General features: G+C 41.9%; 1 pseudogene; it reads right to left on the minus strand.

Moving 5' to 3' along the window:
- Positions 1-34,777: 34,777 nt before the first annotated feature.
- On the minus strand, positions 34,778-36,319 carry LOC142045783 (uncharacterized; annotated as a pseudogene).
- Positions 36,320-72,089: the final 35,770 nt, after the last annotated feature.

Below are 72,089 nucleotides of genomic sequence, written 5' to 3' on the forward strand. Positions count from 1 at the left end.
GACCACCTGACCAGGACAGTAATAGTGATGATGAAATGCTAAGGGAAATTAAGAGGCTATCAAAATTAAGAACCCAATAATAGTGGGGATTTGAATTATCCCCATATTGACTGGGAACATTTCACTTCAGGATGAAATGCAGAGATAAACTTCTCGAATACATTTAAATGACTGCTTTGTGGAGCAGGCTGGTATGGAAACTCACAAGGGAGAGGCAACTCTAGATCATCCTGAGTTGAAGCGCAGAGCTGGTCCAAAGAAGTAACTATAGCAGGACCGCTTGGAAACTAGTTACCATAATACAAACAGCATTCAACATCCTCTGGGAAGGAGCATCTCAACAGTCCAACACTGTGGCATTACATTTCAAAGCGGAAGCTATGCAAAAATAGAGGGGGTTAGTTAAACAGAAGTTAAAAGGTACAGGACTAAAGTGAAATCCCTGCAAGCTGCATGGGCGCTTTTAAAGACACCATAAAGGCCTAACTTCAATGTTTACCCCAAATTAAGAACACAGCTAAAGAACTAAAAAGAGAGCCACCGATGGCTTAGCAACCATGTAAAGAAGCAGTGAGAGATAAAAAGACTTCCTTTAAAAAGTGGAATGTCAAATCTAGTGAGGCAAATAAAAGGAGCATACACACTGCCAAATTAAGTGCAAGAGTATAATAAGAAAGCCAAAGAGGAGTTTGAAGAACGGCTAGCCAAAAACTCCAAGATAATAAAATGTTTTTAAGTACATCAGAAGCAGGAACCTGCTAACAACCAGTGGGCCCTGGAAGACTGAGATACAAAAGGACGCTTAAGATGATAAAGTCCTTGCGGAGAAACTAAATGGATTCTTTGCTTCAGTCTTCACGGCTGAGGATGTTAGGGAGATTCCCAAACCTGAGCTGCTTTTGTAGGTGACAAATCTGAGGAACTGTCACAGATTAAAGTGTCACTAGAGGAGGTTTTAGAATTAATTGATGAACTCAACATTAACAAGTCACCGGGACCGATGGCATTCCACCCAAGAGTTCTGAAAGAACTCAAAAGTGAGTTGCGGAACTATTAACTAAGATTTATAACCTGTCCTTTAAATCGGCTTTGGTACCCAATGACTGGAAATTAGCTAATGTAACGCCAATATTTAAAAAGCTCTAGAGGTGATCCCGGCAATTACAGACCGGTAAGTCTAATGTCGGTACCGGGCAATTAGTCGAAATAATAGTTAAGAATAAAATTGTCAGATACACATAAAAACATAAACGTTGAGCAATAGTCAACATGGTTTCCAAAAAGGGAAATCGTGTCTTACTAATCTATTAGAGTCTTTTGAAGGAGTCAACAAACATGTGGATAAGGGGATCCAGTGGACCTAGTATACTAGATTTCCGAAAGCCTTTGACAAGTCCCTCACCAAAGGCTGTTATGTAAATTAAGCTGTCATGGGATAAGAAGGGGCCTTTCATGGACTGAGAACTGTTAAAAGACAGGGAACAAAGGGTCGGAATTAATGGCAAATTCTCAGAATGGAGAGGGGTAACTAGTGGTGTTCCCCAAGGGTCAGTCCTAGGACCAATCCTATCCATTTATTCATAAATGATCTGGAGAAAGGGGTAAACAGTGAGGTGGCAAAGTTTGCAGATGATTCTAAACTGCTTAAGATAGTTAAGACCCAAGCAACTGTGAAGAACTTCAAAAAAGTACTCACAAAATTAAGTGATGTTGCAACAAAATGGCAATGAAATTTAATGTGGATAAATGTAAAGTAATGCACACTGGAAAAAATAACCCCACATATACTACAATATGAGGGGGCTAGTTTAGCTACGAGTCAGGAAAGATCTTGGATGTCATTGTGGATAGTTCTCTGAAGATGTCCCGCAGTGTGCAGAGGCAGTCAAAAAAGCGAACAGGATGTTAGGAATCATTGAAAAGGGGATAGAGAATAAGACTGAGATATATTATTGCCCTTATATAAATCCATGGTATGCCCACATCTTGAATCTGTGTACAGATGTGGTCTCCTCACCTCAAAAAAGATATTCTAGCACTAGAAAAGGTCAGAAAAGGAAAAACTAAAATGATTAGGGTTTGGAGAGGGTCCCATATGAGGAAAGATTTAAGAGGTGCTGCCTCTTCAGCTTGGAAAAGAGGAGACTAAGGGGGGATATGATAGAGTATATAACATATGAGTAGTGGGGAGAAAGTGGATAAGGAAAAGTTATTTACTTCTTCCCATAATATAAGCAACTAGGGTCATCAAATGAAATTAATAGGCAGCAGTTTAAAACAACCAAAAGGAGCGTTCTTCACGCAGCGCAGTCAACTTGTGAACCCTTACCTGTGGAGGTTGTGAAGGTTAGGACTATAACAACATTAAAAGAGACTGGATAAATTCATTGTGTTATGTCTATAAATGGCTATTAGCCAGGATGGGTAAGAATGATGTCCCTTGACCTGTTTGTCAGAGGAGAGATGGATGGCCAGAAGACGTGTCACTTGATCATTGCCTATTAGGTTCACTCCCTCTGGGGCACCTGGCATTGGCCACTGTCGGTAGACAGATACTGGGCTAGATGGACCTTTGGTCTGACCTGGTACGGCCGTTCTTATGTTCTTATTCTATGGGGAGAGGAGAAGGAGAAGAAGAAACTACACATTGACAAGAGAACATTCTTTTGAACAGCTGTCCACCCAAAGGTGCCATTTCTTTTCACTTTCTACAACGTACAAGCTAGTCTGCAGTACTCAATTAAAAAGTTATGGGTCAGATCTCAGCTGGTGCAAGATGTATAGTGCTACTGATTAATTGTAGGTTGAAAAAATCCATTAAGAATGCAAACAAGTAAAAATTCTAAAATTTAAAATAGACTCAAGTTTTTACAGACACAGCTTTTGTGAGTTCGTTCCTCAATTAAGAGTATCTTGAAATCCAATCATATTATTGCCTATAGAAATATAGGCTCAGACAGTCCAAAGATACAGTTTAATAAACATTAACGTAAAATCATATAAAAGTTTAATAGAAGACTGCATGCATATGAAATGTTTGGGGGTTCTAACTGAATTATTATTATATATTTTAAAATATAACCTATAGGGTTTCACAGAAATAAAAGTCATCTGGTGCATTCCCCAGTGGCAAGGTTTGTAAGGAATGCAATGCTTACTTATAATATTGCTTCCGCAATTTAAATAGAGAATTTGCTATTGCTAATTTTAAAAGGTTTCAGTGTATATGCTGTAATCTTTCTGTTGAGAGGCAAGGTGGGTGAGATAATATCTTTTGCTGAATCAATTTCTGTTGGTGAATGAAACAAGCTTTTGAGCTACATGTGTACGACTACCTGTCCAAAGCAAAGCATGTCTCTTTCCCTAGCAGAAGTTGGTCCAATAACAGATATTACTTCACCCACCTTCTCTCTCTAAAAGAAAGATTACAGCATAAACACTGAAACCTTTTAAAATTAGTGATAGCAAATTCTTTATTTAAGTTGCAGAAGCAATATTATAAGTACGCTTTGTATTCTCTCTAATATCCTGGGACCAGCTTGGATATATCACTGTAATCTTTCTTTGTCAGGAACTGATAATCTGATTTAGTCTTTTGGGTCTTTCGTCTAAATGTTGATCAAAATTTGAAAGAAAAGTTCAGCTGTTTTTAGTGTTTTCTAAGTAATAAAAACCTATTTGTTTGGCTGCTTCTTTACAGTCCTAACACTTTAAAGAGGTTCTGCTGTTTAAACTGTAATTTCACAGTCAATTAAGCTACAATATATTGAAGTCTAGTGTCTTTAGGTTCTAAAAAAAAATACAAGTCACTCTACAACCTGTTTTATGTATTACAATGAAATGTGTGTTGGAAGACAGTGTATAATGGATTTTAGAGGGGTTATTTACAGAACACAAGTCTAGCAGGCACAACTTTACACTAGTCTAATCAATCTTTGTCCCAGGCCCTAGACAGCTATGCACCCCATACCTGGGGGCTGGGAGGGCAGCTATGAGAACATTGTTTTTTGCACATAGTTGGACTATTCAAGTTTGGCTTTGATTTGGGGGTTTGAATGAACCAAGGCTCAGCCATAAGTGACCAGTTTCTTCTATCACCCTTCCTCTCACACAGCCAGAACTATCTACAACCTTCCCCATCCTCTCTCCTACATAAGTGGGTTGTGAGCTTGCTTTTCTTGCTCCATGGCTGAGCGGTCAGTAATTTTTGGTGTCCAACTTGTAACAGCTTAGACGGTCTAGATTTTCAGAAACTGCCCTAAACCCCTCACGCTTTAAAAGGTGTCTGAAGGTGGACACCCAACACTAGTTGCTTAAGAAAAATCTTGGATGTAGAGGAAGAGACCCTTTATGGAGCAGTCATTGTAAAATGCCATCCACTCATCTAGTCTGATTGGATAAGTGGAGGAGGAGTCTGTCTGGGAGGGAATATCTACACAGCAACTAGACACCTGCTGCTGGCCCATGCCAGCCAACTTGGATTAGTGGAGCTCAGGCTGCGGGGCTGTTCCATTGCTATGTAGACTTTGAGGGTTAGGCTTGAGCCCAAGCTTCAGTACCCTCCAACACACAGGGTCCTAGAGCTCGGGCTCTAGCCTGAGCCTGGAAGTCTACCCAACAATGGAACAGCCTCACAAACCCAAGTTGGCTGGCACAGGTCAGCCGCAAGTGTCTAGTTGCTGTGTTGACATACTCTTACAATTTACTTTCAAGGATTACTCCTGGGGACTACCTTTATATCCCACCTTTTGGGTGAAAGTCTTATCAGGTTGCCTGTCCACAGCAAAGCAATTTGCTGGCTACCTCTGGTGCGTATCGCTGAGCAACCAACCCCAGCATGCTGTAGGCCTAGATCTACAAGTAATTAGATGGAGTTACCATGGTATCCATGGCTAGCAGCTGCTACACCACACAAAAGAGCAGAGAAGATCTTGCGACTTTGCCAAGAACAGGCATTAAGACAACTAGTTTTCAACAAGTTATATAAATAATTTTACCTCAACTTGCTTCTGGAAAGAAGGCCAAGTGCTAAAGGAAGGGGGGATTGGAATTGACAGAGTGTGGACGGGTGCATTGATCTTATGAGTTTGTCCTCTTCTTAAAGTATAATGTCCCTTGCCCCCATAAAACTACTTTAACTATTAATTCTGACACCAAATTACCGAGAGTCTTCAGAATACAAGGATAATCCAAAACAAGAATATGTGCATAAGTGGAGAAGTTAGATATTTTGGGAAATTATTTTAAAAAGGAATTGCCAGTTCTTGTATTTAGTTATGGCAGGTTATGTTTAAGTAGTATCCTTAATGACGTTCTTTAAACTGACAGAGGCCCGGAAATTTAAATTGGGTTTATAATGGAAATGCTGACAGCCTCTTAATTATAATCACAACTGGCTCAGTTATAATATTTTAATGTAAACATAAGATGTTTGCTATGTTTATAGTGTAAATGGAATGATTGGAAATTTTGAAACATACTCAGGAACCATTAACTCTAACATCTCTACCAACCAGTAAAAGCAAAGAAAAAAAAGTATTTTAAAGGTTTGCTGACAATGTTAGAATTTTCTCCCTAAGGCCTGCTCTACACTACGCGTTTAAACCGAAATTAGCAACGTTAAACCGATTTAACCCCGTACCCGTCCACACAACGAGGCCCTTTATATCGTTATAGAGGGCTCTTTAAACCGGTTTCTGTACACCTCCCCGAAGAGAAGAGTAGCGCTGAAATCGGTATTGCCATGTCAGATTAGGGTTAGTGTGACCACAAATCAACGGTATTGGTCTCCGGGCGGTATCCCACAGTGCACCATTATGACCGCTCTGGAAAGCAATCTGAACTCGGATGCACTGGCCAGGTAGACAGGAAAAGCCCCGTGAACTTTTGAATTTCATTTCCTGTTTGCCCAGCATGGAGCTCTGATCAGCATGGGTGGCAATGCAGTCCCAAATCCAAAAAGAGCTCCAGCATGGACTGTACGGGAGATACTGGATCTGATCGCTGTATGGGGAGACAAATCTGTTCTATCAGAGCTCCGTTACAGAAGATGAAATGACAAAGCATTTGAAAAAATCTCCAGGCTATGATACAGAATCCACAGCACAGTGCTGTGTGACAAGCGTAATGGAAAGCCAAAGAATCAAATGGAACGCTTCAGGGAGGGAAGGAGGGGGGGACTGAAGTACTCGAGCTGTCCCACAGTTCCTGCACTCCCATGCATTTATATTAGGTAATGTCTGACACACCGCCATTAATGCAGTATGTGAGGCCTAGCACTCCACATTTGTGTGATAAAGTAATAAAGAATGCAGGAATAGAGAAACACTTTAGTTTTAGTGAGATAAAATGAGGGGGAGGCAGCTCCAGCTGATTGATAGTCCGACAGGACATTAAAGGGTGGGGAAGGACAGGAGCGCAGCCTCTCGCCGCTATGATAATCCAGGGAGTACAGAATCTCTTTAGACATGAAAGTGTGGGGGCTGATGGAGCCAGCCTCCAGCTGTTATGATGAGGACAGTTTACCAAGCCCTTTTGTACTGTCTGCCGGGAAATGAATCGGGAGTCATTCCCATTTTTACCCCAGGGTGCCCGCACCGTCCCGACCATCACTGATGCTGAGCCAGGAGCACTCACGGGCTGATGATGAACGATGGCTACCAGTACATTTTTGCACCATCTGCCATGGGAAGGGGATGCTGGTGTTCAGTCTGCAGCACCTGTCCTACCATCCCTCAGCAGCAATACAGTAGACCATGGGGTTGAACATTTGAAAAAAGGTGAGAAATGATTTTTTCTGCTTTTCTTTCGGGGTGGGGGGGAGAAGGGTGTAAATTGAGACATACACCCTGGGAAAAATGTTTTTGACGCCATCAGGCATTGAGCTCCAGCCAAGAATGTCAAATGCTTTTCAGAGACTGCGGGGACTGTAGATAAGCTGGAGTCCTAAATACCCTCTCCTCCTCCATGAGCGTCATATGATCTTTGGCTTACTGGGTTATGTTTGTCATGCAGCACCTGTGCTGAGTCCCTGCTGTGACATCGTCTATCATAGCTGAAGATTTTCAATTCTTTGTCATTTGTCTTCCATAATGGAGCTCTGATAGCAACAGGTTTGTCTCCTCAAACAGTGATAGATCCAATCTCCTACGGTCCTATGCTGGAGCTCTTTTTGGTTTGGGACTGCATCGCCCCTGTTGCTGATCAAGCCCACGTGGGCAAACAGGAAATGAAATTCAAAAGTTCACAGGGGTTTTCCTGTCTACCTGGCCAGTGCATCCGAGTTCAGATTGCTTTCCAGAGTGGTCACAATGGTGCACTGTGGGATACCGCCCGGAGGCCAATACCGTGAAATTGCGGCCACACTAACTCTAATCCGACATGGCAATACCGATTTCAGCTACTCCTCTCATCAGGGAGGAGTACAGAAATCAGTTTAAAGAGCCCTTTATATCAATATAAAGGGCTTTGTTGTGTGGATTGGTGCAAGTTTAATTCGGTTTAATGCTGCTAAATTCAGTGTAAATGCGTAGCATAGACCAGGCCTTAGATCTGCAGAGTATGCTCTGAATCCTATACATATCACTTAGATTTACATGCTCCTTACTCCCGCTGCTGTCGATTACAGTTCGTATGCATGGAAAGGGAACAGAATACCAAAATTAAGAACTGTCATGTGGATCCAAGCAGAAATGTGTCTGAAATAAATAGCAAGGAAAGCAAGAACACTTAATATTATGGCAAGGCTGTGTCAGATCAGAGTTGCTTTTGTATCAAATTGCTATTTTTATTTATTTGTATTACAGACATACCTAGAGACCACAACCAGGACTGAGGCCCCCATTGTGCTTGACCATCCAGATAGCATAAGACAGACCCTGCCCCAAGAGATTACAATCTAAGCAGACAAGACAGAGGGCTGGGTAGGAAGGGATATAACATACATACAGACAATGTGATGGTTTGCAAAAGTAATGCTAGTTCCATGATTTCTTCGTTAGTTTCTCATTCCGTGTTTTGTCTGAGTGGGCTTTCGCTGAGAAAGATTTAGCTAAACAGAGAGAAGGGAAAAGGGAGAGGGGGAAAAAAAGGGCAGGTTGACAGAAGTGAAGAGACTGTGGGAGGGGTATGGGAGGGTATTTGAATGAACAGCAGAGAGACTGTCTTAAGGCTGTCAGATTCCGATGACCTCAGAGTCCAACAGTCTATGCAGTAGCTCACTGTGTCTGTTCCTGCTGGCTCAGCTGTAGGTGACCACTCCCAATAGTTTTTGTCCCCAAGCTCATGTGGCTTGAGGGGAACCTCATGAGCCCTGTTGTGTCCAGAGAAGGACTCTCTCATCCTCCTCCATGCAGAGGTAGAAATGTGTAACACCAGCTAGGTCTTGGTTCTCCCTTTCCCACCCCGCTCCATAACGTAGCTGTACCTGCTGCACTACTTGTCTTTGCTCCAGCCTGCTTGATCCAGTAAAATACTCACTCTGGCCACAATCCAACAAAAGCACATAATTGAATGTTACGTTTAAGCACATCAACAGAAAAATCAAAAGGGGAAAGTTAATCACACAACATTCATCACATACCGATCATATCTGCTTATTGTTTTCCCAAATGTTTTCTCTGCATTATTCTGCAGACTTTTGTCTTCAACTGCATTAAATATTTCCTTTTTATAGCCTAAACCTTGTTCTATCATGCAAACTGCTTTGCTCTTTGGACAACATTCTAGAGGAGAAACACTACGTTATATTAAAATTGGACTTGTATGTCTTTTATATGTACACACATCTTTCAGTAATGTACTTCATTACTAAATGTCATCTCTTCTTTTTGAGGAGCACTGGTAGCATACAGATGCTATCCAATTTTTGTTGGGTAGTTTGTTTTGTGTCTCCCAAGACTACAGGACATCAACCTTCTTTTTCTGGGAAGTAAGATAATTTTACTTATCCCACTAGAGGTCACTGTTGGTCTTTAAGTTATGAATCAGTGTTTGGCGAAACAGTTGTGTGTGATTGTTTTTAGCAAAGTTAAGAGGAATGTTAAAAATGGTTTCTTTAGTACAAAAGAAAATTTTCCCGGAGCAGCTACAGTTCTGTCACAGTGCACATTCCAGGCTGAAACAATCAAGAAATATTTCTATTTTACAGCAGCACCAAAAATGTAATTTATTAGCATGAAATATTGTCACTGTGCCATTTAATATAATATTATAAGTAAAATTACATTAAGCACTACTTCCTTTTGTGGCAAGAGGAGACTAATTTGTTCTATTTCTGGTCCATTTATTTATTTTATTGATCCCTCCCCCTATCATTATAGAAAGATGGCTGCTTGAAGAATCCATTAGTAAAGCAGCATTGAAATCAGTTAATAACGCCTTCAGATGTGCCATACATGTTATGAAGCAATTCTCTCTGTACCATAGTTTGTTGGTAAAGGACTATGCCCATCTATAGTTATAAAAATAAATAATTTTTGATTGGTGAGCTGCACCATAAGAGTATGAGATGATGCTGAAAATAATGAGGACTGAGTTAGTTTCCAAATTTGACAAATTATTATTAAGAATTATCACAGCAGAGAGCTTATTTGTAATAAAGAAAACATAGATAAGAAATCCTCCAAGGAACAGATATCAGATTGCCTGATTATTCTATTTTTGAACAAATCCAAATACCCCCATTATCCTTTTTCCAATACAGTCTCCACAAAAATATCCAAAGTTCTCAATTGGCTCCACAGCCTTGAAAGAGGATATTTAGTGTGACTGAGTTACACTATCCCAATTTCACACACAGTAAATATTTTCTGTTTGTGTGTGTTATAACTACCTGTAGTTTCATTAAGCCATTTGTCAAGACTACATGAGGCCATATTTTGAGCAGCTTGAAAATGTTGCATCCAAACATTTAAACCTGTTTTCCTTAAGTACATTAATCTCAGTGTTGCTTGCAGCTTCCCATATTTGGGACAGCACCCCTTTAAGAAGGGTTATTAGTGCATGTCTTATTTTACACATGTTGTATCTTTATTTTATTTTATGGCCAAAACATGCTATTCTTCTCTTTACCAGCAGACCAAGATTTGCCTAACTTTACTGTAGGTTTATAATCAAAGATAGAAAGACAGTCAGACCACTTTCCTCCTATCCAACAGAATACTATTCCCTATGGTAGAAGCCTCTCAATTTTCCCCGTACTCTTCTAGTAGGATGGAGTGTTGTCCTCCCTATAGAAGGGAAATCTCCCAACTCTTGAGTTTCGCACTGACCAAGGGATTTACAGAATGGACAGCCTCTTCAATGCAGATGCACTGTGCCTTCACTGTGGCTCTAAGAGATGCCGGCAAATAGTGTTACCCCCATTTCCAGGTGATTAAATGGTTTGTGAAGGTCACTAGGAATTTGGTGGTAGATTAGGAAACAGAACCCAGATAACTAATGTCACTGCTTGGTGTCACTAATCCAAAATAAAACAAGATGTATCCTTTGAGACACTGCTGCTGACTGATGTACCCACAGCCTGTCGTTCAGACAAAGGGCCATATCCTCAGTAGGGATAGATCAGTCTAGCTCTAAAGTGAATGGCACTATACTGACTTATATCAGTTGAGGATGCAGCCCACCAGGGTTTAAGGACAAGACTAAATGCAATTTGAAAACATACAGAAGTCTCAGTCCACGATGAAGGTTGTAACCCCTTTTTAAAAGTGCCTTTATCTCACTCACACACACCAGTAGGACTATTATGCTTAACACAACAGTATTAATCACCATTGACTATGAACAAATAAGATGGAATAATCAAAAACAAGTAAGAACAGTGAAGGAGTAAGAAAAATTAGAAGGTCACCATCCTGTGAATCAGGCTGTGTGGCTATGAACAAAATGGTACATCATTCTTGTCTAGAAATTCCCCTCAGTTAAACCATTGATTCCATAGTGAATGAGGAGGCCTGCAATAGTGCAAGCAGGATGACTACCTCAGACAAGTGCCTAATATCTAAGTTACTGACTTTGCTTTCCGTCTATTACATGTTACCCCCAAGGTCACTGGAGTATAGTCCTGACATTTTCCTTATATTAGGAATAACTACATTCTTCTGTTACAGGAAGTATTTCATTTTAGGCTATCCTTTATTTTAGACTAAGATCAAGAGTACTGCGTAAAAATGAAGGGCAAGAGATCACCTCCAATTGCACAACTGCTATTTGGCAATGCGAATTTCTTAGTTCATAAGCACTGTTCCTTTAAATTTCAAACACATAGAAAAATCCTTTATTCAGGAGCGGCACCAGGGTTTTTGGCTCCCTAGACGCAGGGCCGGCTCTAGCCATTTCACTGCCCCAAGCATGGCGGCACGCTGCAGGGGGCGCTTTGCCGCTCGCTGGTCCCGCGGCTCCAGTGGACCTGCTGCACGCGTGCCTGTGTATGCTCCACCAGGGCCACGGGATCAGCGGACCCTCCGCAGGCACGCCTAGGCAGGGGTCCTTCCCGCGCTCCCAGTCGGGGGCAATTCTGTGGCAAGGGGGTCCTTCCGCGGCTCCCGGTCTTTGGGGCACTTCAGCGGCGGGTCCCGGAGTGAGTGAAGGACCCGCCGCAGATTTGCAGTCGATGACCTAGAGCGCGAAGGACCCTCCACCGCCGAATTGCCGCCGAGGGTGGCAAAATGCCGCCCCCTCAAATCCTGGTGCCCTAGGCAACCACCTAGGTCGCCTAAATGGAAGCGTCGGCCCTGCCTTTATTATAAAAAGGTTAAACTGGAGACAGAGCAAAGGTGTTTTGGTTAAAAAACAAGCACTGCAAACATGATTGTAAACAAGAAGTCAGGACATAGGCCCTTCAGAGATAATTAGAAAAGGAATGATTTCAGCTGGAGAATGTAGCATTTGCCAGTCATGGATGTAAGAGTGGGAGGGGTTAACTTAATCAGTAATTAACCTCTAGCTAACCTTGTCCGAGTTCACACAGTTCACACATTACAGGCTGATTCCAAGGCCTTATTAAAGGACATATCTGATCGATGTGCTAACTGGCTGTTTTAGGATTAATAAGTGATCATTTTGGCCAAATTTTCTGTCTCAAATTCCTATATATTTATGTTTAAGTCTGGCATGCAAGCCACCTGTGAGTCACTAGCTGACCACCAGCTAGAGGTGTGAACTTTCTACCCTCACAAAACCCAGCACCCTTGCCCCACCCTTGTCCTGCCCCTTCTCTGAGGTTCCACCCCTTCTCCTAGGAGCTGGAGGGTGGACATGCTGCTGCTTCCAGGAGCCACCTGGAGCCACAGCAGGCAGGGAGCCTGCCTTAGCCGTGCCACACTGTTGACAGACTTTTAACAATCCAGTCATTGGTGCTGACCGGAGATGCCAGGGTTCCTTTTTGACTGAGTGTTTTTGTTGAAAACCAGACGCCTGGCAACCCTAGCACCAGCTACATTTGAAAATGATAATTTTGGGTGAACAAGCTGTTGTGTGTAAACCACTCAGGCAATTAACTTCTGTTAACCGCTCAGTTACTTAGCTTATTACAAATTGCCAGAGGTATGCAAAGCTGTTTTAATGTTAGAATTTATTCCTAAATTACAAAGCCTCAGAAAATCTGTATAATCTAAATCTACAATGAATCTACCTCCTTCAGTGCAGTGTAAAGTGCACATGACATATTGTTGAGTGTGTTTCTTTAAGCATGTGCTGGTATTGCTACAGTAACTTCATTTTTTATTGAATACCAGAGTGAATAACTGTATAAAACCTGCATGATTTGTTGGTATTAACATTAAGACTGCCTCTAGGCACTGTTAACTTATGGATGATCCTTTACTTAATTTCTATGTTTTGTTTTAATTTGTAAACTGTCTCAGTTTGAGATGGAATAGACATTTTTTATGCAAGTTGACTCCACTGGCATTAAGCAACCTCCTGAGTATATGGCATATATTATAATAAGTGCTGGGGAACAGGATTTATTAAAATCTCAGCAATATGCTCTGTTTTTTTCATAAATGCACAAGAATTCCATTTAAATGAGGTTTTTAACTTTCTGTATCTTACACCTAAGTTGAGGTATCTGCTGATTTCACATACAAAATTATGATTTTTGTGACCACCAAATTTTAATTTTCTGCTTTTATCTCAGTTCAGCTACTCAGCTTCGTGAAACATCATCTGCAAACCCAGGACCCCATCTAGATTCAGGTTTTTGTGAACAACAGCAAAAATTCAGCTAGATGTATATGTTGAAACTTCTTTTAGTGCTACAAATCTTTTGGTGAAGATATGCATGAATCTTTAGATGATAGACCAGGTTTTCTCCAGTGACGAAGCTCAGAAGAGCATAGGTTTGTGAGGGAACCACCAGGGAGTCAGTTACAGCTTTTTGATTTTAAGAGCTGATCTGGTCCAGTCCCACCCTGAACAAGATTAGAAGAGTTATGGGCTGCTCTAAAGGGATGCCTCCCCTGCACAACAACAACAAAAAAATACTCATGGCATGGTGGTAAAAATAGTGGTGTAGACATTTGGGCTTAGGTTGGAGCCTGGGCTCTGAGACCCATGTCCTAATTTACACCAATGGCATGAAGTCCTTACTGTCAGTAAAAACTGGTGTAGTGGAGTGGATCCTCGTTCCACCCATCCATGCCCAATGCACAGGAACAAATGGCAGCAGATTGGTATCATCAGGGTGTTCCCAGACATGAAGGGAATTCCCTGAGGACCATTTGCAGCCAGAATTTGACCTTTGGCATGACTTGTTGCAAAGGGGAGAGATCGCATTTCAGAATCTAGCCCATGAGTTTTCAACTTAAATTTCAGATTTTATTGAGACTCATTAAGAAGAGTCACATAGTGCAAGTCAAATGGTAGGTCTACTATGGTAAAACCAGAAGTGATAGCCCTGATTGTTAGGTATCACAGAAATAGTTTTGAGTTTAGCTGAGCTTTGCAATTCCACTATTGCAGAACATATTCTTTGCCTAAATATCATACATTTTCTGAGTCATCATACAGAATCACTACTTTTGTATGCCATTAGGGAGACATATAGGGAATGGAGGAGAAAGTGATGTTATTAGGGACTGAACCGTCCTTGTCAAAGACGGGAAACTAGTGTAATTTCAGCCTGCAGGCGAGACTGTTAAGACTCACACTCACACAAACACAGCAGAGACCTATGTAATTTTCAGTCCTTGATGACTCTGTATCAGGCTGTTCAGCCACTATATGAAGGACTAAATTTCCCAAAGGTAAGGAAAATTGACTTGGAGATTGAATTTAGACTGAAGAATATGAATGAAAATTGGGAGTTTTTAGAAGAATTTATTAGATTGCCAAAAAGGCATGATTGTATAATACAATCAAGAAAAAGAGGACAACTTTTAGCTAAAAGTAGAAACCATCAGCATTCCAACAGAAAGTGCCCTTTTCACAAAACTGAAATTTTCCATGGTAAAACTGAAATTTTCACACACACAAAAAAAAAAAGGAAAAAGAAAGATTTTCTATCAGGAAAATTGAAGTGATGGATGAATACCCCTACCAAAAGTATGCCATAGTGCACCTGGAATTTCCAGAGGAGGTTGCCGGGGTAAGAGAAGAGGTAGACACTGCTTCCTTAATATGCTCTGACCCTAAAGGAACGTCTGATGTGCCTGTCCTGATAGGGACCAACTCCAGTCTCTTCAAGGTGCTCACGGATTACTGCAGACAACGAGCTGGGGACCAATGCCTAAACACCCTGATGATCTATACACTTTGTGCTGAAGACTATAGAAAAATTGAAAAGAAGATGTCGGAGTACTGAGGTACACGGGCATGATCCCCTTAGTAGTGACTGCAAGGATGAAGCAAGAAGTGCTTGTCATGAGTACCTGACTGAAAGCCAGTAAAGGGGCATTAGCAATGGTAGAGCAATCAGCTGAAGGAGAGCTTCTTGAAGGGGTACTGGTCTCCAGTGGAGTCATAAACCTACCTGATGAACCCAGGGAAAGTTAATTATATTGATTGCTAATGAAACAAGCCATGATGTTGTTGTGAAGCAAGGTCAGAAGACAGCAGACCTCTTTGAGCCTGAAATCATTGTAAGACCCCAGTGTGAAACTGAAGTTCCTGCAATGGATCCTGCAAAGTTTGACTCTGGAGATTCGCCATTGTCCAAGGAGTGGACGGATTGCCTGAGGAAGAAACTTTGTGATAGATCCAAGGTATTCTCGCTGCATCAGTGGGATGTGGGATGTGCAAAAGAAGTAGAGCACATCAACATCAAACTACAAGGAGTACTTGTGGCACCTTAGAGACTAACAATTTTATTTGAGCATAAGCTTTCGTGGGCTACAGCTTATGCTCAAATAAATTTGTTAGTCTCCAAAGTGCCACAAGTACTCCTGTTCTTTTTGCTGATACAGACTAACACTGCAAATTAAACAACCCCTTAGCTCAAGCCCTGGAACCCTGAGTCAGCTGGCATGGGCCAGCTGTGGGTGTCTGATTTCAGTGTAGACATACCTATGTCACCCTAACTGATCATTCACTCACATGTTCTGCCATCTGAAAACAATTCACTGCTTTTTGCATGTGTTAGCTGAACCTCAGCCTTTCATGATCTTTTGACCTTTATTAACTTTTCACAAAGTTGTACAATTCGTATGCAGTACATGAACTGCAAATACACAAAACATTTTCTTATCTTTAAGTACTTTTATCATTGCTTGAGGACTAAGGAATATAGCCGTACTTTTCCCATTATCCACTTGAACATGGAAGCTTTAACCTTGGATTTTAATAATTTGCAAGCTACATGCTTTTAACTTCTGACATTGTACAATTAAGATCTAAATTTGGTATCCACTAGTTTAACACTGCAAATTTTTTTACCTCTAATTTAATCATTAAATACCTATTAGCATGCATTATGCACTTAGCAGTGAAACTCAAATGTCTAAAAATAGTTTAAAACAACACAATTAAATTGCTTGTTTTTAAGTGTATATATAATGCCTTCCACAACTTATTTTTTTTTCTAAACTTGCATTCCACTGTTTAGATCAGGGATCAGCAATCTTTGGCACGTGGCCCTCCAGGGTAAGCACCCTGGCAGGCCGGGCCAGTTTGTTTACTTGCCACGCCCACAGGTTCGGCCAATCACGGCTCCCACTGGCCACAGTTCGCTGCTTGAGGCCAATGGGGGCGGCAGGAAGCAGCGGCCAGCACATCCCTCAGACCACATCGCGTCCCGCAGCCCCCATTGTCCTGCAGCGGTGAACTGCAGCCAGTGGGAGCCGCAATCGGCCAAACTTGTGGACGCGGTGGGTAAACAAACTGGTCCAGCCCCCAGGGTGCTTACCCTGGAGGGCCGTGTGTCAAATTTGGCCGATCCCTGTGTTAGATCATAGATGGAGATCAACCACCAACATCCTTGCATTATGATCTTTAAGTTTTGGTCATCATTTTGTCACTGAAAAATATAAATTTCATGATATGTTTTCTTGTTGATGTGCCATGCATGTGATTCCTATTAAAAGAGGTCATATGAGCACATCCACAAAAGAATTGATCTCTTTTTTGTTATTCAAGTCCATCTTCAGTTATTCCTCTGTGTTTAATCCTCTGATTTTCCCTCCTTTCTCTCCTTGGTTTACAAATTAACTCTTTCCAGTACAGAACATGTATGTAATTTTGCTGAGCTAAGTATTCCTTTTTTTAAAAAATTAGCCATTATTCTGTTCAAGATGGCAGTGGAGAATTAGGTAAGCATTCTCTAAAACATCAAGGACTATCTGGCATACTTCCACCACATGGACGTAGTACACAGAGTGGTTTCCATCATGCTCTGCAATAACAGTTCAATATTTGATTTATCTCTCCATTTTGGAAAGTTCTCCCTTTCTTTTGATACTATTCCTTTTCATTCTATAAAGCCAGAAAAGCTTTGCTGGAAACTCAATCTAAGCATGAGCCTAACCTCTTTGAAATTTACAAGGTCCTGCCACTCTGGATATTTAGAGCTCTCACTAGAAAATATGTCTTTACAGAGCAGAAGGGAGAAGAGGAATACCTTAGTGTTTGCGTACATATATCTGTGCGCACAAATGTACTTCTCTGCTTCACAAGAGTGTGAGAATAAATATACAGGATAGAAAGACTGTGAAATATTTGGAGATCCACTAATTGAAAGTGTTGTAAATGAGCTAGGTGTTATTATTATTACAATTACAATTCCAGAAAGAGAGAGGGAATTATTTTATCACTTAAATTTCAGATTTACTTCCTTTGATAATTCATCCATACTACGTAAATAAAATATCATTCATGCTAATTCAGCTCACTTGCAAATCAGAGAATTAGTCACACAAAACATGGTCCTGAATAAAAACTACCAGAAGCAAACACCTCTAAGCTTTGGGGAAATGTAGATGCTTATTTGCAGTACATAGCTGCACCCATTTCCTATGGCGGACCAAAAAAATTCTCTGGGTCTGAATCCCCTAAGATTCAAGGAGTTAAGATTCTGATCTGGGATTTAGAGCTCAGCTCATTTTTAATTATCACTGCACATTTGGCAGTGAAATGGTATCCAGCCACTGGTGGCCCAAGGTCCACATAAAAAAAACCCTATCAAAATTTTTTCCCTTATGAAAACACACCCTTATATAGTGAGGGAAAAAAATCAGAAACTCATGATCCTTATGATGGAGAATCCTTTACTAAGGATTGCACAGAGTGACAGTTTGGGCATGAAAGTATCTTCATTTAAGACCTAATAGTAATTCTGCACTGTTTGCTTTAAAATCAAAAAGTGTTTAATCAATTTTGACTTTCTGATCTGTTAAAAAAATTAATTGCCTCATCATCGGCGATCCCTCGGGGTCAAGGATGATCTCTTTCACAGGTATCAGAGGGGTAGCCATGTTAGTCTGAATCTGTAAAAAGCAACAGAGAGTCCTGTGGCACCTTTAAGACTAACAGATGTATTGGAGCATAAGCTTTCGTGGGTGAATCAGACCCATGCATCTGATGAAGTGGGTATTCACCCACGAAAGCTTATGCTCCAATATATCTGTTAGTCTTAAAGGTGCCACAGGACTCTCTGTTGCTTTTCACAGGTTTTATTTTTTATGGGTCCTTTGGTGACTGAGGAGTCCAATACTTGAACCACAGGTTCATTGACAGATGTTGCAGGTGGTGTTGGAAGACAGAGTTGGTCCATGATTGCTGCGTGACAGTTGTCTTTCCTTTCTTTTCTGGTGTTTTTCTGCAACAAGGACAAGGTGATTTTCCTCAAAAGTGGATGTTTCCTCTCTGACAAGTCTTTGCCAGTTATCCCTATCCTGGGCTGCTGTCTCCCACTGTATGCTGTTGATGCCACATCTCTTGATGTTTATCTTTAGGGTATCTTTAAACTGTTTCTTTTGGCCTCGCCAATTGCATTCTCCTTTGGTGAGTTGGGCATACAGCAGTTGTTTTGGTAAGCATGTATTGGGCATGCACACACGATGCCTGCTCCACCTCAGCTGGTGCTGGATAATCAAGGACTCAACACTGAAGATGTTGGCCTCTGTGAGGATACTGACATTAGTGTGATGATACTCCCACTTTATATTGAGGATCTTCCAAAGAAAGTGCTGGTGCTGGTGTTCCAGGTTTTTCAGGTATTCTATAGGTCACCCAAGTCTCACAGCCATAGAGGAGAGTTGGGATTACCACCACTTTATAAACTAAAAGTCTAGTATGTGTTCTGATATGATTGTTGAACAACTGGTGAGACAGTCTGCCAAAGGCAAGGCTGGCACATCAGATTTTGTGCTAAATCTTGACATCAATGACATAATTGCCTGCAAGACTAGACTGTAGGGCATATAAACACCAGCTTTACAGTATCTTCAGATAACTAATATGGGAGCAAGATGAAGATGCATATTCCTGGCATATTTCTTGCTTTCCTGTTTGTTATATTATTCTATTAATCTAAATCTCTCTGGTATAATCTTTACGTAAATTTGTTACAACATAATCAGTGTTAAAATTAGTAGAGCAAGACTTTATAAATAAATATGAAAATATTACTTGTGATAATTTTAACAAAAATCACATGTAAGATGCTGATTTTGTTTTAATTTAGGGATGACAAATAGATCCACAGCAAGTCCATGCTGGTAACCCATTACTTTAATTAAAATTTCGAAAGAGGAGAGGAGACATCCGGGTTACTTGACAAACTTTGAAAATAAAGCCCTCTATTGCTTATATAAAGCAAATTAATCTCCACACATTGACATAGAAACATTTTTATATTCATTGTGAGGCAGCATTGAAAACCCAAAGCATTAGATATGGACTAGTGTATCAACAAGTTATCTAAGAAAAGTACAGTCCAGGACACCAACAAAATTCAAAAATGATACTTAATACGGTTAGAAACAAATTATACAGAATTCCTGGAACAAGATAAATTATTATTTTCACCATTCAATCAAACTGATTTTTATTATGTTCTTTCTTTCTTTCTTTCTTTCTTTCTTTCTTTTCTATTTAGGACCCAATCCTTTCCCCATTAAATTAAATGGCAAAATTCCTTCAATACGAGCAGGACCAGATATTTGCAATTCAAGTTCTTTAGGGAAATGATCTTGGGACACCATGTACCCTGCCACCCCCCACCATATGCCATGAAGGAGGTGGACCAGATCCTGAGAATAGGAGCAATGTAAAAAAGTAATCAGCTGCCCATCCTATGTTTAACTTTTCCAGGAGATAGAAAACTAATAAAACAGGGAATTTCCAGATGTGAAATTGCAGGGTGTATATTTTTGCTCTTTCAGACTTGTTTAGTTAGATCATTCTAATTGAACATACAAAGAGTAGAAAAAGGGTATACCTATAATCTACTATTTTTATTACACAAGTAAGAAATGCATGAGTGGTAATTTACTTTAGAATATAACTTCCTTAATTCAGAACTTTAGAGGTGAAACAGAGGTCATAGAATCATAGATTCATAGAATATCAGGGTTGGAAGGGACCTCAGGAGGTCATCCGTCCAACCCCCTGCTCAAAGCAGGACCTAATCCCCAACTAAATCATCCCAGCCAGGGCTTTGTCAAACTCAACCTTAAAAAAAATCTAAGGAAGGAGATTCCACCTCCTCCCTAGGTAACCCACTCCAGTGCTTCATCACTCTCCTAGTGAAATTGTTTTTCCTAATATCCAACCTAAGCTTCCCCCACTGCAACTTGAGACCATTACTTCTTGTTCTGTCATCTGGTATCACTGAGAACAGTTCCTAGATCCTCCTCTTTCAGAACCCCTTTCAGGGTAGTGAAAGCCAGCTTCAAATCCCCCTCGTCTTCTCTTCTGACAGACTAACAATCCCAGTTCCCTCAGCCTCTCCTCATCAATCATGTATCCCCAACCCCCTAATTATTTTGTCTGGACTCTTTCCAATTTTTCCACATCCTTCTTGTAGTGTGGGGCCCAAAACTGGACACAATACTCCAGATGAGGCCTCACCAATGTCGAACAGAGGGGAATGATCATGTCCCTCGGTCTGCTGGCAATGCTCCATCTTATACTGTCCAAAATGCCATTAGCCTTCTTGGCAACAAGGGCACACTGTTGACTCATATCCAGCTTCTCATCCACTGTAACCCCTAGGTCCTTTTCTGCAGAATTGCTTCCTAGCCACTCGGTCCCTGGTCTGTGGCAGTGCATGGGATTCTTCCTTCCTAAGGGCAGGACTCTGCATTTGTCCTTGTTGAACCTCATCAGATTTCTTTTGGCCCAATCCTCTAATTTGTCTAGGTTCCTCTGTATCCTATCCCTACCCTCCAGTGTATCTACTACTCCTTCCAGTTTAGTATCATCTACAAACTTGCTGAAGGTGCAATCCATGCCATCTTCCAGATCATTAATGAAGATATTGACAAAACCGACCACAGGACTGACCTTTGGGGCACTCCGCTTGATACCAGCTGCCAACTAGATATGGAGCCTCTGATCACTACTCATTGAGCCCGATGATCTAGTCAACTTTCTATTCACCTTATAGTCTATTCATCCAGCCCATACTTCTTTAACTTGCTGTCAAAAATTCTGTTGGAGACTGTATCAAAAGCTTTGCTAAAGTCAAGGGATAACATGTCCACTGCTTTCTCCTCATCCACAGAGCCAGTGGATGGCAATTGAAGGCAATTAGGTTAGTCAGGCATGGCTTGCCCTTGATGAATCCATGCTGACTTCCTGATCACTTTCCTCTCCTCAAAGTGCTTCAAAATTGATTCCTTGGGGACCTGCTTCATGATTTTTCCAGGGACTGAGTTGAGGGTGACTGGCCTGTAGTTCCCCAGATCCTCCTCCTCCTTCCTTTTTTAAACATGGGTACTATATTAGCCTTTTTCCAGTCATCAGGGACCTCACATGATTGCCATGATTTTTCAAAGATAATGGCCAATGGCTCTGCAATCACATCTGCCAACTCCTTTAGCAAGCTCAGATGCAGTGTTCATCCAGTTTTTCTAAATAGCCCATCATACACACAAAGAACATGAGAAACTGGCAGCTGACGCAGACCCAAAAAATTAACGGAGAGGGCCCAAATTAGCAGGATATTCACAAATTTGGCATTTGATACTGGGATTTGCCAGTACCAAATCCAAATCACATTCAAGTCAATGGGAAATTTGTCATTGACTTTACAGGGACCAAGACTGGCTGGAGTACCTTGATCAGATTGATCTAGTCTTTGGAGGGGATGGGGACAGGGTTTAAAATACATGTTGCAGAAGAAAGAGTGATTTTTAGGGGAAAAATATATTCCTGAGGTCCATCCTCATCCTCTTTGCTGGGGGTTCCCAAAATTTTAAGCCATCTATGGCAATACAAAAGGGGCACAAGAAAATTAATTGGGGCTGATATAGGAGTATTGACCTCCCTTGAGCCTGCTTGCCTTTTCAACTATCTTGCCTTCTTTCCTTGCTTCCAAAATTCAACGTGCTATCTACTTCAGTTGCATTGATTTCCTCTGCACAAAACTCTCTCCTTATACCTTTGCTGCCTGGTTTCTGTCCTATCCACTCCACTGAAACTAGCCTTACCATAACCTTTTCTTAGCTAAGTTTCAAGGTCCAATTTCTCATCATTCTCAATCTATTGACTGCTTTCAGCAGTCAATAACTCTCTCCTCCTTAGTCTTACATGGCACCATGATTGCCTGGTTCACATGCTTCCTTTCCAACTGCTCCATCAGTATGTTCTGCAGTAGCTCTACCTCTCTTACATTCAGCATTGGTGTCTCTCTGGGCTCCTCTTGTATTCATTTCACTTCTCTTCTTCATCTATATGTTTTCCCTGACCGTGGATGATCTCGTTCAGTCACACATCTTCCATTACTTCCATACTGATGTCTCAAAAACCCACCTCTTTATGCCAACGTTTCTTCCATTCAATCTCTCATTACTGACTACTTCTCAGATGTACTATCTCAGTTGTCCCACTGTCAGATGAAACTGACCATGGTGAAAAACGAATGTCTTTCCTGACAAATACATTCTTCCTCCATTCTTATTAGTGTATGCATATCGTGCCTCAGATGGCATGTGACCAGGATACATCACCGAATTTAGTCCATTGGTTGGATTATTAGCTTCCCTGGCGTGGGCTGGGTACTGATGGTGGGATATGACGTGAATGCTGATCCATGTCCCGTCCCCCCCATCCTTCATCACCATCGGCAAACCCACCATCCTCTGTTTGCAGACTCATGAATTCAGTATCATTTTCCACTCTTCTCTCTCCATTTCCCCTTTTCATCTCTAAGCTCAATCTTTTTCTTTATTTCCTATGCCAAGAGCCTTACACAAGTGCAGTTATCTCTCACTACAACTACTGTGAACTTCTTTCACCTTGCCCCTTCTGTCTAGCCAAAATGTTACTGCAAAAATCATTTAGTTGGCCATTCCCTCTTTCACTTCCAGCAATAGCTTCCTTTTGCTTTTGTCATCAGATCTGAACTCCTTGTTCTTAGTTTCAGTGCTCTTTAAAAACTTGCTGCTCCACATCTTTCTGCCACTATTATTTACTATTCCTGGCCATCTACAAAGCCATATTTATTTCTCCCACTCTCATCTCTGTGCCCTCTTCTATGAATGTGGAACTCCATTCCTGAGCTGATCATCTATGCCTGCACCTACGTTCCTTCAAATCACTCCTTAAGATGTACTTGTTTTATAAACCATAGCCCTTGCAACAAATATGTTGAGAGGCATAGAGTCCTGTGTAAGCCTATAAACCTTTGTTCTTCCAACAAAGAGCCTATTCTATACAACACCCCTGTGAGCTAATTAAGCAATTTGTACCCAATCTTTGTCTATATTTTCTTTGTCTATTTAGACTATAAGCTCTTTGATGGCAGTGCACTGTTCTCCTCTTAGTGCTGTACAACACTGATCACACTATCAGCATTCAGCAAATACAAAGAGTAAAATGCAATATATAGACTGTATTTGCAGCCCACTAGATTTTTCCAGTATGTTCAATGACAAAGGAAAGAGCTATTGAATTCTTTTCCCAATTCATGTGCATACTGTGCAGCCTGATTATTTCTTTTATTAACAGAAAAAGTGGCAGGATATATTTTTCTGTGTGTTTGGCAAAAGATCAGCAGCTCTCAAGAGAGGTGTGTTGAAGTGAATAGTGAGATATTCTAATAACACTGTAGAGAAAAACAGAGGGAAATAAAAATGCCTTAACACCAGTGATAGTGAATAAAATGAATATGCAAATTGGTAGAATTCCCTGTCCTACAGAAACGCAGAGGTATGAGATTCCTTCCTGTTTTTCAGATTCCTCAGCTTTATTATCAAACACAGCATGCTGGTATCCATGGGAACATAATTAAAGTTATATCTAGTTTACAAGCTAGGAAAAAGACTTTTCAATCCCATAAGATGCTGCTCAAAGTGTTTTATAGATTGTATTCAATGTTGCCAACATATGTATTATAGTATGATTCACACAGAGTTTTTTAACTAAAATTATAAAACTTTTTCACTGCACTTTTGCATAATCCTCTCAATGTACGTTTTAAATGAAAGCTAACTCACCAAGAATCCAAAATATTTTACCAGTTTTATTCTCTGGTAGTTTGTTTTATTTCATTTTTCTATTTATAGTCAATTACAAACCATCTCTTGCCAGTGTGTATCCCTACTAAGAGGGAGGAAGGCAATGGTGAAACTGAAATATAGGGTGTTATTGTAACACCAACAGACCCTGGTCGTTGGTGAGCGGGATCAAACCTGGAACTTCTGGAGCTTACCGCATGAGCTAAAAGCCAACTTCCTGCTAGCTAAGGGTACGTCTACACTGCACGATTATTTCGAATTAGCTTAAACCGATATTACAAAACAGATCTAATAAAATCGGTTTAGCGCGTCCACAGTGGGATCCCGAAATCGATTGTTTGCGTCCATGGTCCAAAGCTACCATCGATTTCAGGAGCGGTGCACTGTGGGTAGCTGTTCCTCAGCTATCCCATAGTTCCCACTTCCGTGTTGAGAGCACAGTGCCTGATGGGGCAGAAAACACTGCCCCGGGTGGTGCTGGGTACAGCCTCACCCCTCCCTTTGTGAAGGCAGCAGACAACCCTTTGGCGCCTTTTTCGCGGAGTGCATTGAGCAAACGCCATAGCACAGCAATCTTTCCCTTTTTTTTTTCACGTGGTGGTGGGGGGAAATAAACTGAGGAGCTGTTCCCTGAACCACGCCAGACACTGTGTTTGAACCTACAGACATTGGGAGCTCAGCCAAGAATGCAAATAATTTTCAGAGACTGCTGTGGACTGTGGGATAGCTGGAGTCCTCAGTACCCCCTCCCTCCCTTCATGAGCGTCCATTTGAGTCTCTGGCTTCCCGTTACGCTTGTCACGCAGCGCTGTGTATCCTGGAGTTTTTTATTCAAACGCTTTGGCATTTCGTGTTCTGTAACGGAGCTGGATACAACAGATTTGTCTCCCCATACAGCGATCAGACCTAGTATCTCCCGTACGGTCTATGCTGGAGCTCTTTTTCGATTTCAAACTGCATCGCCAGCCGTGCTGATCAGAGCTCCACGCTGGACAAGCAGGAAATGTAATTCAAAAGTTCGCGGGGCTTTTCCTGTTTACCTGCCCGCTGCATCCGAGTTCAGATTGCTGTCCAGAGCGGTCAGTGCTGCACTCTGGGATGCCGCCCGGAGGCCAATAACGTCGATTTCCGTCCACATGAACCCTAATCCGAGTTATCACTATCGAATTTAGCGCTACTCCTCTCGTTTGGGAGGAGTTCCGAAATCGATTTAAGGAGCCGTTTAACTCGATATTAATGACGACGTCGTGTGAACGGATACAGCGTTAAATCGGTATATCGGCCATTAAACCGATTTAAAGTCGCAGTGTAGACCTGGCCTAAGACTATAGAGCAGACTCATTGTATCTCACTCTTAAGTGGTCTCGGTGCCACTAGATGGGACAGAACACCCCACCCAGGTGTGTGGGTTACATAATGTTTCCTCAGTTGAAAGACTGTGGGCCAAGGCAAGGTTCTCTTCACATTTCCCTCCAAAACTGGAGCAAATTATTGCATAAATTCACAAGCTCCATATAGTGCAATTAACTTCTGCCACCAGAGGAGGAACACAGGAGATTGGAAGGGGAAAGGAAAAGGGTGTACAGGGGTCACAGGCAGATCCAGACCATACTTCCTCCTCATAAATTCCGAATGCTGAAAGCCTGTGGTGAGGGGAGACAACAGAATGTGAATTTCATTGGTTTTGGGGAAGCCAGGAGGACGGTAAAAATTCCTTTTCTGGCCAGAGCATTCTGCATAAACACCTGTTATATGCGCAGACTAAAGGCACAATTTGTCCCCACGTCTGGTCCATCTCTAAGTAAGAACAATTTGGCTTAAAATAAATAATTAGACTCTTTGTGTCTCAGTTTTAAACAACAGCTTTTTTTTGACAATTTAGCTGACTCACCTTCTTCATTCTCACTAGCTATCAAAATAAGACTAAGAGCTAGCTGGAGTTTCTCTCTTCTTTGGCAGCGATGCTGAGGGTGCATGAGTCAGGCTCCAGTATCCTCATTGATTAACCTTGTCACTCACAGGACTGTCACAGGACTTAATGTAATATACTATAATTTTCTCGTGGCCTACAGTAAATGGAAGTCACCTTTTTCAAGGGACATACTGACAGCGAGAACTGCTGCTGAACACGGCATGATTACTGCATATTGTGTTATCTCATGACACTGCTGGAAAGCTTAGGTAGTTCACTAGAGGGGTTGATATACACGTTGGGAACTAGCTTTGTGATGTTGTTTGCCATACTAGAGGGCAGGACCATTGTGTAAATACAGGGGTGGAACTCCTAAGTAATCCATAGGAGTACATAGTAGAGAAGAGGTGCATTGGGAGCTTGAAACGCTTCACCAACACTGGACCTACTCTATACTCCTCTCATCCACTGCAAGAATGCTTCTATGGCAGGCAGCTTCTTGAGAGCCATTCAGATTCCCTCTCTGCTCCTATGACAGTCAGGGCCACCCGGGGGAAGGGGGCAAGTGGAGCAATTTGCCCCTGGCCCTGGGACCCACAGGGGTCCCGCAAGCCCTGACCCAGCGGCGGTCTGGGTCTTCAGAGGCATTTCGGCGGCAGGGGAGGCCTTCAGTGCTGCTGAAGACATAGAGCGACTGAAGGGCCCCCTGTCACCGAAGACCCAGACCGCTGCCGAGTGAGTACAAGCGCCGCAGCTCCCCCACTTTGCTCCAGGCCCCCTGAATCCTCTGGGTGGCCCTGATGACAGTCCCTGGTTTGGGGAATAGCTCACACACATATGGGGTTGCAGGCTCATGTAGCCATCTTCCAAGCAAAGCCATCTTCCAAGCAAGCTTTGTGCCTCTGCTCTCACAAATCTCAGCTCCAAGAATCATTTCTTTCAGCATCATGGCGCCACCAACACGTAACTCTCAGCATGAGTGTAGCCCTGTGGTAAGTGAGGAATGGGAAACTGAAGGATCCAGGACACAGCCAGCAACATGAATAAAACAAGAAAATAAAGGACAGAAACTAATGTACACAGAAAAAAAATTGATCATAAAAGAGAGAGATAGAAGAGGAGAGATTGGATAGAAGAGTCAGAGATAAGGTGAATGTGTCAGGGCATGGCATTAAGGGACATTAGGGGGCAGATTGTTTGGAAGATAGGGAACAATCACATTTGGGGACTTCAGCAAAAAGACTGGGAATCTACTGAATAGCGAACGTGTGGCATGAACAAGCAGCTCTCAGTGCTTCACAACAAAAGGAAAGATGGAAAAACATTCATACAGAAGTCTCCCCACCCCCAAACCTAAAGCATGCCAGGGAGGTTCAGATACTTATGAACAGGTGTATTCTGACTGGGTTATGCAGCTGCACGAACACGTAACGTTTGTAAAACTGGATCATTTGCTTACCAAGCTAACCTATTTAGGTAGGAAGGCTGGCCAGGTGTGCAAGTGTGCTACATGTAGGAGCCGGGAAGAGCTCACTTTCAACTTTTCACAGCTGCTTCTGCCTCTCTCTTTCCCAGGGGATGATGAAACTTGTCTTGCTTATTTATATTTAGTTTCCTTAATATATATGAAATACATTAGATCAAATGTCTGAAAAGTGTTCTGTTCTTGGATTCTTTTTTTCCAAACTCGACCTCTGTGACTTTCCTAACTACTTACCAGCATAACTGGACATGACAAATTACATTTAAAAACAGAAGGTGGGACTATAGGTATTTTAGGAAATTGGAAATAACTCTGAAAAGCCAAATCTGCCTTCAGCTTTGTAAAACTCTCTTCAAACTCAACCTTCTAATTCCTTCTGTGGAAAACAATCAAACTCTAGAACATTTGCTCTATTGTCTTTTCAAAGAGAAGTAACTAGTTCTGAAGAATATTGATGATCCATACTTCTGCTTTCATATTTTACATTATTATTTATTCTTTATACAGCAGTAGTGTTTAGAGGTCTCAGCCCCATTTTGCTAGGCAATGTACTAACATAAAATAGACAGCCCTTTCCCTAAAGCACATATAGTCTTAGGCCTGGTTTACGCTGGGGTGGGGGGGGTTGATCTAAGTTACGCAACTTCAGCTACGTGAATAACATAGCTGAAGTCAACATACTTAGCTCAACTTACCGTGGTGTCTTCACTATGGTGAGTCTACTGCTGCTGCTTCTCCGTCGACTCTGCTTATGCCTCTCATCAAGCTGGAGTACAGGAGTCGACAAGAGAGCACTCGGGGATCGAGTTATCCCCGCTGGATTGATCACTGCCTGCCAATCCGTCAGGTAGTGAAGACATACCCTAAGACTAGAGACAACAGGCAAGTAGCACACAAGATAAATAGGAGAGGATAATGATCAATGTTGTAAACAGCAGTCGTGGCACATTAGCTCCCAGGTTGTGCTGCATTCACCAGATGGTTATGGGTTAGACTAACATTTAACTGGGACCATATGGGGCAGCATATAGCGTTATTGCCCTAGATGCAGCCCAAGAAAGGAACTGTAACTTGGAGTAGCAATCGCCCCAGCTTCTTCTTCTCCCTTTTCCAGGGCAGAGTAGGGGTAGGAAAACATGGGGGAATAATTTACTGCAGTCCTAAATTACTTTCTCCCTTGCATCAGATTGCCTCCACTAGCCATGGGAGGAAGGGGAAGGAGATAGAGCTTTGTCTCTGCACCTTTCTTTCTTAGTAGTTTGTTTCCCTTCCACACCTATCCACTAGGACAGTGGTTCTCAAACTTTTTTTCACCGACCACTTGAAAATTGCTGAGGGTCTCAGCAGACCACTTAATGATCTTTCCAAATGTTGTTTGTACCGTTAGCTAACTATTGTAAAACACTTTGGATAAAAGCGCTATCTAAAACTCTTTGGATAAAAGTGCTATATATAAAAGAATTAACTTTGTTTGTTCTACAGATAAGAGCATACAACTCATATTTTAATATCAGTAGTTTTACCTTTCTAATGTGATGGATGTGCCCTCTCTCCTGCACCATGGCAGCCCCCGAGCTGGGTCTGGGAAGGAGAGGGAATCTCTCCCTCTCCACTCCCACTTTGGCAGCCCCCAGGCTGGGAAGAAGCGGGGATCTCTTCCCCATCACAGCAGCCACATAGCTGAGGCTGGGAAGGCAGGCCGCCTTTCCCCAGCAGCTGCAGCCCTGAAGCTGGGGAAAGTCACCTCTTTCTGTGGCCATTGCAGACCTGCATATCCCAAATTTTCCCCATCCCCTCTTCTCACCCCACTACCCCTTCCCACCTACCCCATATTCCCCCCAAGGCCACCAACTCACCTTACATGTGCATCTTCTTCAGGGTCCAGGCACCTAATTAGCGGAGCCATGCCTGCGCGGCTCCACTAATTAGGTAGGTGACCCTTCATTCTCTTGTGTGCATCCTCCCAGGCGTGCACCTTAGAGGGAACTATCCGCGGACCATCTGAATGGATCTTGGAGACCACTCGTGGTACATGGACCACAGTTTTAGAACCTCTGCCATAAGGAAAAGGGAGTGTACTAGGCCTGCAGCCTTTGCTGTCCACTACTCAGAGGTCATGATGTGTGGAGGCCTAACCCTAATGCAGCGGTGGAGTGGGATCTTACTATATTTAACCTGGTTATGACCAGACACACCTTGGCTCTATCTGTATGATACTTGCCTTGTGTTAGAACTCCAGGAAAGAGCAGCACTAACTCTCTACCATATGGCAAGATGTTAAATATAGCTATTATGTACACAAACCATTACTCTCATTATACAAAGGAATCACTGTTGAAAGGTATTAACCACTGAGATTTTTCTGTAGCTCAATCACTAATTTCTCAAGTGATAATCTGGCACAATGTAATATAAATAGCTAGGATGTGATAAACAAGACCTCCTGCTTCACCTTGTACCTTCTCAATGTGATGTCTTCTGGATATTTTACAGCAGTTATGGGTTTATTTTTCAAAATAACATTAAACCAAATAATCTCTCTCTCTTTTTGCAATACAACTGACAACTCAAGAATACTCAATTATTAAACCTATGTATTAAAATGCAAGAAATCCCTACCACTTCTGTAATTATTAATAGATAATCCTCTGACATTGAAGCATACTTTTGCCAGAGAGATTGTCATTATACAGAACGATTGTAGCTTTCCCTGCATAATTAAATAGGAATAGATGCAGGCAAGTTATTGACATCAATAATCATGTGCTGTTCGTAATTAAACAACATACATTTTGACCCTACTGATAAATATGTGGTGCAATGTGTAATTTGTAAGGCTACGATTATGTCACGGAGGTCGCAGAAGTGACAGATTCCATGACTTCCAGCAACCTTTGGGACATTGGGGGCCCCCGCAGCTGACCAGCTGCTGCCGGCAGCAGGGGACCCTGCAGCAGCCTAACAGCTGTGGGTAGCGGGACACCGCACAACTGACCAGCCGCCACTGCCACCAGCAACCCCTGAGCTGCCCAGCTGCCACCGCAAGCAGCCAGGGTCCCCCACAGCTCCCAGCCAGCAGTGGCAGAAGGACCCTAGAGCTGATCAACAGCTGCAGGTTGGGTGGCCCCCTGCAGTTCCCCAGCCACTGGCAGGGGCACCCCATGCAGCTGCTAAGTGACCACAAGCATCCTGCCCTGCACTCTCGTAGCTTCCAGTCTCTGGTGGTGGTGTCAGAGGGACCCCAGAGGTGCTCAGCAGCTGCAGGTGGGAGTGGGGGTGGTGGGCACAACTCCCAGCTGATGGCAGCAAAGGGACCCTGGAGCTGCTCAGTGGGAGTGGGCCCCCTGCAGCTCCCCAGCCTCCACCACTGGCAGAGCCTCCACTCCACAGCTCCCAGCCCTGGCTCCACTCAGCTCTAGGCCCACAGGGCAGCAGGGGAAACCCTCCCAGCCACTGGGCAATGGGGTCCCTGCGGTTCCCAGCTGCTGCGGGGAGGACAGGGTGCTGGACCCTCCTCCCTTCCCATTTTGTTAGGAAGGTTTTTCGTAAAAGTCAGTGACAAGTCACGGCTTCCATGACTTTTTATTTATTACCTGTGACCTGTCCTTGACTTTTACTAAATATATCCATGACAAAATCTTTGCCTTAGTAATATGAATCATCCTTGCATTTTCTGAGCCACTGAAAACCACCAAAACACACCACTGGTGAGATAAATACATAGTTAGTATTTGAAAGTGAACCCTATGATCCTTATATTTTATATATTTCATCAACATATACCTATTAGCAATGACAGGGGTGACTTTAGCAGAGGGTTCATGGGCTTTACTGAACTCACGGAAATCATGACATGGGTCGGGGGGGAACATACTCTGGGTGATGGTCTAGTGGAGGAAGAAGCTGTGTTTGCTCCTTTGCACAAGGAATCATGTGTGGCTTCATAGCCTGGGCCCTATGTCATGGCAGAGCTGCTCCCTGCCACGTTGCTGCATGCTGATAGCAGTGTTATATATTTAACCACTATGGAAGCTAAAAGAGCAACATTTGCTAGAGGGGAAGGGCAGGGACAGGGCAATGCCTCAGTGTGTCCCATTCTCCAGGCAGTAGGGATGGAGCAGGGCTTCTTCCTGTTCTCAGCAGCTGGGCTTGGATGCTGAGCAGACCTGTTTCCCCCACTGTATCATGGGCTGGGTCTCTCTCAGTGTTGTGAGTAAACAGAACTGGTACCAGGGCAGCTGTGTGGAGCAGACCAGGCCCTATGCTGAAGCCTGGCTCAGACTCCTTTCAGTGGACCATCCCCTGCTGGGGCTCTCATTGTTTCATGCTCTCTTTGTTTTTATTTTGTGTGTTGTTTCATACCATCCTTACAGTACAGTTTAGTATAGTGTATCCACTGAGTGAGGTCACGGGGCAATGACAACACTCCAACCCTGCAATATTAATTATTGAGTTTTGGGATGAAATTCACCACGTGCTTACAAGTTGCACTGAGGTGGGTGAATTTCATGCTTAATATATTCTTTGGAACTGATCCTATATTCCGTTCCTTACACAGACAAAAAATAAATAAATCACTGTTGACTTAAAGGGGAGTTCTGCTTGTAAGACTATGGCAGCAGATCCTACATGTTGAAGTGTCACAGTCACACTAGCTTAATTATTTCCATTTAGTACAACAGTTCCATCTACTGTATTGATCTGTGTTATCTATACACCTACAGTATATTTTTGTCTCTAGAGAGAGATTGATTTGCAGTGGATGTCTCTTCTGTCACAAACATGTGTACTGCGTACTACAGATTTACTCATGATATGGTCTCTAGTCCATTTACCCTCTACAGCATAGCCTGCATTAGATGCTAATGCAACTTGATCCTCCCACTTCTGCAACAACAGTATCTAAGAATATGTCTACACTACAAAATTAGGTCGAATTTATAGAAGTCAATTTTTTAGGAAGAGATTTTATACAGTCAATTGTGTGTGTGCCCACTAAGCGCATTAAGCTGGTGGAGTGTGTCCACAGTACCGTGGCTAGCATCGACTTTCAGAGCGTTGCACTGTGGTTAGCCATTGGAATTCTGGGTTAAGCTCCCAATGCCTGATGGGGCAAAAACATTGTTGCGGTGGTTTTGGGTACATGTCATCAGTCACCCTTCCCTCCTTGAAAGCAATGGCAGACAATCGTTTTGTGCCCTTTTTCCATGCGGACCCCATACTGCTTTCAGCAGACAGTGCAGTAGGACTCCTAACCATCATCATCAAACAACCACTTCTGCTGCAACTCTGCTCTCCTGGTGCCATGAATCCACCTTGCAGGTCCTCTATATGACTGTCATCATCCACCGCTTCCGCTGCAACTCTGCTCTCCAGCTCTTGTCTCGCCATACCACGGCAAGCAAGTAGCTCACTCAGCTCAGCTAACAGACACCATCGCTGTTGTGTCCTAGTGCTGCTGGCAGCAGATGGTGCAATAGGTATGCAAAACTGGTCTTCCAACTACTATTTCTGCTGCCAGTCTGCTCTCCTGCTGTTTTCTCGATCGATAGTGAATTTCTCCATGTTGGCTGTCAACTCTACTCTCCTGCTCTCATGAATCCACCTTGCACTTCCTCTCATTGTTGTCTATAAATATCTATTCTCGTGGCATCTCTCTATAAATATCTATTCTTGCGGTATCCATCATCAGCAACCACTTCCACTGCAACTCTGCTCTCCTGCTGTCCTGCAGATGCCATACCATGGCAAGCACAGAGCCCGCTAAGCTCACCACTGCAGTTATGAGTATTGTAAACACCTCACGCTGTATCCTGCACTATGTTCAAAACCAGAACCTGCAAAAGCAGGTGAGGAGGCGACGGCAGCGCGGTGACAAGAGTGATGAGGACATGGAGAGACTTATCTCAAAGTACGGGCTCCAGCAATCTGGACATCCTGGTGGCAATGGGGCAGGCTCATCCCATGGAACGCTGATTCTGGGCCCGAGAAACAAGCACAGACTCGTGGGACCACATAGTGTTGCAGGTCTGGGATGATTTCCAGTGGCTGCAAAACTTTTGCATGTGTAAGGGCACTTTCATGGAACTTTATGACTTGCTTACTCCTGCCCTGAAGTGCAAGAATACCAAGATGAGAGCAGCCCTCACAGTTGAGAAGTGAGTGGCGATAGCCCTCTGGAAGCTTGCAACACCAGACAGCTACTGGTCAGTCGGGAATCAATTTGGAGTGGGCAAATCTACTGTGGGGGCTGCTGTGATCCAAGTAGCCAATGCAAGCACTGAGCTGCTGCTATCAAGGGTAGTGACTCTGGGAAATGTGCAAGTCATAGTGGATGGCTTTGCTGCAATGGGATTCCCTAACTGTGATGGGGCGATAGACAGAATGCGTATCTCTATCTTGGGACCGGACCACCTTGGCAGCCAGTACATAAACCACAAGGGATACTTTTCAATGGTGCTGCAAGCACTGGTAGATCATAAGGGACGTTTCACCAACATCAACATGGGATGGCCGGGAAAGGTATATAACGCTCACATCTTCAGGAACTCTGGTCTTTTTGAACAGCTGCAGCAAGGGACTTACTTTCTATACCAGAAAATAACCATTGGGAATGTTGAAATACGTATAGTTATTCTTGGGGACTCAGGCTACCCCTTAATGCCATGGTTCATGAAGCCATACACAGGCACCCTGGACAGTAGTCAGGCTGAGCAAATGCAGAATGATGGTAGAATGTGCATTTAGACATTTAAAAGCATGCTGGTGCAGTTTACTGACTCAGTTAGACCTCAGCAAAACCAATATTCCCATTGCTATTACTGCTTGCTGTGTGCTCCACGATATCTGTGAGAGTAAGGAGGAGACATTTATGGCGGGGTGGGAGGTTGAGGCAAATTGCTTGCCTGCTGATTACACGCAGCCAGACACCAGGGTGATTAAAAGAGCATAGCAGGGCGTGTTGCACATCCAAGAAGCTTTGAAAAACAGTTTCATGACTGGTCAGGCTATGGTATGAAAGTTCTGTTGGTTTCTCCTTGATGAAAGCCTGTCCCCTTGGTTCACTCTACTTCCCTGTAACCCAACCGACCTCCGCACTTTGATCACCACTTGCAGAGGCAATAAAGTTATTGTTGTTTCAAATTCATGCATTCTTTATTAATTTGTCACGCAAATAGGGGGATAACTGCCAAGGTAGCCTGGAAGGGGTGGAGGAGGAAGGAAGCAGCAGATGGGGTGGGGGAGAAGGGGAGGAAGGAAGGACAAGGCCACACTGCACTTCAAAATTTATTGAATGCCATCCTTCTGTTACTTGGGCAGTCCTCTGGGGTGGAGTGGTTGGGTGCCCGGAGGGCCCCCCACTGTGTTCTTGGACATCTGGGTGAGGAGGCTATGGAACTTGGGGAGGAGGGCAGTCATTTACACAGGGTCTGCAGCAGCGGTCTGTGCTCCTGCTGCCTTTCCTGTAGCTCAGCCATACGCTGGAGCATATCAATTTGATCCTCCAATAGCCTCAGCATTGCATCCTGCCTCCTCTCATCACGCTGCTACCACCTATCATTTTGTTCCCACCACCTATCATCTTGCTCCCACCACCTGTCCACTCGCGCACCCCTCCTGTCCTCGTGTTCATTTTGTGCTATCCTGGACTCTGATACTGTCTGCCTCCACGCATTTTGCTGAGCTCTTTCAGTGTGGGAGGACTGTATGAGCTCAGAGAACATTTCATCGCGAGTGCATTTTTTTCACCTTCTTATCTGTGCCAGCCTCTGGGACAGAGATGATAGGAGGAGTGTTGAAACATTTGCAACTGTGGGAGGAAAAAAAAAAGGTAGAGTAGTATTTAAAAAGACACATTTTAGAGAACAATGGGTAGACTCTTTCACGGTGAACCAAGCTATTAACATTACATAGCACATGTGTTTTCTGTACAAGGTCGGTTTAGTGTGAGAATTCACACAAACAGGGCCGGGCAACAGAATTCGGCTTGCAGGCAGCCATGGTAAGCCACAGTCTTTTGGCTTCTTTAACCTTCATAACATATGGGAATGAATGTCACCTTAGTAAAATCCCCCTATTTCAACCAGGTGACCATGAATGATATCACTCTCCTGAGGATAACACAGAGAGATAAAGAATGGATGTTGCTTGAATGCATTCCAGTAGCTGTACTGGTCGCGAACGCATCCCAAGTCTTCAGGACAAATTAATCATTAAACATGCTTGCTTTTAAACCATGTATTATATTTACAAAGGTACACTCACCAGAAGTGCCTTCTCCACCTTCAAAGTCAGGGAGTCTGCCTTGGGAGGGTTGAGAGGATATTGTCTCCTGGGCGATAAACAGTTCCTGGCTGTTGAGGAGAATGGTTTCTCCGCTTGCCTGCTGTGCACTATCCTTCTTCTCCTCCTCCTCCTCATCTTCCTCGTCCCCAAAATCCTCATCCTGTTGCGTGAGACTCCCTCCTTGCAGAAGTCCATGTACAGGGATGGGGTAGTGGTGAGGGCACCCCCTAGAATTGCATACAACTCATCCTAGAAGCGGCATGTCTTGGGGTCTGACCCAGAGCGGCCATTTGCCTCTTTGTTTTTTTGGTAGGCTTGCCTGAGCTCCTTAAGTTTCACACAGCACTGCTGTGGGTCCCTGTTATAGCCTCTGCCCTTGGAGATTTTTTCAAACATTTTGGCATTTCATCTTTCGGAACAGAGTTCTGATAGCATGTATTCGTCTCCCCATACAGCGATCAGATCCAGTACCTCCCTTTTGGTCCATGCTGGAGCTCTTTTGCAGTTCTTGAACTCCATGGTTACCTCAGCTGATGAGCTCTGCACAGTCACCTGTGCTGATCAGCTTGGCAAGCTGGGCAAACAGGAAATGAAATTCAAAAGTTTGCAGGGATACAGTGCATATGAGTTGAGAGTGCTGTCCAGAGCGGTCACAATGGAGCACTCTGGGATATCTCCCGGAGGCCAGTACCATCGAATTGCATCCACACTACCCCAAATTCAACCCAGCGATGTCAATTTCAGCACTAATCATCTCCTCAGGAAGAAGTACAGAAATTGATTCTAAGAGCCCTTTAAGTTGACAAAAATGGCTTTGTTGTGTGGACGGGTGCAGGGTTAAATTGATCTAACGCTGCTAAATTCAACCTAAGCTCGTAGTGTAGACCAGGCCTAAATAAAAGGTAACTTTTAGTTAAGTGCACATTTCCCACCTTTCTTTTTTAAGACTATTAGATATGCTGTCTCCAGGGTCGGCTCTGGCTTTTTTGCTGCCCCAAGCAAAAAAAAAAACAAACAGAAAAACAAACCTGCGGAGCGACCAGAGCGCCAAAGCCAAAAAAAAAGCAAACTTGTGGGGCAGCAGGAGTGACAGAGCGAAAAAAACTGTGCAGGGCGGATGGAGCGCAAGTGCAGGGGGACTCCCGGTGCTGCAGACATGCCCCAGGTAGTGGGGTTGGGGGAGAGAGAAGGGAGGTGGCCAGGGCTTCTGCCGCACCACCTGCCAGGAGGGCTCGGCTCTGCTCTGGTCGGCAGGGAGGGAAGGACGGGGGCTGCCCTGCCGGTCTTGCTACGGACCTGGCACCAGCTGGGGCAGATGGAGGGCGCAGCCCACTCCCAGCAGGGTGCTCTCCTCCTCCGCGCCACTGACCTTTACAGGGAGGCCAGAGCGGCGAACCAAAAAGAAAGCAGCCGAAGCTACAAAGCAGAAAAAAAGGGATTAGAGGGAAAGCTGCCCCTTAGAATCTTGCTCAGCTTGTTCCTGGAGCCATCCCTGGCTATCTCATTAACTCAGTCACTCAAAATGATGCATTAAACATTTTCGTTACTGTCAGACTGCTGGTGCAATGATGTACAAGTAGTTTATTGCACACCTTGTCTTTGCTGTTATTTTTGAGTTCGGCATAGGTTTGAAATCTTGTTTTCTCATTTGATCATGAATGTTCTTAGAGCCAGATCTTGGTATGTAGCAGTTGTGGATTTTTTTCCTTATGAGCACTTACTTTTTGCACCCTTTATTAGCGGTATTCAGAGGGTTTGTCAAAGGGATTTTAGATAATATCTGAGAAACTCCTTAAGTTTAACTGTCACAAGCCCATTATTTTTTTCAGCAACCAGACCTCTAACCACAGTCCTGTATTTTCAATCTTGAAACACAGCTCCTCTTTTCTTCTCAAGCCAGGTAGCTGGCTAGGACAGCTATAGCTATTTTAGATTTGGTCATTCACCTTTGTGGGGAGGTTTTTCCATTTACAGCATGTCTACATTTAGCCTTTGATAGATGTCAGCTAATTAACACATTGATGCAAAATTAAGGAAGATATTTGGGGGAAGACTGTAGGTAAATCCCTCAGTTTGCAGTGAACATTTTTTGGAAATGCTGTTTCGGGTAAACTTCTCTCTTTGGCACCAGCAGAGTTAATATTTTTGCAATAATGGAGTGAGCTGTTTGTAGGCTGAAGGGAGAATAAGGGAACTCTTTTAGCCTACACCTGCAACCATAATGCTCCATTCTTGACTATTTTCCTTTCAGTTTAATTACTGCTGAATAGCAAAGTCCACCCAAGAGCGATATAACATTTTTCAGATTTGACACTGTAACAAGAATAATATTTGTTGTCAATAAGATAGAATGTATCTAATAGTGTCTTTATCCATTACCCCTTTCTCAGGATTCCAATGTACACTGCAATACTAAAAAAATACTAAAAATAAAAACAATGGAAAAAAAGGCAACACAATAAATTTGCTCCTGGTTTTCATCAGTTTTCCTCACCATTCTAGTTAAATTATGAACTTATTAAATGCATGTCACAGGTTAATTAATGACAAAAGACAGAGCCAAATTAGCTCTCATTTTAATGGGATTTGGAAGCACTATTGTTATGAATATTAAGGTTGCAGTGAATGTACTGAAATGTAAATATTTTTTATCATTTGACATTCTTGCCTCACACCACAGTGCCACTGAATTTGAATTTACCCTTCTCATCTACATTGTCTCAGAAATGCAAAACTTAAAATGTCAGAAAGAGTTGCACAACACATGCATGACACATGGACCATAACACATGACATAAGTACAGGATGCACGCAGACATGACATGTATGCATGCTTCATACATTTCACAGTACAATCTCAGATAACCCAAATTCTATAGCATGACAGTAATTTTCAGTGTGGCACAACTTTATTTCTGCAATCATACAACTCAGATTCCATGTCGAGTGTAAAACACAAGCATTCCAGTGTATGAATGAAGAGTTTGTGGTGCACACTTGCACAGTCCACTTCCATGATGCACATAGAAATTACAGAGCTCAGGATGTTGTAGTTAGGGTGAATGCAAGACTATATTTCCTGTTTACAGACTCTTACTTCTTGCTATGATGCTCCCTAGTGGCTCTAAACATTCCCAATTAACACCAAAATGTATATGCAAAATAATTTGTCCAATCCATGTGAGTGTATAATTGGCTTAGAGTATGTGATCATGTCTCCCTAAAGTTGCTACCTGCTACTTCATCACAGATAAAGGAGCTTTCCTGTGTAGCCCACAGAGCTAACTTAGCATTCTATTTAGCAGTAACATAAGGAACCGACAGACCTACATCCTATAAGCAGTTAACATAAGGCTTTGAGGCCCATGAACTTTAGCATACATACATAACTGACCCAACAGTGCCCCTGAGTTCTGGGGAACTGAGAACAGTGTGCTTAGTCGGGTAGTCTGTACAAGGTGATACCAGGTAAGCTCCAGGAACACTGAACTGATATAAGGCTTGGATATTTTAGGATAAAGAAATGCTGGGAGATTCTTTCCTTGGCAATGAATTGACTTATGTAACAATAGGTCAAGATCATTAACATACCAATGTATAGAATAAGGACCCCCCAACATTATTAGGGTGAGGAAGTTAGATATGGATAAAGGAGGCTGGGTATTGATATGAATATTCATGACAGCCCCTAGGCCCTATCATAGGCCAGACCACCATATAAGAGAGATCTGGACTGTCCGACTTGTTTGGCATGCCTGGGATGAGTCAGACCTTTGTCTTTCACCACCTGTTCTCCAAGAAAGTGTGTGAGTATATGTGAGGAATGGTACAAGAGATTATCTTATTATATTACTGCTATATTTTTATGCAACATGGAATGTGTGTCTTTATTAGTTGTGCTAATAAAATTGCTTCAAGTTTTGTTTTTCTCTCAGTGAGAGTGTCTTCACTGAGCACATCAAGGTTCCCAACCAGATATTGAATTTGATCACCTTGATTCTGTTGTGCCTAATTCTGGGACTAAAAACCCAACATTACCCTGCTCTTTAATGAATAGTTAATTGGAAATCAATAGCTGCTAAAGAAATGGGCAAGACTTTTAGCTCCAGTGGTACAGACCTATGTTCTCGGTGCTCAGAGGTCTCTGTTCAATCTCCTGTCTATATGTGCAGCTATGGGTCATTCCATGTGTATCCAAAATTCCAGGAGACATTATTAGAAGGAAAATGTCCCAGATATCAATACATAACTCATTTTATAGTATGTGTAACTAGTGTTCAGAAGATGCATGCAGAAAATCTAAAACACACACCGAATCATTTATCAGTGATATCAACATTTGCCATGATTCAGCAATATTATTTTCCCAAATGTTATGGTTAAGATTTTCAGCTCAGCTCTGAGGGATTTAACTATACACATCTTCCATCGATTTTAATGGAAGATGATATTTGGCCAAATCCACTGTATTGTTGGAAAAATCTGAGTCTATATGACAATTGCCTGCACACAAACCTTCTATACTTTTTAGACCTTTTTTTACTGTTGCCATTAGTGCTGGTTGAATAATGGACAACAAATTATGTGAAATGTTTTCTCACAAATTCTTTTCTAGTTACCATTGAGTCTTTTGAAGTTTCCCAAGCTGCTCTAGTTACAAGCACACACTTATCAGTATGTTATTTTAACAAATTGTATCAATTAACCTGAAAATCTGAGAAGTTAATGGATGGATACAAATGTACACCCCAAACCTGCCATGAACTCCATGAAGTCAGATGTCTGTGCCCAAGCGGAGCCTGCATGGAGCTCATTGCAGGAATGAAACTCTTAACTCTCCCAAACCCGCACATAATACCCTCCAAAGTGAAATGAAAATAATTAAGAATTTATAATAATTTTAAAGAGGAGCATTTAATTCTTTTAATTTCATTAAATAATTTTAAAAAGGTTTGCCAGCATACAATCAAAAGTAATATTAAATTGTCCCATCATACTAAATGATCAGCTACAACTGTTGCAAAGCTGGAGGTCAGTGTTTTCTCACACTTGCTCTCTGGGTTAATTTAATTTAAGTGACCTGTTTCTCTCTGATTTCCCACATAATCCGGATAACAAAGAAAAAGTAGGGGAGATATTTTTGAGATATTTAATGAGGTAAGAGCTGTAATTTGTGTTTTGCAGTTTTTTAAAATGTCCTATTTCAATTCCTTGTTAATTGTTTTGGCAAAAGTAAGGCCTCCTTATTCTATAATTTGCTAGATAACTTCTAACGTGGCATGTTCTTCCTAGCAAGTAATGTATCAGATACGCTATCAGAACAAAACAGCTGAAGTAGGGTTTAAGTAACTTCTATATCTCAAGAGAGGAATGAATTTTTCTAGTGCAGCATATCAATAATTTGTACTCTCAGAATTCTGTGCTGTCGCACATAGCAGTGATGATGGCAAATCTGCCAATGGGAGCTTTGTAAAACAGCTTTCAGCTCTTCCCAAGGGAAACAGTCAAACTTGTCACCATGGAGACTGATTTGAAAAAAATCTGCCATTTGACACTAAGGAATAAATCTGCGACCCAACCTAGGGCTCCCTGTCTTGAATCAAGATCCTCAGAAACATCATCATCAGATTGCTGAGCTACTGTGCTGGCTCTGTGTGCACACTGTTGAAATCATGCCTTAGCATGACTCAACAGCACTAGCTGTCACAGTAAGCCCTAAGTGGCCTTTGTAATCAATTTGAGAATTTGTATCTTTACCAAACACAGAGCATATTTCTTTGTTTTCTTTTCAGGAATCCTAGAGGGATTAATTTCCAAAAAACAAAGAAGGGATTTACTACTTTGTTTGTAAGACTAAAGATCAGCTTCTTCTGAACGTGGTTCCCTTGGTAAATGCATTTCAAACAGACATTTTTCTTTTTCAATCTATCTTGCTTCTTCATTGGTACAAAACTTTTAATTTAGTCTCACTCAAATCCCACCAAGCTAGCTTTCAAAGGTCTTTTATGTCCTGAGGAGAGTGGCCTTTTTAAAGCACAAGTTACCAGGAACACAAAGAATTAAAATGAAGATACTGCTGGCAGCCCAAGATGTGCTCTGTGGTTGAAGAGCAGAAGAAAAATCTTACTTTCCAACTGCACTGTGCCACTCCTGACATTAGTGTGTATTGCATTCACAAAAGATCAAACAAATAAATAAAACATCCTACCTGCCAGTGCTATATTCTGTGTTGTTGTAGTGCAATCAAATATTGGGGGGAAGAGGAGTTACAGTCACTATTGGACTGACCAGCTGAGTTGATGGTGGACTGAGAGCATGTGTTGTATATAACGTTCCTGGTTTCCCTAGGCAAGATTGCATCTCAACAACTGCATTCAGTATGGATCTGGATCATATCAACTCAATTATAAAGTCACCTTAAAAACACTAACACTGTACTGTTCACCTCAGCAAGGCTGAAATATTTCAGACTGTTGACAAAAAGGTCCAATTTCATTACATTATGATTGAGGCAGTGCAGTAGCTGTCTGGGGTTTGTATTATCATTTGTATAGTTCCTAAAAATCATTACACTATGAGTATTAGTCCAGTTAACTGTCCAGGGTAAGCAGTTTTTAAATTAGTGGGATTTGCAGCGACAGCTGATATTCCCACATCCAATTATTTATTCTGAATAGTTTATTGGGATTCCATTCTGCCAAGAATCATCTCATTTTCACAACTGTATTAGAGATACAGTAGTTAACCTAATGTAGCAGAGAAGTTCAATTTGAGCCTAGCTAATGAACTTCCAGACCAATTAATAGAACAGAGAAGATATTTTGTTTTCTCACAGATCATAAACCCAAACCTCTGATTTTACTGATCTATTGTTTACTCCAGCGCACATTTAGCAATGCTGATATGTTCCTCTCAGTTTGTGTGTGCGCTTCCTAACCAGGGTTAGCAGCTTTACATACTACAAACAAAACCTGACCTACTGGGAATTGAATGCTGTCATGAAAGATCACTCTGGCATTCATATGATATCATAGCCTGCCAGGGCTGAACCCCATTTACACAGAAATGATTCCCAATACTTTTCATGAAAAACCTCTGGTTTTGGCAGTTGAGTTATTGTAGGTCCATAGAATATGGATGTTTGAGAACATAAAAATGAATCCCCTAAGGAATAAAGGAGGCTGCAGAGTTTTAAAGCCTTATAGGAGTTGGAATCCAAAATAGAACAAAAAAGGACAGATTCATGTCCTTTATTTCCTCTCCACTGAACCATCCACCCTCACTCAAACAAAAATCTGCTTCCTTTTTACCATGTGACTTTATACCTCTAAAAAAACCCAAAACAGGTACATGGTATTCTTTATTTTTCTTGTTCCACACAGATACATTTGTATTAGTTTTTGCCTTGTGTTTAGTTTTCATGTATGTAATTATCTAACATTCTTGCGTTATCAACCAACAAATGCCCTTTAATTGACGTGAGTAAAATTCTCAAAAGTGCTTTTGAAAATTTGTGACTAAAATTTTCCTTCCCAGAGCATGTTCCAGGAATTTGGATGACAGCTCAAAGGCATCCACATTAAACTGAGAAATCTGAACTGCTACATTATTTCCAGAAATAAGTCTGGAAACATTTTGAAACCAACTATTTTCTACTCACTCTCTTCATAGCTGAAGAGAAATTCTCACTTAAGATTCTTGATTTCTTTTTGTCTCTGGCTCCAAACACTTGCCCACCTTTTTCTGCCATGGCTTATTATACCTCTGTTTCTTAAATGTCATTGATACTTCATAAAACCTGTTACCAAATCTTGCCTGACAAGCAGGGTCTCCCTTGACATTTTAATATCACTACTCTATTGAGAATGGAAGTGTAATGAATTGCACTATGGGTTGAAACAGCCACTGGTGTTGTCCAGCATCGAAATGGGTTCAAATTTGCAAAAGGGTCCATTCAACTGGGTGTCTCAAATTGAGTACCCATAAACTGAGGCACCCAAAAAATTAGTGGACTTTTTCAAAATTTGGATCTTAACTTTTAAGAAGGGAACACTAGCAGGGTGATGTCAATGGCAAACTTTCAGCCTTGAAAATGTAAAACCACCTCCAAAAGATCAGTCAGATTTTAAAGGCATTTAGGTGCCTAAAGATGCAGATAAGTCCTAAATCCCTCTAAAAATCTGCCCCCTAAAAGCTTAAATCAGTGATCAAGTGGATTTTTGGTTGCCAAAGTCCAACTTCTTAGCAACCATTCAGTCAGTCCTACTTCGATCCATTTTAGTTGGGCCATAGTGTAGAATGAACTTAGGTTTCAGTTGTGGACATTTACCCTACTATTTTATGCTCTAATCTGCAGCTTTCCTTTGGATCCTGAATATGTTCTGGCCAGTAGGGCTTTGAACACTTAGTTAAGAAGAAAACTAAACAACTAATAAAAATTATCCTGCGGAGATTACTCTATCAACAACTTTAGACAAAACCAATTTTCCCATTTGCAGAGCAGAAAATGTATGTTAAATCGATGAGGAAAAAACTTTCCATGTTGGAAAGTAGAGGACAGAACAAGAATTGTTGAAACTGATTTTAAACGAAATCCAGACATCCAAAAGTATGGATTTAGTTTGTTTAATATACAAAATGACCAAACAAGGTATGTCTGAAAATTAGCAATTGATGCCTGCTCACTCTTCAAACCCATAAAAGTAAAACATGATGTTTGACATTATTCCTAAAAATTGTGTGCCGGGTATTGCTCTCATTTAAACTTGCATAAATCTGAAGTAACACTATTATAGGGGACTGATCTAATTGCCATTAACATCAGTGGGCGTCTTTTCATTGCCTTCAATGGGTGTTGATTCAGGACTTAAATGAAAAGTTACTGTTTTGGGTAGGAGAAAAAAGATCAAGACTAGATATCAGAGACTTTAAAAAAACAACATACCCTGGTCCATTGAGATTTACAGTTGCCATCTTATACATTATCTCAAATTTTTTCCCTCAAGAATGAATTCTTAGGGGCAGTCACCCAGGACAAATTTAAATGATGCCATGTTTTAATAAAATTACTGAAAGGATTAAAAATGTTCCCAAACATGGCACCTTTTATGTTTTTTCTTTGTTTTTAATAGTTTTCTGTAACCTTCTGTACTGCTCCTGATATGGAAGGTTCTACACCAACTACTGGGGCTAATAATACCATAATACCAACCATTAGTCTATAATGCTGGCACAATGCATTTGTGGAAAATACATAATTAATCAACCCTTCAAAGAAGCCACCTGGAACTCTTCCAGGAAAAGGAAAAGTTTCCTTAAAACAAATCTTTATTTCACAATTTATGTATACTCAGATTAACAGTCTCTTCAGGAAATGAAGCGCAAAAGAATATTAGCAGAATGCCCTGCTTCTTTCTATTGCCAACTGTGTGCAACATGTTTGTTTCCCCATATGCTGTGACTGCATCAGCAGAGTGGGCTTTCTAATCCTTAAGATTATTTACTTTAAAGTGTCCAAATTTTCCACTTATGTATTATTTATGAGACACTTCATACTATGCTCAGCTAGAGTGGCCAGATGTACTGACATTATCAGGACCATCCTGACATTAGGGGCTTTGTCTTATGTAGGCAACTATTATCAACTCCCCCCCCCCCCCCCCACACACCCTTCCTGGCCCAATTTTTCACACTTTCTATCTGGTCACCCCACATGCAAGGTGTCCGTGTTTTTTTACCAGAATGCCCAGTTGAAAAGGGACCCTGGCTGCTCTGCTCAGCACTGCTGACCAGGCCACTAAAAGTCTGGTCAGTGGCACAGTGGGGCTTAGCCTAGGTAGGCTCCCTGCCTGCCCTGGCTCTGCATAACTCCCAGGAAGCAGCCGGCATGTCTGGCTCCTAGGCGCAGGGGGTCAGGGGCTGCACATGCTATCCCTGCCCAGAGCATCAGCTCCCATTGGCCAGGAACCATGGTGAATGGGAGCTGTGGGGGGTGCTGCCTGTGGGTCAGGGTAGCACGCGGAGCCTCCTGGTTTTGCCTAAGTGTTGGACATGCCGGCCGCTTCCCGGGAGCCACCTGAGGTAAGTGCCACCTGGAGCCTGCATCCCAAACCCCCTCTTGCATCCCAACTCCCTGCCCAGCCCTGAGTCCCTTCTTGGAGACCAAACTCTGCACCCCATCCCACACTCCAACCCCCTGCCCCAGCCCTGAGCCCCCTCCCACACTCAAACTTGCTCCTGAAGCCCGCAACCCAGACCCCCTCTTGTACCCCAAACCCCTGCCCCAGCCCATAACCCCCTCCTGCACCCCAGTCCCCTCATCCCCAGCCCCACACCAGAGCCCCCTGGCCCCAGCCGGAACCCTCATGCTCCGCACCTTAACACTCAACCCCAGCTCAGGCCCCCTCCCACACTTCAAAACCCTCTGCCCCAACCCCTAGTCTGAAGTCTCATCATCCCTGGCCCCACCCTGGAGTCTGCCCCCTCAGCCAGAGCCCTCACCCTCTCCCGCATGCCAACACCCTTCCCCAGCCCATGACAATGAGCAACTAAGCAAGGGTAGGGGAGAGCGAGTGACAGAGGAAGGGGGAATGGAATGAGTGCAGGCTGAGCCTCAGATAAGGGGTCAGGCAGGGGTGGAGCCTCGGGAAGGGGCAGAGCCTTAGGAAAAGGAGGGGCAAAGATGTTTAGTTTTCTGCAATCAGCAAGTTGGAAACCCTAGGTCACCCTATTTTTGGGAGCTGGAGCAAGCCTCAAGTTGACTGATTTATTCAATATCTTGCTAGGTATTAGGAGGAATAGAACAGTTAAGTTGTTCTTAGTTTAAAAGGTTTCTTTCATGTAATCTGCCCTAGCATATCTTGTTAATGTACAGAACGATGTGTTTATTTGTAGGAGAAGGAGTAAAAATGTACCTCAAAAAGATTTTTTTTAAAGTACTGTCAATCAGTGAAATTGCATGTTCACACAAAAAAGGTGCAGCTAAACTGGAAAAGTAAGTCCCATTGGAGCTAGGTAATTAGCAGAAAGATTTTACTACAGTACCTCAAAGTGCAAAGCTTTTCAACTGAGTCTAAAGGAATGGGTCTCTTACCCAAAATGGAACTTGTCCTGAACATTACAAAGAACAGGCTGGGTTACAATGAAAATATGCAATACAAATATTGATCATCAGTTCATGCAACTGGCATAGCTCCATGAGGACCTGTCCCAGCCATCTGGAATGAAAATGTCACCATTTCCTATACAAGTAACATTATCACCCTTCTCGATTTCTGAGAAAGGGGAGAAAAGAAGTCATATTTATCACATTATGCAGTTTGGATTTATTAACCATTGATTTCCTTAATTGATCCTGGTTCAAGTTAAATTTAAAAAACATTTTCTTAATGATGGAACTCTTTCCTGGTAGATTAGTTGTCAAAATGTGCAATAGGAGATCTTCATGCAACAGAATTTAGTGGGTGCATCCTGAAAATATATTCATAAGAGAAACAGGCTGTTAAGTTGGGTTTGTGGAGTGTTCTTTAGTTTTTTTCCAGTGTAGACATATGCATAATACAGTAAAGATTAAATTCTTCATTTATAAATGCGTCATTGAAGCGTACTTTCATCTTTACTCTAATTCAAAGATGAAGAAAGGGAAAAATCACTTTTGGTTCACTGCAAGGTACTGCTGTCTCAGAAATAGTTAACTGCTTTTCAGGGGCCTGAGCAGAGGTGCAGCGTACTAGCAAGAGCCAGTGCGCTGTACTGGGGCGGCCCGGCTTCCCAGGCAGCAATTTTATGGGCCTGGGGCTCCCAGCAGTGGCTGGAGCCCCAGACCCTTTAAATTGCTGCCAGAGCCCTGCTGCCAGAGCCCTGGAGTAGTACTGAGGCTCTGGGGGTTATTTAAAGGGCCGGGGCTCCCACTGCCTCTACTGCCTTGGGCCCTTTAAATAGCTGCCGGAGCCCCATCGCTGCTACCCCAGGGCTCTGGCAGCAGAGCTCTGGGGGCTATTTAAAGGGCTGGGACAGTAGAGGCAGTGGAGTCCTGGGCCCTTTAAATAGCCCCCAGATCCCTGCTGCCAGAGCCCTGGGGTAGCAGCAGCAGCCGGGGGCTCCGGCAGCAGTTTAAAGACCCTGGGGCGGTAGCAGCGACCGAGCCCTGGGCCCTTTAAACTGCTGCCAGAGACCCTGGCTGCCGCTGCTACCCTGGCAGGGGAAGGGGAGGGCACTTACTGGTACAGGGCCGGGACTGGCTCTGACCCTGCCCCTCCATCCCCGCCCCTTCTGGGGGCCAGAGCTGGCCCCAATCCTGCCCCATACTGGTAAGTGCCTATTTCTACTTTCACTCCTGGGCCTGAGCCAAAGCTCAATGAAGTTAGCAGCAAAGACTCTCACAATCTTCAATAAGCTTTAGATGAAAACCTAGATGAATAGCGTGAATACAGCATAAAAACTCTTTTTAGATATTTGGTAAGCAATGGTCTGGAAAAGTCAGAAGAAGCCGTGTTATTCCGCACTCAGACCTGTCATTCACATTGAGAGTTCTGTGCATGGGTGATGGTAGGACGGAGTCCTATTAAAAACATGACCTCCTTGGTTTTATAATCAAACTTTCTAGTTCAATTTAATAATCCTGCTGCGCACCACTAACTGGCTTATACAGGAAATCTATGGCAGAGACATAAACTGAGTTTAGATCTCCAGAGGCCAGGATCAGTGCTTTACCCACAAGACCGCTCCTCCTTTAGCACACTTCTGTAGTCAGAGAACTCCATGTTGGTACAGATGATAAATATATTCAGTGCCACGAACATTGGAGTGAAAGAATTCCAAGGGAATGCATATTTCAAAGTGAGCTAATAAAATGAACAGAGAAATGATTTGTCACAGAGAAATTGATTAGAAGGTGGGTATTTTTGTAAGTGAGTAACAGCCTATATCTAAGATATCAAATTGGTCAAACAGAACTGAAAAACAAATAAGATTCACAGTTGTACAAATGCTTTTTTGCAGTTCTTTCCTCACCCTGCCCTACCACCTTCACTGTATTGTCCATCAGATTTATTGATAGGAGATCAATTCAGAAAAACAAACTTGTTTTCATACTAGTGAAAGCAGCACAGATTCCCATTCTAAAGTTGATGGCTATTGAATAATTGAAACTGTAGACTTCCAATTAGTTAAGTCTGCAACTAGAGTGATAATGTTGGTCACATACCACACTAAAAATAGTTATTTTCCAGTCTCTGCATTTGAACTAAAAATTACAGGCTTAAGGCGGGGAACACTTTTACTGCCTTATAATGATAACAGTTTCTATTAGATCCCATCTATTTTAATTAGCCTGTGTCCTGCATAAAAATTACATTATGACATTTCATAAGTTAAGTGTTCTTTGTTTTGCCTCATTTAAAATAAAGGCTCAAATGAGCATGTCAAATAGATGTTAAACAGCACAAAGAGCATTACAGTTTGCTTGGAGTGGGCTGACACTTTCTCATCAGTCCCTTTTTTTCACTTAAATTTGTGTTCTTTGACATGATATATTTAAAACACAAAGATATAGGCCTTTGGGTTTCTATTTTTTCAATATCCTTTCCGCGGGGAAGAAAAGAGGGTGAAATAAGAGTTCGGTTTTCAGTTTATCAAAAGGTAAGGTATTACATGACATACTAAAAAAGCTCTTTGAAATTTCCTGTGAAGTGTAATTGTCCAGTTCTAACCATTTCCAGTTAGACTTTGCTGAGATGGGGCAAAGGCTTCATAAGAGGTCATAAACTCTGTACGTTTTCCATTTTCAAAGCGAAAGACCACAAAATTCGTGGTACCTCATCTAAGGCCCCTGCAAAACACTTGTCTTTGCGAGAGATTGCTACTGAAAGTGGCAATAGAAAATTCAGAAGCATGACTCTCTCAATATCTTTACATCACCCCCACTTGTGCCTGGAAAAAGAGTATCTATGGTACAGAAAGTTCATTCCACTTTCGGGGCAAGATTCTTCCTGCCTCTAAGCCAGCTTGCCTCTGAATCTGGGTCGAGAGACTCAGGCTCTTAGGGCTCATGTGAAAAATAGTTGTGTAGGTGTTGTGGTACAGGCTAGGGCTCAGGTTCTGAAGCCTAGGGAGGGAGGTGCATTAACAGTGAACTGAAACATAATTTTGTGTTTTAATTTTATTTGTTTTATAGCAACATGATAAAAGAAAAGAACAAAACAACAGCTAAAGCCATTCACTTCCTTCTGGTCTGCGTGTTCACATACTAGGTTCAAGTGTCAATCATAATCACTCAGTGCAGTGGTCTATCCCTCTCTAGTTGTGGGTGGGAGTCTGCTACAACCTTGGGGAACAGTATTATAGCTCAGGCAACAAAGGCTCATGCTTTTAGAACCAGAGGTCTCACATTCAGTCCCCATGGCCAACAGAATGGGGTTACAAGTAGTGGCCCATGCAGAGACTTGAGCCAGGTGAAATGCTTCCCCCAGCCAGGAGGAGTATGTAGCCTACTCATTCTAGTGCATCTTCCCTGGGTGAATCATCAGCAGTAGAAACTGAGCCCGGGACTTCTGATTGTAAAAGCATGAGCCTCTATCCCTTGATCTAAAGGATCCAGGTCTTTTAAAACAAGGTGGTAGCAGGTTCATCTCATCAGCCCCTATCCACGACCCAGCCACCACGAGAGAGGAACAGAGTGCTATACTCTAAGTGGGAGTGGTTACAGTAGCTTCCATGTAAATTCAATGACCTAAGTATGAAAAGAAGTTTACAATTCTAAGGGGGGCATAGGTCTTCACTTTAATGGCGCTATGCTAATTTACAACAGCAGCACATCTGGCTCTATGATGGTAGAGCTGCCATTGCTTTAGCGCTCATAGCATATATATTCAAAATAAAGTTTTAAGTGTAGTAACTGTAGCCTAATCATGCTCTCCGACAATAGGACACTCTGGAAATACATTTCGGTGTGGTTTCAGTTATGGAGACTTGTAACTGATCTTTCCTCCTGCACCTCTGGCTCTCTTGCAATGCATCCCAGCAGCACTACACTATCATGACTTTCACAGCCAGCTCTTAAGAACATCCCCTCTTCAAAGGGGATCCTCTGCATAGAGATAAGGCTGGACAAATTCAGCTTAGGTTGCTGTAACTTACACTGGGAAACTGGCCATGCAAACAGCAGCCCCATTATTAAGGGAGAACAAAGGTGAACTTTGCACTGCCCTTCTATATTGTGCTGTGTGCAGTTTGGCCAGACCTCAGAATCAGCCCCATTATATTTGTGCCATCCCATCAGAAATGATATCACTGTAAGTCTAAAGTTAAGCAGTAGAACAAAGCAGACAAGGATCTTGGCAACAAATTGATTTCATGACCCTCTGGGAGAAAGAGATTGAGACGTGTCAGCAGGGTACAAAGGAACCTCCAAGGAAAAGCCATTGGAGTTTATAGGAGGTGTCTGCTTATCTCCTGGCACATCACCCTGTGCAAATGCCATGGAAGAGAATAATGAAAGTGAACTCATTTATGAAGTGACTCTCTTGATCACAGCATGGACAGAATGTAAAATTTCATGTGAGTGACAATATTTTGAACATACAAGGAAAGTCACTTGTAATTACTGCTGGAAAGGCTTGGAATATCCCACCAGGCAAGCAGGGGGAAGAAATACATTTTCAAAGCCTGAAGCTATTAATTAAACATAAAACAATACTGTAGTCAAAGGAGTTAAAGAAAGAAAGTTCTACTTTAAACTGATAATTAAAAACACTTTGCTTTCCACCTACTCACTAAATTCCATTCTGAGCTCCAACTCATAGGGCAGGCCTGCAAAACATGCGGCCCGCGGAGGCTCACTGTGCGGCCCACAGCCGGGATTCAAAAGGCTCTGAGCTGCCCGCAGCCACGGGGAGCCCAGAGCCCTTTAAATCCCAGCCACAGCCGGGATTTAAAGGACTCTGGGCTGCCAGCAGCAGCGGGGAGCCCTCAGCCTTTTAAATCTCAGCCACAGCTGGGATTCAAAAGGCTCTGGACTGCCCACAGAGGCGGGGAGCCCAGAGCCCTTTAAATCCCTTTTGAATCCCTGCCGTGGCTGGGATTTAAAGGGCTCTGGGCTCCCCGCAGCTGCAGGCAGCCCAGAGCCCTTTGAATCCCAGCCGCAGCTCCAGCGGATGGGCTGGGGCTGGGATTTAAAGGGCTCGGGCTCCCCTCAGCGGCAGGAGCTCTGGGCCCTTTAAATCCCTGCCCCAGCCCCACAAAGCTCCGGGTTCCCCCGCCAGAGCCCTGGGCCCTTTAATTTGCCCCTGACAGCTACCAGCCAGCTCTTCAGCTGGGAGCCCCTGGTTGATTTAAAATCAAGTATCACCTCCCCACCCCCAACCTTCCTTTTTGGCCCACAGCTGTTTTGGAGGGGCAGCGTTCGGGAAGAAGGGTTTGTTTCTGCAGGCCTGGGCGGTGCTGGGGCGGGGTGTTTCCGCGGAGCCAGGAGGTCCTGGAGGGGGGTGTTTCTGTGGGGCTGGGAAGTTTCGGCCCTCAGTTGTTTTCTTTGGAGTAACGTGGCCCTCGCCACTTTATGAGTTGTGCAGGCCTGTCATAGAGCCTGTCACACTGGGTGCTCTCTTATTGCACTGGCACCTCCTAGTGGCCCATCTGGGGATTAATTTACCACTTGGTCTGATGCCCCTTCCTATGGTTGCTCAGCCCGCTGTCTTGCTCACTTGATCCATGGCCTCTCTAATGCCCCTAAAGCTGCAACACTTTCCTTGTCATAGCTTAGCCGTCCCGCCACATGACTTGGAAATCCCCCCATCCCTTTCTGGGATATTATCAAAGTCTCCTTACAAACTGTTTCCAGCAGTCCCAGAATAGGCTTCTTCTAACATGCCACTCCCTCAGTAGTTTATGCCTCTGCACTGGGTTCTAATCCAAGGACCATTGACCCAGCATCTCACATCTTCATTCTTCCAGCACTTACTGTTTCTTCCCACACAGTCTATTACAAATGCCTACTCTTCTTCCCTCCACTTTTTTTGGCAGCCCTCTGGCTTTATAGAAGCCCCACCTGTTTCTGCTCAGGTGAGCTGCAGTCCCTTTAAGCCTCATCACATCCTAGCTCCCCTCCAGGTGCAGCCTATGGCCAATTGGCCTCTCTTGTGTATATTAACCCCTTCAGGGCTAGTGTAGGGTGAATACCCCATCACAGGGCCAAATATAGCCCTGGTGAAGGCAGGTACAAATCAGTTGAAGACAATGAAGAAACAGGGATGAATTTGGTCCATGTGGTATTTAGTAGTTAAAAAAGTGATCATCATTTGTGTCCCATTGCTTGCTGCCAGTACTATTTCATTCCTTATTTTAAGGCAGAACATATTTTACACAAATATTTCTCTTAGCCTTGCTCGGTGAAGAATTTCACCTTGACATCCATTGTAAGTTATGATCAAAAATCATTTTCGCCTCCTTTTCTCCTCTTTCCCACTCAAGTCACAGAAGAGTAGAAATGAAAATCCAAAATCTTCCAATCATTTTGAAAGCTTACTGCTGTTATTTCCCTGCCCTCAGTCATATCTGATTGCTCTGAAGTGATTAAGGTTTTAAGATCTGTGCTGCTCACCTCTGAGACAGTTACATAATGTAAAATGATCAAGGTGAGCCTAGTGGATGAAAAAGTCCACTCTTTCAATGTACTATAGTGTCAAAGTGTATCTCTGTAAACAGCTCTCTATGTATAATAGTTAATCATGCAGTATCCTCCCATTTTCATGCAGGGGCTTGAACTAGAACATCCAAGAGGTCTCTTCTTGCCCTATCCAGCTTTTCGATAAAGAAATCAAGTTTTCTCCTCACTTTATGGGTAAGATAAAAATTCAGTACCATGACACACAAACTTTAGTTCAGAGAGGGCAACAAAAGAAAGAATATTACCTCAGAAACAAAGGAAAGGCTCAGCAAGTAGGGGTGGGATTTTTCAAAAGTACTTAAGTGACTTAGGAGTACAAGTCCCACTGAGGTCTATGGAACTTTGTGCTCCTAAGCGACATAGGAGCTTTTGAAAACCTCACCCTAGATAAATAGGAACATTAAGAAGTGGGGAGTCATGAGACTCATGAGAGGAGACTCTCAATGCCATTAACTCTAACAACCCAGGGGTAAAATCCTCACTTCACTGAAGTCAATGCGAGTTTTGCCATTGATTTAAATTGGTCCAAGATTTTGCCCCAGGTGTCTAGATAGCAATTGTACTTAATAATAGATAATATTTTTTCTTCTTATATACACAAAATATTCCTTCAAATCCTAGCTCTGGTTTTTAAATATAATCATGCTATTTTCTCCAGTTGCTGCTGATAGAAAATTCCATGAGTTTACCCCCTTCTAGATGAAAAGAGCAGGTCTGAATTACCATTTTGAACACAATTATCTTAGTATTTGTACTTGGCACTAAGTCTTGAGATTTACAATAAGTGAAATAAGTTTATCTAGAGCCTCTGTACACATTTTCTCTTTCACTATGTTAAAAACTCTACATAACAATCATTTGAACCCATATAGTCCACCTGGAATTCCCATTGTTATTCTCCTCCTCTTGATGTTACTTATTTCTGTGAAGTCCTTTCTGTAGGCCTCTGCTCACAACTTGCTCAGTCTAGCATTCTTGGGGGAAACTGGAATACCCTAGTTCTATTAAAACACTCAATATCTCAGAGGTGAAATATTGCACTGGGTTGGGATGAAGTACAGACACAAGTGTTCTGAGTGCAGTTTTGAAGATAGATCTATGTCCAGAAACTTAGGTGTCTGTGAGAGAATGGGCAAAAAAAGGAATGGAAACCCAAATAGCACCATAGAAGTGTGCTATTAAAGGTTCTCATCACTTAAAAGGGCTTTGAGTCTTTTCTCTAAAGTAAAGTATTCCAAGTTTCACAATCTTAACTTCATTTTATTTCTCTAGCGTAAAACATTCAGAGAGACACTTCCAGATAAGGTAAACTAAGCAAAGCAGGACACGGAAATAGACTTTTCTTTTCCTCATAGATACAATAATTTAACAAAACTAAGATGTATGTATAGTTTACTGTTATCTGAAAAATATCTTAAATTTAAACACCTTTCACTGCAAAAGACCCAAATGTACTCTACAATCTACAAACTATAAACAAAATTACACCTAGGGATCACTTCAGTCAGTCACGGACATATGGCTTCCATGGGGGTGAAACATGACTTATATTTAACAACTCTACAAAACAGTTTAGAGATATAAGTGAAGATGAATACTATATCCAATTAAAACTACAGAGGGGTTTCAGGTAAGTTAAAGAGAATTCAGTTACCCAAACTGGAACATTGCCATTGCTTGGGGTTACAACTCTACATTTCAGTTTTAGTTTTACTCCTCATCCGAGATGTGGCAACTCTAGTTGCACAGTGTAGTCATTTACATCTCTGCAAAGTGAATGCAGTATTTTCCCACTAGCCCCTGAAGATCAGGGACCCACAAAGTTGCTATTAGCCACTTTCTGACCCCCATCAGCAGTGCCAAGCAAAGCTCAGTCACTTGTGAGGATTGAGCCCAATATGTTTATGTTGATTGTGTGGGCAGGCAAGATTTATGCTATCCTTTACATTTCATTTCCTTTCTTTTTAAGTGCTTGGGTTTTGTAGATTATGTGAAAAGTAAGTGCATGATTGTCACTTAACAGCCTTAACTCTTTTTGGGGAATAAATATAAGGATTGAGAGGGGAAATGGACGCAGACTGTAAAAATATGAACAAAGAAAGGATTGGAAGAATCAAAGTAAAAACATACAGGGGTTTTAAAGAAGAATGTTGTGTGAGAGCCTTAGAGAAGATGAAAAATCTACCCAGGATATTAAAAAAAGGACAGCACATGGTTGAAGCGGATTTAACAAATATAGTATATTGCTTTGAAAATCAAGTTGGGGGTCTTCAGTGTAGCAGCACTGCCAGTATGGATGTGTAGGAATTAATGACTTTATGGGAACAAGGAGCTGTATCTCTGCAGGAAGAAAATGCTGAGACTGAAATGGGAAATTGGAATAAGAGTAAAGATAACAAATGACACATTGTACCATTGAACAAGGCAGGTGTCTGTATATACACAGCTGAGGAAGAGAAGATACTATGGTATGATACTGGCTTTGGAGAAAATATAGGAAGACAGACGATGGTCAATAATAAAAGGGGCTTCTGCTTCTTCACTACCATCATTTGTTAGCAGTGTTATTTAACTCATGCTAGGCCAAGCATCATAGCTATACCATAATATCTGGTAGTAGTCCAAGATAAAAAACTTGGGACAAGATTATGCTCTGGCCTTTACATGAGAGAACAAGTAGCCTTCCTTTGGGGCCTCCTTGCTGGGCCTTACACAACTGCATTTCCTGTGCTCCCTTTAGGGTGATAGGAAATGCATCTTGTACATTCTCCTGTGCTCCCTTTAGGGTGATAGGAAATGCATCTTGTACATTCTCCTGGAGCAGGGCACCTCTGTGTTGCTTCCAGACTGGGTCTGGACCTCACAATAGCAACAAATGGCCCTTTGATAATTATAAATTAAAGTCACTACAGTAAGTACACTAACTATATTATAACAACAGTTTAAAACCTTAGCATTAGCACGTAGACCCGGATAAGTAGTGTTCCCAAAGCTTGTCCCTTGCATCAACAGAAGTTGGTCAAATAAAAGATGTGACTTCACCACTTTGTCTCTCTAATATTCCCAAGGGTAATATTTGACAAAATTCTTCTCTCAATCTGTCATGTGCGTAAACCTACTCATGTACATAAGGATTTGCAAGAGCAGGTCTTGATTCACCAATTAATTTTTTTCACTTTTCAAGCAGCTGCATAGAGGGTCAAATAGCATTTGTTAAATAGATTATTCATGATTTATTCATAATTTATTCAGGAACTTTTTTTTTTTTGTGATTTGACAAGCTCTGGCAGAAAGTATGGAAATTACCTGTTAAGGTATTTTACAGAAATATCTGTTATTGCAGCCCATATATTCACTTACCAATACCATGGACATGTAAAACTTTAGCTTACACACTTCTAAAACAGTCTTACCTCTGAGTGGCAATGGCAAGACATCATCACAAACAATTTTAGTGTACACTGAATTGCTAATAATATAGGCATAAGTAGCAACGTAACTGACAAATAAGGGCTGTTACTGAACAGCTCAACACAACCCTATGTGTAGAGACAGCAACAGGAGAGATGCACAACCTGTTCCCTCCCACCTCATTCTGTACTAGGGAAAAGGAGTTTATATGCATTTGGCCCCTTTTCCAGCATTCCTTGCCAATCTATAACTCCTGTGGAATACAAGTCTCAGAATCCCTCTGGTCTGGGGAGAAAACAGGAAGCAGGGCAGAACTGGATCTAGAATACACTCTAAAACACCACTCAGTATGCCCTGTTACAGTGGTATAATTTGTGTGAGTTCAAAGAATGCTATGACATATCCCAAATTGCTTTGTGTGCATCCACAAGATGTTAAAAACCTATTAAAAATACGAATAATCAATATGCAGGGCTGGAAGGGATGTCAAGAGGTCATTTACTTCCATCCCCCCTACACTGAGGCAGGATCAAGTAATACCTAGACCCTCCCTGACAGGTGTTCCACTACTTCCCTAGGTAACCTGCTCCAGTATTTAACTATCTGTATAGTTAGAATTTTTTTTCCTAATATCTAACCTGAGTCGCCCTAGTTACAGCTTAGGCTAATTACTTGTACTCCTGCCTTCCTGGAGAACAATTGATCACTGTCCTCTTTGTAGCAGTCCTTAACATATTTGAAGACTTACCTGGTTTCCCCTCATTCTTCTTAAGACTAAACACACCCAGTTATTTTAATCTTTCTTCATAGGTGAGGTTTTCTAAATCTTTTATCGTTTTTGTTGCTCTCTTCCAGACTCTCTCCAATTTGTCAACATCTTTCCATATATATAGCCTTGCTAGAATGTTCCCTATCTTCACTTTTTTGAGCAAGCCTTGCAAATCCTTTCAGTGATATGCACTTCACATTAGATTTTTGGGACAGATGGTCACTTTCTTCCATTGCTAACCAAATTTAAAAAATCTTCAAAATTCTACAGATTCACAAGTGATAAGGACTGAATGTACTAGACACAAAGAAAAATCAATAGATTTATAGCTGATATAAAGCAAAATGGAAAGATGTTGATTTAACAAGGGAGTATGAAGGTAAAACAAGGCACAACAAAGATGGTAATTATGAGCAGGCTATGGATTGTGAGAGCATTGTGGGAGAGAATTTTGTAAATAGCTTGGAACATCTGTGGATATTTAGCCAGCCTCTTTCTCTGTGTTTCCTTCTTTCCTTTCAATGGCAGTTAAATTTCAGATGTTCGATATGTCAATGCCTCAAACATTTTAGAATAATTTAGCAATTGCAAAGGCAAAATGGGCCTCTCTCATTGGCAGTGAGCAAAACCTTTACGTTTATGTCTTACACTGTCATCTCTTGTGACTTCATTAATTCTGCTCTTCACAGGAAGGACTATAATTAATAGCTTATCTCCCTAATAATGCATGTGTTTGCAAGAGAAAAATGAAACTGATAAAATTTGAAAGTTGCACAGTACTCACATAGCAATTACATAGCAATTGTGTTTCAAACTGGTAATTAAAAACCATATAAGAGAACACATATTAAAATAGAATGATAAATAGAATGATTACACTGGGAAAAAAAATTGATTCCAGAACATAAATTATTAGTACCACTAGCAAGAATAATAAGCATATATTGATTATTGTTTTAGTCAATAGCAAGATTTGTGGACTGTACAAGTAAACTTTGACCAGAAAGAAGGCAAAAAAAATCAATATTTTCTGCACCTCTATAAGTAATAAATCTTGATATTAATGGGAAAAATAAATCAATATGTTTATTATACCATGTAACATCCTTTTTAAAGGGGGAATGATATTTAAGTTAACCAGATATGTTTTACAAAGAAATAAGCTTTTTTTCACACCATACAATGGTGGTTCTACTTCCAAAAGTCTTCATTCCATGATGCTGCTTTCTTAGGATCAATAATTTCTACAGTATGGATAAGAATGGCCAGGGGAGGCTTTATTAAATCAAATACAGCTAAAAAGCCTTAAAACTGTCTAATAAAAGACCAAATACTATATACACATTACATTAAAAAAAACCCAAAACCCTAAGTTTCAAGAATGTTAAGGGTACAAAGTCAGAGTCCTGTGGAAAAAATGTAATCATGTAATTAAAGACTATATCACAATACATATGTAACCTTTCTGCCAGGCCGAATTGATAGCGGCAAGGGCCAGGTTCAATACATAGGAGTCCCTTCCCTACAACGTAATGCAAACCAGCTCAAGGCCTCACCCAGTGACCTGGGAAAATCTTATACACACCCCTGGGCGCCTCAAAGAAGCAATATTTCCCCTCTCGCAAGCACAGAGTCTCGGTGCAGCAGAAAATGTTTAATAACATGAGATAAACAACATAGCATTAAATTGGGAAGATACCTCAACTGGGCTGTGTCCTTTTCCCTGGGCTCTTGACCCCAGCAACCCCCAAATCACCCACAGTCCCAAAAGTCCCGCAACCCAAAAGTCTCTGTACTGGGTCAGTGCAGCCCCAGAGTTCAAGAGTCTATCTGCAGGGGATTTCCCCCCTCCAGCCTGGGTAGAAAGGGGCACCTTACATGGTCCAGGGCCGACTGCCCTGCCTCTCCGTGGGATTCTGCTCCCGCCTTCCCAGCAAACTGCTCAGCTCCACTCCGCTCCGCCAGCTGCTCTGCTTCACCAGCCGTCCTGTGATCCGCTCCAGCCATCCCCGCAAACTGCTCGGCTCTGCTCACTCCATGGGCACTCCAACTGTCCCACAAACTGCTGCACTCTGCCAGCTGCTCTGCTCCACAATATAGCTTCAGGCTCCCCCACTGGTTGGCACAGCAATCAGTGATCTCAGCTCAGTAATTTTAGCTCTTTAGTGATTTCAGCTCATAGTAGGGGAAGCCCCAGTGCTGGTGCACCATTAGCCCAAAGTGAATTCAGCTCAGTAACCTGTAACTTAGATTCTTAAGGGAATCAAAAATTAGCTCTGATATTCAACAGTGGAGAGAGGAGGAGGTGCAATTAGTGCTTTTGGCTCACACAAGGCACCCACACTACAAAGTACAGACACCTATCCCCAGCCTCTCTCTCTCAATTCACTGGGTTTTGGCACCCATGTCTCTTGTCTAGCGAGTGCTGCTTAATTGATGGTGAGACTCTCTGTCATAAAGCAGTTTCATAGTTCCTTATTCACATAATCAGGGTGACAACACTTTATTCCTCCTGCCCCAATAACAAAGAAATTGGGGATCCCAGAGCTGTCAAAGTAACCATCCCAGGCTGCCGTGGGTTATGCAAGGTGGGGTGGGTGCGCAAATGCAAACACCTGAAATTCATTTCCACACTCCCCATAATTCACCACCAGATGTCAGGGTAGAGCTCATCTTGACTCTGCTGACACATACATAGAAGGGTGAATGAAGGTTGCACAGGCAGCCTTAGTTAGGGTGATCAGACTGCACATGTGAAAAATCGGGACAGACAGTGAGAGGTAATAGCAACCTATATAAGAAAAATACTCAAAAATCAGGACTGTTCCTATAAAATTGGGACATATGGTCACCCTAGCCTTAGTACTGGAATTTCCTAACTTTGGAGTGCTTAACTTTGTAACCTCAACATTCTTTCAGTGTAGTTTTTTGGGATGTAATTTCCCAATTTTAGAAGAAAAACTGACCCCCCCCAAGAAATTACATCATGTGGCCCCCCCAACCATACTGACCCCCCAACTTGAGTCATCAGCAAGGTCGGGAGGGACTTTTAGATGTGCAGTATCTTGCCAACTCTCATGAGTTGTTTCAAATGACACGATTTAGGCTGTGGCTGGAGCCAGTCTTACAGTAACGCAAGAAGCTCCAGAACTATCACAAATTTTAGCCCTCTGACTAGCCTGCCTCAATTGCCTGCCTCCTGGGGCAGCATGACCAACTGGAGTGGCTGCATGCAGAGATTTATCTACCTCACCTGCCAGATGCCATTCTCATAGGATAGAGCTAATGAGCCCAGAGACTAGGACAACTCCACTCCCTCCTCCCCTACTATGAACACTGGGGACAGGGAACTGCCTCTGCTCCTCCTCTGCCCCTCAGCACCCAGCCTGGGAAGGGGCACAGACGTGTAAAGAAACTCTAGGTGGGGTAGCGCTCCAGGAAGGAGAGAGGGGACCTTTCTGCAGCCCTCACATGCCTTACAGAAGGGGGTGAACAACCCCAGGAGGAATAGAGGTGAGACTGGGGGGCTGAACTGTTGGAGTAGGATTTGAACAGATGGGGACAGAACTAATGGGGTGAGAGAGTGAGCTGAACAGATGAGATTAAGGTCTGGATGGACTAAACTGATGTGAAACTGAACTGGGGGGTTGGAAATTGAGCTCATGGGGTAAATGCTGGATGGGGGCAGAATGAATTGCTGAGCAAAGGATGGGCAGATGTGGAGGTGAGACCTCCTTTGGCAGGACTCATAGTCACCTTACCCAATAAATTTTGGGGAGAGGACAACATTGTCTCTTGGCCCAAGGGGAGGAGCAGAGGGAGCTAAAAAAAATTATCAAGACAGACCAAAAACCCCATACAATTTAGTCTTGTTTAAAAAAAAGCTCATGACTTTTTGTCTCTTGAGAAGGTCCAATGTATGCCTTTTGATCTCTTGAGGTTGGCAATGCTGAGTTGATTGACTGGTAGCAGCAGTAGGTTGCTATACTTTGTGAACCCAATACCCACTAGCAAAGAAAGTTTCTTTGTAACCATGATTCCTACTCTTTCAGTAATCTTACCTTGTAGAATTTTATTGCTGAAATCTTTTTTCTCTCTGAACCACTGGGATAATCATTATGTCTTATATAGGTTTGTACAACACAAGTCTCATCTCTTATTTTTCATTTATATATAGAAGTTCTTTTATTCTCACTTCTAATTATCCTTTCTGTTTATCGATGAGAACAGAAGATTTCATTAGCCTTTAGTGTTTTATACCAAATAATTGGATTTAATACCCCCATCACATCCTCCTGCATATAAAAAAACTGTTTTAGTTCTACATCTTGTAAAAAAAAATTTCTTTAATCAAAGTATCTTAGGATCTGAGAAATCTCATGGCCACTGATTAATAGTATGTGTGTGTGTGTTTTGCAGCTTGCTTTTTCTTAATTACAGTTTTCTTCATTGTTTTCCATTGCAGTAAAGTATTTATTAATGTTTTCACAAAAGGTTTTAAGTGATGGCTATTTCAGCATTCCTCTATGTTCTGTTTTTATTTGTTATATTCTGAATCATTCATATGAAATGGCTGATCAACTGTTTTGACTACTCAGTGAACTGCAGCATAATTTGATTCTTAAATTAAACAGGAATCTGTATAAGTACCTTTTCTATGAACTATGAAAGAAAATTGACCTCAATCTTCCCTAAGAACATTTTACATCAAGAAATAGACATATACCGTTATTATCTCTTTCTTAAACAAGTCTGTTCAACTGGTATAGTTGTTATGTGTAGAAGTTCTCCAGATGTGCATTTTATCATTTTCTGTAACCAGTCAAGTGTTATCTTCATATCATTACTGATTATTTTCTATGTTGAGCTTTCTGAGAGGTTTCATTCTGAGAGGTTTCGTTGCCTGTCTATTAAAATGGAAGCTTAAAAATGGTCATTGGTAAAAGCATCATTTTCCTAGTCATTATAGAACTGCACAAAGATCTATTGGTTACCGAGGAACATAAATCTATTGACAGACCACAATATTGCAGGTATGGCCTAAAGCAAAACCCCAGGTCCAAACTCTTTTAGGAGAGGTGGATAAGAAAAGGGTTCTAAATATTAACTTGAATGGTTCCCATTTTTCAAATGGGCTGAACCAAACCTCACATTCAAATAAACTCAAACTTTTGAGTGTTTGATAAATGAGGTCAAACTACATGACTTGGTCCTATCATTAATTATAAAAGGAAGCCAACTGAGGAACTGTAGATTATGACTGTTATGATGACGTGTTTATTAAAAGCACCAGATTCCTTAATATTGTAAGATGATGGATAGTTGTGAAATCCACTGGTCACCAGATGTCAGGCTGGAGTTTCTGGAGGAGTTCCCAACCACACTAGTTCTCAGTCTTAGCCTTTTGATGTAACCACACAGTTTGATTGCTCAGATAGCCTGAACAATCCCCCATCTATAATCATTAATGTCAGTTAGCCAAATACAGTCTGCCACCTGTGACTTAATGCTTTCTTATTCCCATTGCATTCATGGCTGAATATCTAAGAAACCTGGACTTGTGTATGCAAAATTATAATAACCACATATTGTTATATAAATATGTACTTCTGGAAAACAGATTCATACTTGCAGTTCACAATAGCTATTCAGTGTTGCAGACGATACATAAGAAGGCCATTGAGAATCTCTTTAAGTGCAGAGAAAGACTGACAAATGGAAGTCCAGTGAAAACTGCACTTCCCTGCCCATTTAATGCCTGCTGCACCCAGAGAGGCACATGTCTGTAGGGAGGACAAAGTGTGTCCCCACTGCCATTCTTCCTTGGGGTTTCCACAAGAGTAGGAAAACTTTAGTTGCAGCAGGGATGTACTGAATCAGCGCATCTTCCAGTCACCCAAGCCAAATAATCTCCCCTGAGAGCAACACAAACTTTTGTGACTAAACTAGATCTTTGCAGGGCCTTGATAAGGGGAAGCTTTGGCCACTGTGTGCCTCTGCAACTTCCAATAAACAGGCATTCTGCCAGATGCCAGTGTACACAAGAGCTGAAATGGCACACAAAGACAGAACTCATTCACTCTCCCCCCTATATAGACACTGCAATCCCATACAAATACACAGGAGGAAATGATGCCAGGAGATCATTCTTTTCTTTTCCCTAAGGAAAGGAACCCACATGAGGTTATCAAACTTTTTTCACAGGCTATCATTGTGTAAAAGATATTTTCTCTTCTTCTGAGGAATGACATCAGCAATCAACAAAAACCTCTAGTAGCACTTCCTCTACTCAGCTTGAAATATATCAGATGAATGAAATTATAGCCTCCCTTTTGAGACCACTCGTCTTATGAACACAGTGACAGAGCAGACTCCCTCAACTTCTGTAATTTCAGTGTTTCACCAAAGAGGTTTAGTCCTAGCTGGCAGTCTCATCAGATTCACTGCCTTGACTTCTGGGACTTAAGATGATACACCCTGGGAAATAAAAGAACTACATAACCAGGGAGATGATATTTCTAATTATAAAGATCTGAATACATTGTTGGTGAAATTCTTTCTTGTGCATAATATCAGCACACCGCCCATGTACCAGATAAGTCCCACTAACTCCCTTTTTGGGAGTTATCTGTTGCAGCATAGAAGTGAATTTCATCTTGAATGATTTGGACTTTGGGAAGACACCCAAGACTGCCAGTGCATATCTTGATAGAGTAGATTTATTTCTTACATTGCTCTCTTTCTCTACAAGTGTTCAGCGTCAGCTACCTGAGATATGAATCTACAATCTGCTTCTTGTGGATTTCCCCCCATTAATTTTAATGATATGTGTGTGGGGCGGGGGGAGGATCAGAAAAAAGTCATGAACAAAGGACACCAAAGTTTGATGGCTATTGATGCACATCTAAAAATAAATAAGTGCCCATTTTCCCAGTCTTAAAGGTGTAGATACAAAGTTTAGCATAAAATAATATTTAAGTTGAGTTAATAAATCTACGTCCTTATCTAGATCCTTTCATCCATTGACCTCAAAGCACTTTACAAACTAAACAGATGTAACTCAGCAACAAGGGCCGGGTTCAATATGTAGGGTTTCCTTTTCGACTGTATAACACAGAACTGACTCTAGACCCACCCAGTAACCTAAGACAATTACACACCACCCTCTGGGTGCCTCTAAGAGGCAATAGTGCCCCAGGTGCAAGCACAGAATCTGAGTATAAAAAAGACACTATTAATAAAAGGGGGAAAATAACCTGGCATTAACTAGAGAAAACACCACAAGCAGGATTTGTAAACATAAAACCATGAGCAAAACACCCACCTCAGTATATGTTGGGGTTTTGTCTCAGGTTCTTAAGTCCAGCAACCAAAGTTCCTTTAATGTGCCCTCTCCCTTGTCCTTCCACTGCATCACACTCAAAGTTATTGTCATTGGTCAGCGAAGACCCAGAGTTCAGAGGTGCATCTACATGAGCTCACCTCCCATCCTGGTGGCGGAGCACTTCACTCACTCCACTGTCTGAGTGCTCACTGCCTCACCCCCCCTGCCCCCTGCCGCTCAGCCGGTTGCCCTGCCGGCCTCTCACTACCTCTCAGTTCTGCATCCTCTGGGATGTCTTGAGGTCCTATCACTTAACATAGTTCTCAGTGATTTCAGCTGTTAGTGGGGGAGTCAGTTATCAGTGATTTTAGGCTCTGACTTTGAGCTGGGATTCTGGGCTAGCACTGAAGCATTCCTCCTGTGTCCTAGTCTCATGCAGCACACCCCTAAGAGACACAGTGTCTCCTGATGACCCCCTAAGGCTTCTGGGAGCACTAAGTGTTATTGGTAGCTCAGTATGAGTGGGTTTTCCTTTAGTAGGTGGCTGTCAGGGGCCTGAAACATTTAATGAGTACAAGTATCCTATATCTTAGATGTGGATTTTTCATAAATTCTAAGCCCTGCACATGAGGAAAGTGGAGTTAGATGAGAAGGACTTGGAGGATACACATAGGCCCGTCTCCTGCCTCTGGTAGGCAAAGGAAATGGAATGAACAGCTTCTATAGCCTCAGATCACAGAGCACTTTTACTGCCACTACCTTAAAATTAGCTCATTTGATGACCTTACTCTTATGGACTGAGCAGTCAGATCTGTCACTAATACACAGAAGAATTTAGGCATACACTTAAAATTACTGTGAATAATAATTAAGCATGAAAATCTCATGTTCACCTGTGAAAGAACAGAGCCCAAATATTGATTTTACAAATATTGTTTTCAAGAAATGGTTTCAGTAGGAACTAACCTGTTCTATTAGAAAAATATATCTAGTAGCACTAAAAGAGATCCCCACCTTGTTTATATTCATTTGTATTATGGAGAAGTATCACATATCTTGGCTTTGGAACACTTAGCTATTGGCACATGAAAATAAAGAAAATGTGGTGTTACGAAAAATCCCCACAGCCAATCAAAGAATCAGAATTATAGAACAAAACCATTTAGGAAATACACTAAAACTGAAAATGTACTAACATTCTTTATCAGATTCATTTCAACTCACAGCAAGAAGCAGAAAATTCCACAGGCCAAATAAACCATTTTTCAGGTGTATGACAAGAGTTAAAGAGAATTATAGTTGTTCCCTGCAAATTGATAGACTGTCTGTTTAAATTTCAGCAAAAGCGAAAGCTACAAAGGAAGGAAATTCATACAGTATCTCAGGGTACGTCTACACTGCACGATTATTTTGAATTAGCTTAAACCGATATTACAAAACAGATCTAATAAAATCGGTTTAGCGCGTCCACAGTGGGATCACGAAATCGATTGTTTGCGTCCATGGTCCAAAGCTACCATCGATTTCAGGAGCGGTGCACTGTGGGTAGCTGTTCCTCAGCTTCCATAGTTCCCACTTCCGGGTTGAATGCACAGTGCCTGATGGGGCAGAAAACTGCCCGGTGTGCTGGGTACAGCCTCACCCTCCCTTTGTGAAGGCAGCAGACAACCTTTGGCGCCTTTTTCCGCGATGCATTGAGCAAACGCCATAGCACAGCAATCATGACCCCTGAGATCACAAACGGTATCCTGACGTTGTCAACACCTCGCGTACTCTCTGCCAGCAGCATCAGTACACAGAGGGTGACATTTACAGTACTCAAGGAATTATTTATTTTATCTTCTCTTTCACGTGCTGGGGGGAGGGAAGGACTGACAAGCTGTTCTGTAACCATGCAAGACACCGTGTATTAAGCTACAGACATTGGGCGCTCAGCCAAGAATGCAAATAGTTTTCAGAGACTGCTGTGGAGACTGGTACTGTAGTCCTCATTACCCTTCCTCCCTCCCTGCACGAGATCCATTTGAGTCTCTGGCTTCCCGTTACGGTTGTCATGCACCGCTGTGTATCCTGGAGTTTATTTTTCAAACGCTTTGGCATTTCCTGTTCTTTAACGGAGCTCTGGACAAACAGATTTGTCTCACCTACAGCGATCAGATCTAGTATCTCCCGTAAGGTTCAATGCAGGAGCTACTTTGCATTTGAACTGCATCGCCACCCGCGCTGATCAGAGCTGGACACGTGAAAGCACGAAATGTCATTCTAAAGGTCTCGGGGCTTTTCTGTTTACCGGCACTTCGCATCCGAGTTCAGATTGCGGACCAGAGCAGTCAGTGGTGCACTGTGGGATACCTCTAGGAGGCCATAATGTCGATTTCCGTCCACACGAACCCTAATTCGAGTTATACTTTCGAATTTAGCGCTATCTCTCTCGTCTGGGAGGATTCCGAAATCGATTTAAGGAGCCGTTTAATCGATATTAATGACGACGTCGTGTGAACGGGTACGCGTTAAATCGGTATATCGGCCATTAAACCAATTTAAAGTCGCAGTGCAGACCTGGCCTCAGCCTCGGCTAAAGTGCATCCTATTATATATTTATGAAACAGGAACTAATGTGCTGGTGGAGCTTAGCAATGTGCATGCAGATATTGAAGTTCTGAGACTAAAGCATAGTTTTATTGGTGTTGCAAGTTTATTTAGTTATGGTATTCTAAAACATTTTTATTAATAAGGTGCCAAACATGGAGTCTTAAAATCATCAATTGTGGTAGGCGGACAAAACTGTTTTTTTAATTCTGATCTGGGCGAAAATATGGGATAACTTTAATGAAGTCAATGGACTTACCTCACTGTAAGTGGGATCAGAATCAGACTCTCTATTACAGGAATAGGCAACTGTCAGCTCAAGTGCCACATTCAATCCACCAGATCATTTTATTAGGTCCACCACAGCCCAGCTTCGGGAAAGTGATCCAGTGGCACCAGGAAGGGGGCAGGGTATTGGGGGGGACAGTACCACCTGCGCGTGGACATGCACATCATGTGCTATTGTGGAAAGGGCCAATGGGCCAGAGAAGGGAACTGCCACTGCAGGATGAGCGTTGGGTGGGTTCACTCTCCAATACCCCTTGTTGGCCTCCCATCCCCTGCATGACACACCAGCACAGGAAAGGGTTTAATGTGGATTTTGTGTCTTTCTACTAAAGTCTGATTTGCACAGTTCCCTAAATTAGAAATAATATTTGTATTACAGTTGCACTTAGAGGCCCCCACTGGGGTCAGGGTTCAGTTACACTAAGTCCTGGACAAACACAAAACAAGAGCTGCCTCAAAGAGCTTAGAATCTAATTACACAAGACAGAAGAAGGAAGTATTAGTATTCTCATTTTGTAGATGGCAGAACTGAAGCACAGAAATTAAGTGACTTCCCTGAGGTTACACTGAAAATTTGTGGCAGAACTGATTTGTACCCAGATCTTCCAAGTCGTCATCCACTGCTTTAACCACAAGACCATACGTCTTCTCTAATGTTATGTCATTTGAAAAATTATTAACATGGCATTGGTATTTGCAAGTGGTAATTTGTAATTTCCCTGATCTCTTTCTTCAAGTTCTATTTTCATTTGAGTGCACAAAAAAACATGCATGTCAAACATTTACACCATGGAAACATATGGTACAGAAAGATGGGGGGGAGGGGTTGTTGTTTCTTCGCGGGGGTTGGGATTTTTTTGTTTGTTTGTTTTGCACTGGAAAGCATATACAATATAATTATTTTTCTGGGTCATATAGTTTTAGAACTCAAATAAATGCATTTGAATTGGAAAAAATGATTTAAATTAAGCTTTTGAGAAATAGAGTACCCATGCTAAATATCATGAATGTCAAAAGAAGAAAATATTAAGCAATTGCAACAGGTACAGATCTAAGACAGAGAAATACATCAGGCTGCAGAATCTTAGATCAAATACTCCTGCTTTTCCTTTCACCCTTTGGGGTCGTTTCTCTGATAAATAATTCACAGACTGCAGTGCAAAGTAGTTTGCATACTGACAAGATTAAAAAGAATGCTTTGTCTGGGTTAAATTTACAATCTGAAACCTTCCTTTAAAATGTCAAGAAGGTAATTAATTTAGGATGGTTTGCCAAGCGGAATTGCCTACTCTGTCAGAATAATTTTGTTTCTATGGGGTGAAGGGGATGCTGCATTTATTTTTGTGGAATCTCTGGTTTGTTTTCTTCTTTTTCTCCTCTCCATTTATTACTTGTCTCACACAGTCTTGCTGAACTAAAAGTTAGCACCGCAATTTTCTTTGTGAATTTTGCGAAGGTAAAGCAAACATAGGCTGAAAATTACGACTGAATCCTAGGGAAAGGCGTACAAGTCAGACCTTTTGACTTGAACAGAAGATGAGTATTTTCCATGGAGAGAGCTCTCTCCTGCCTGAACGTTCAGACAAGCATTTTAGTAGCAGCGGGAAATGCATAAATTCAACAGCATGAAGATTCACTTTTGGCATAGCAAAACATCCTGTCCCACGTATGCACAGTAGTGTGCTTTCTTATGAATGAATGCCTAAATGCATGACAATCAGCAGGATTTTTACATCTGCTCTTCAAGCCGGATTTACTGGTGTAAAATTTTATTAGAAATTGTGTCACTTCAGCTAATCTCTGCAGGCAGTGTGAAAGAGATTAAACAATTCAGCACCACCATTTGAGGCTTAATTTGGAGTTTGGATAGGAAGAGGGGTGGAAAAGGAAAGAAAAAGTTGCCAAAAAAGAAAAAAGTATAGTTAATTTTCCTTAGTGCATGTTGAACTTACTCCTGAAAGTAGATTTTGACTTTGTATACCAATGGCTAAATTGAGTGTCGTTCCACAAGATGCTAATCAAGAAGAAATAATTTGATCTCTAATTTTCTTCAAGAGGGAGAGGTCACCCAAAGCTTGGCATCATTTAAATTGAGAGGAAAAAGTAAATAAAAAACTTATTAAATTCCAAATATAAATCCCAAGATGTATGTCTCAATTTTTATGCAAATCCAAATTTAAAAAGTGCTAAATGATTTGAAATGGTGCGGGTAACTTAGTAGTTCTCCAGGTTGGTGTTTTTTTTTTTTTGAACCTGGCAAATTCTTAATTATTCATGCTGCTACCAATGAAATAGTTATTTTTTCCTTTCAGATATTTTTCCATTGCCTGTTATATAGTGAAGTCGTGGAGCACTGCATCTATAAATAAATGGGATACATAAATCAGTTCAGAACAAATAGGTATTATCTTGATCCCATAATCAAAACTCAAATTTAACTAAAATGTGTGAAATACTCCCCACATGATCCCCAGAATTTCCACTGGCTGCAAAGGAAGTTGAGTTTATCTGGAATGCTGCTATTCTATCAGGTCTCAATTGATGGCTTGAAAAACTTTCCTCTTGAATCTCCCTGAAAGCTTACTGCTAGCCTAGTGTAGCTACACAGACTCAGAACCAATAAACTAATCAATAAACCAATTAAATACATAAAAGCCAAATTGTTCTCACTTTATCTCACATGAGTAATCCTTATTCACACAACCTGGTCAATGAGACCACTTGCATGAGTAAGGATTTGCAAGAGACGGTTTTAAAATCTTCCATGCAAACTTCTTATTTCAAGTGATGTTCGCTGTTCCTATCCTGAACCCCTTTCATCCTGCAATGTTCCAACTAGCTGATAGCTTCCAGAGACACAATGAGCTAAATTTCCACTAGGCCAGACTGTAACCAAAACCAGCTTTATTCAAGTAGCTGCTTGGAAAATGGCTGCACCTTCCATATGGGAAATGAAAGGATGGTGATGGACTCAAAGCAGGAACATGATACGTTGCCTTGAGGTTTTATTTGCTATCAGCAGAGAGAAAACAAAAATATCAGTATCAGTTTTGTTTTGTCCACACTCATGTGATTCTCCCAAATCTGACTGTAAATTGAAATGGAAAGGTATAGCCTGAAAACTGGGGGGGACAAACATCATGGGCCTGATCTCAGCTGTGTAAATCACCATTGCTTCAATAAAATTAACAGAGCTATGCCAATTTATCCCAAATTTTCAGTACCTATTTAGATGTGAGTACAAAGCACCATCCTACTTCTTTTTGCTGTCTACTTATTTTAATCTACTGTCTGTTGAGACAGCAAATATCTGCTCCATGTTTCCTTTCTTCTTTAACATATTCATTTTTGTGTGGAAGACAGATTATTTGCACAGTTTGCAGCACTTTTTAAATGCATACTTTACTTTCTGTATTTTCTGCATTCTTAAGGAATGAAATGTGGTTGTTAACACTATGAGAGAAGTATTTAAAGTATTTGAATAGCCCCATATCAAATATGTATTTTAACTCCCTATAAGCACTTTGAGCACTGCATTATAACTTTAGGCCCAAAGTCAGCAAAATATTTAGGCACATGCTTAACTTCAGTGGGGCTACTCACATGTTAAACTTAGCCATATATGTAAGTACCTTGCTGAATCAGGCTTTAAACTTCTGAATACAATTACCACCTTCCATAGAAGTTCTTGTGGTATTTATACCACAGTGTGAACCATTGATCATCTTCCAGTGTCAGAGTACCATTAATGAGAATTCCATAAAAGGATGGACAGATATATATTCAATACAGTAGAATAGAAATGCTCAGTAGAGACAATATGAGTATCTAAATGACTCTCCTCCACCAATAGCCACATTCAAAGGTACTCGTACTTTGGTTAAAATGATTTGGATAATCTTTTAATCTTTATCATGATACCACAAACATCCTAGATTAAGAAATTACATATATAAGCCTTCAAAACAGACAAAGACATACAAGGAGTAAAGATTTTAAACTTATTTGCAACACAAACATAACAAGAGCTTGCATTGTTTAAAAATTTATAATAGGTAAATGAAAGCAATATCAGCCAAATTACAGATTAGAAAAGGAATCATTTTAGTTGTGTGATGACCATGGTGACAGTTTAGATTCATCCATGAACAACTGATGGTAAGTAGTCCAGAAGACAAATATACTTAGTGGAAATATAAATTGTATATATTGGTCTATTAGTATGTCTTATGAATAGCATGAATGTACA

The sequence above is a fragment of the Chelonoidis abingdonii genome, chromosome 1, assembly GCF_003597395.2.
Source record: "Chelonoidis abingdonii isolate Lonesome George chromosome 1, CheloAbing_2.0, whole genome shotgun sequence".
NCBI lineage: Eukaryota > Metazoa > Chordata > Testudines > Testudinidae > Chelonoidis > Chelonoidis abingdonii.